Source organism: Oreochromis niloticus, linkage group LG10, assembly GCF_001858045.2.
Source record: "Oreochromis niloticus isolate F11D_XX linkage group LG10, O_niloticus_UMD_NMBU, whole genome shotgun sequence".
Taxonomy (NCBI): Eukaryota; Metazoa; Chordata; class Actinopteri; order Cichliformes; family Cichlidae; genus Oreochromis; species Oreochromis niloticus.
In genome coordinates, this window is record NC_031975.2 from 18,818,039 (window position 1) to 18,889,376 (window position 71,338).

Here is a 71,338-nt window from a genome sequence, read left to right on the forward strand (position 1 = left end):
ATGCATTGTCTCCAAAATGTACATATAAATGAGACTTTTGAAAGAAACTGATTGTTACAGCTTTTGTAATACATTCTTTGACTGCTCTTGACCTTACAAACTACACCCATTATTATTTGTTTAACATTATTTTTGTGGTATTTCATTTTTATTCATTTTAATTTCAGCAGGTGGTATCATACTCACTTTTCAGTCACTTACCTTTTCCAAAACAATGATCTTTATTTTGTTATTTTCCTTACACTTAATCAAAGCATTTGTAAAAACAGCCACAGCGTTCAGAGTGGATGGTTCATTTTATTTGACATTCAGTTTTTGTAAAATAACCAAGGCAATGCCAGGCATAAAGTCCAAAAACCAACATGAAGCATTTTAACAGAAAGGAAATGGCACCGAGCGCCAGATTAAACAGAGCAGGTCCTAAAGCTGTGTTTGGAGAAACTCAATGGACAAAAACAATTCATCTTAAACAAAAATCTGCATGAAGTGTCGGGGAGAGCAGCCCCACTAGTACAATTCATCTCTACACATCTGTCAGTCAGAGGCAACAGTATCGAACAGCAGTTTTAAGAACGCATTCGGCAAATACAGTAAAACGTGTTTACAGAGCTCTCACTCCGTGGCAGCTATAGATTCCATTTCTGTATTTGCTCACACTTCAAAAATTATGATTTTTACAAAGAATGGTGAAAAGTGGAAACAGTGAAACATCTGGATATCAGATGCAAGGCTAACTTTGCTGTCACACTGGTCAAAAATAGTTTTCTGTCTGTGGGTTTTTAGTCGCATTCAATAAAGATCATCAAATATGAAAGTCTAACAGTACTAGTTAAGTAGACAAAATACATTCTGAAATTATGATTGTAGAGCAAGCCAATTAGGAGCAAATAAAGATTAAAAAAAACAAAAGGTATTCAGGTTAACTTATTGTACTTGTGTGTATGTGTGACTTTACAATCTCAAAAGGCATTACAGCCCCTTAGAGGAGCTTAACTGTAAAATGAATCCTGCTCAGTGTGAGGAGCACCAGTGATGGCTAAGACATTTGTTGGCACATTACCACAGTCGCTGATGCGTATTTGAAGTCAATTCAGAAAAAATGTAGAAAGAAAACCACAAATCACAGGATGTAAATAATGCACTAAAGATTGCATTTTTTTTTTTTTTTTAAAAAGCTTCACTGTCTGCATGTACTTTATATTAATCAGATGAATATTGAGCACAACACTGTGCTTATTACGTGCTAATAATTTGATGTAAAACTGTCCCAGACAGTATGAAAAAATTAAGCCACAGTTCGTAGCCTGAAGAGAGAAACTGCAACTTCTCCAACGTGGAGTAATAACCGAGCAAATACTTGAGGAATCAACAGCTGACAAGCATCTCGTATTCATCATTTAATACTGAAATGCTAAATTCACATACAGCTGCCACTGACTGTTATCGCCCTCGTGGGGCGTCACGTCACATTTCATCTTACAGGTGATCTCAATGCAGGACGCAGTGGAAATGCGCCACGGCAAAACCAAGTGTGTTTTAAACAGCTCAATTCATTATAACCTTTTCAAGTGCTGTATTTAAAAAAAAAAAAAAAAATCAACGTCGAAGGAATGGTGTTGGTAATAAAATAAGAAGTTGTATACAGAAAAGTCCTTAGGTTCACCTTTCAGAAGAACATGTGCAAAATACATCAAACTCTACATTTCATCTCTTTAAAAAAATAAACAAAAAGTCAAAACAGCGTTGTTCAGGTTTGATCCTACACTGATCGTGTATTCATTCTCAACCCTGCAGCCCACGCTTCCCAATGTCAAGAATATGGTCATTCATACTAATAAGACCTTTAATAATGGTGCTAGTAAGTAATACTGCTGAGCGCTAATTAATGCGTCTCCTGTCCATCTGCACCATGCTGATCCCACTCCTAACAGTAGAGGGCACCAGAGTGATCACACCAGCTTAAAAGATGCGTCATATAGACTGGAGAAGCAGCAACACTGGCTGGTCTCAAAGATCAGAGGGCTTGATTTCCCAGCAGCTTCTTATCCAAAAATTCTCTTTGCTCTCAAGCACATGAAGAAACAAAGAAAGGAAACTTTGGAGAAACCAAGCCCTCGTCTTACTTATATATGTATATATATATTTATCAACACTCCTCTGGTTTAATATAGATTCCGTACAGAGTAACATTTATGTACATTACACACAAACAGATTGGGCCGTTTCCTCGTACACAGACATCAGAGGGTATTTGGTTGCCGACATCCACAGAACAGCTTTGGAGCATTGCTAGTAAAAAATGACATTAGTGCAAATATAACCCCAAAAGAAAAAAAAGAAAAAAAAGGTAGAAAAAAACATTGATAGCAAGGTTATAGCACATTGGGGACAAACAAGTTCTGTGGTCAGAGTGACAGCGAGGTCTACATATAAGCGTGCATCAGGACTTGGCATCCTAAAGTTTTCAGTCAAAGCATATTTTTTCCTCGCCGTGCTTCATCCGCTAAACGCAGTAGCCAAAAGGAAGAGTGAGTTTTTGTGAAGAAGAAAAAAAAAAAAAAAAAAAGAAGCTATGGCTCAATTTGCTGGTATCAACAATTTATGGAGTAAACTGACTGAGGAGCAGGAAAACCCTAATGTCTTAGAAAATACAGGGTCTCTAATGTAACTGGATGAAAGGAGCTGATTGGCTCCTGCTATCAGTGATCAACAATGTGAATGATTGGTTGATCTGTGAGTGAGCTAAGCTTGCAACGGTAGGCGCGAGTGTGAACCATAAAATAGAACTAATGAGGGCAAAATCCGAGCTCCTTATCAGCTCTGTGGACTAATTTATACCTCATCTCTCCATCTTCCCCTTAGTCCATTTGCAGCGTGTGGTATCCAATAAAGCAGTAATGTAAAAATGACCTTAAAAATAAAGTTGCTTTAACAGTAATACAAAAGTTTGGCGATGAGGAATAGAAGTGTTTTTTTGCTGGGACCAGCCAAACAAGTCTGAATCAGATACTGAAGTAGTATAAAAGCAAAAGCTTGACACATGTAAGTTATTCAATGTGAACCAAGAGTTCACACTGCACCCCTCAGCTAGACCATACCATGTGTCCTCTGCTTAGCACCAGGCTTTAGGTCATGCAACGACCTCAATAAACAACATTCAGTCTGCTAACGCTCAGTATTAACTAAATCACAAGACTACTGACATCCAGCAGTGAAAAACAAAAAATGTGGAGAATTTCTAGACGTTATGAAATGTTAAGACTTTGTCACGGTAAAAAATACAACCATCAGTAATCGATAGTCTGATCAATTTTTCGATAAATCGTGGCACCCAAACACTATGAAATGTACAGCGGTGAAAGTTAAAGCTGTACAAACAAAGGCAAGAGCAACCATCGCCCTTAATATCGGGCATCAAAAGGTAAGGGGTAAAAGCATGATTGTAGGGAGAATAAAAGAAAGAAAAAGCCGTGATGGAAATCTGATTTTCACATTTTCTGGACATGGTGTAAAACTCCCAATTCATTCTGAGATGAGATTACTGCATCCTGTTTTTTGTATTAAATTTGAATCCCTGTGAAAGAACATGTGGAAAACAACTGCACCTGTGATGAAATCACTGCTGGCATGGGTTACACCTATCATGGGATACGTTTCACTGCTCCAAGACAACCGCCTAACAAGTACTAACATTTTGTAAAACTGCAATCATTGTCTTCTTTTTTTTTTTTCTTTCTTTTTCTTTTTTTTTAAATACCGAGTGATGAATTTCTGCTTAGAGATTGTTTTAGATCTTGTGAAACATAATATGGATATGAAGGAGTTGGACATGATGGGAAAGCCAACAGCAAACAGCTGGACAAGTAGAATAGGGGATTATTTAGATTGTGTGATTATATATGCATGCATGTATTTTGTGTGCGTGTTAAAAATGGAGCTCAGGGGTTGAATGGAGGAGGAGGTTCCACTGAATGGGGAGTTGGTGGATTAGATTGTGATGATGAACCAGTAGAGTTTTCCTGGCTGTCCACAAGGGAGACTGATTTTAGCTGAGGGGGGGATTCGGGTTCAGCAGGGTTCGCCTCTGCTTGGGTCAGTACCTGTGAAGTTGGTTGGTGAAAGGTGGAGACAGAATGGCAGAGAGATGCAGGAGCGTCGGGTGTGTCTGATGTGTAAGAGGTAGAGAAAGAAGATGCAGAAGGGTGATCTGCAGGGGACTGGTGCAGCACAGAATCAGTTGCAAGAGGAGAAGAAGAACAAGAGGAAGATGATAATGGAGGCTTGACGATGTGCAGGGGAGCAGACTGCAAGCCAGTGGGGGAGGTGGAAGAGGTTTCCCCAGCTGATGTGGCAGTTTCATTATCTCCCTCCTGATCTACTGACGCTCCCTTTTTCCTATCATCCGGTAGAGTGCCGTGGTCCTCCTCCTGCTTGTTGCCTGGGGCTTCTTCCTGTCCTGCAGGGTTCTGATTGGCTGCAGGTATATCTTGGGTAGCTCCACCATTAGTTGGTGATTGGCTCTTGAGTTGTGAATGACAGAGAGGGCACGTTTCCTGTACATACAGCCATTTCTTCAGACAGCCAGCGTGGAAGAAATGACTGCACGGCGTGATCACAGCACTGGTCATGTCCTGGAACAAATCAAATTTCACATTAGCCTACCTTTTAAAGCCCCAGATTAACTCTCGGTCATGCATCCTCTTTAGATAAACATAAAAACTGTTCATACCTGGAAGCAGATAGCACAGATGTCATTATACTGCTCCAGCTGTGTATTGCTAGCTGTGGGGAGGCTTTTTATCTTGTTTACAGCATCTCTCCTGAGCAGGAAGCTCTGCCAGCCCAGCTGGGCTCTGAGCCAGACGTTATAGTACGAGTGGACCAAGATGATGGTGCTTCCCATCACACTCCACTCGCCAAATACAGTCTCTGATACACCATAGCACACCACACACACCGCAACCTGGCAAGGGAACAAATCACTGACAGTGAGGCAGAGACCGTGCTGATGCATTAGATGACAGTGTCTGTTTACAGTCAGAAGGCAGAACTAGAGTTGGTGTACGTGTGTGTGATACATACCAGAAACTCCAGCAATCTGTAGGTCCCATTTACACAATATATGACTTCATCCATGTTCTCCACTGGAGCTTTACGAAACTCCTCCACCATGAAGAGAACATAGATCAACAGAGTGCCAAGGACCTGGCGGTAGAGTGTTTCAGAGTTAGTATGGAATTAAAAAAAACAAGCAAATATAAATGTTTAATTATTAGGCTGAACTGTTTGGGTAAAGCAAGTTTAAACTATTTAAGTTAATGTTTTTGCACACTGCGATGCGGCTGTGTGTTACCTGGAGAGAGGTGAGGATTGAGGAGGAGATGATGATGAGAAGCCAGAAGTCCATGTGGAAGAACTGGCAGATCATATAAGCCATGTACGCTGGAAAGATCAGCAGGAAGAGACAGAGAGAAACTGCACGGAAGTGCTTCCACAAACTCCTACGGGACAGGCAGCAAAACGAGCGTATGAGAAAGCAGTCAGGTTAATAGCAGGCTTTGCATACACACATTCAGTCAGATTACATTTACTGATGTCAAAAAGACTAACTGCCTGTTTAGGTAGGAATGAAGAAAGAAGGACTGTACACTGTAGCATTGCTTAATTTATGATGTTAGCATGAGTTGTACTGATGACCAGAGATAATGAATTCTGTGATAATTAACTAACTGCCCATAGTTATTAATAGTTGTTTATGATCAGTAAAAAATAAAACAAACAGTGGGACACAGAGTTTTCTTAAAAATAAACACATAAAAAAAGTATTTGGTATATTATCTTACTTGTCTCTAGATGCTCCCAGGGCTAGGACTATAGGATCAGCTATCTCCAGCATGGACTGCAGGATGGAAGCAACAACAATAAAGAGGATGATAGAGAGGAGGAAGGCTCTGTGGATGACCTGCAGCTCAATGAGGCCAGTTTGGACAGCAAGGATTAGCAAGGTGATACCTTCAGTCATCCCCCTGCACAGAGAGGAAACAAATTACAGTTAACACACCACACAATTATATGCCTTGGCTTTGCAGTCAAGTTGGAGATCATATACAAGTTTATCCAGACTTGACCTTTGGGTATACAATGTCAATTATTTTATCCTATTAGACAGTTGTGTGAAATGCAGACATCCCTAAAGAATAGTTCCAGATATACGTGTTTCCACACGAATGGGATAAACAGTCAGAAAACATATTGCCTCCAGTCATGATGGTTACTGGGACAGAGAGGATAAACCAGACTAAACTAATTAAAAGAAACATACCAGAAGACATCAAGAAAATAAAAACCTTGCTGACCTGTGCATGGTGTTGTCATTCATAAAGGCTCTGTAGCCCTGCAGGTAGAACTTGCACAGTGTGAGAACGCCCAGCGCAATGAAAGAAACTGTGAAAACCAGACCCAGCAGAGAGTACGGTGTACTACAACATTCTGCGATACTGGAGAAAAGAGGAGCAAATTACTTAGAGAACATGACAAAAAACAACAACTTTCTAAACAATTTTAAATATTTAGATCATGTCCTTAAAGTTCTGATGAGTATCTCAGCCGTCTTAATTCTGTCCACCAGTGCAAAACATGGGTTATTTAGCACTGTGACAAACGGATCTAACAAATCTTTTAGAATTTCCTCTTGACACATTTCCGCAAAATTAACTCAAAATCTAAAAAATTGCTTTACTCAAACTCTGCAGACTGACTTACTTTGCAATCTAATGTTTCTGTAATTTATATGATGCTATACATTTATATAATTAGATTTTCTAAATAAAATCTAGTACATCATATCTAGATTTATGTTTTGTACACACTACCTGCCCCTTCAATGATACAATGCAATAAATAGATAAATAAACACACCTTCTAAAGGGTCAGTGATGTAAAATGTAAAGTGTCTTGCAGCCTGATTTATGGTCTTACCTTGTAAGAAAGAGGAAAAGCAGCCTCTCTCTGGAGGTAGGCTGGTCTCTTGTGCTGAAGTAGGAGTATATCTGCAGAGCAAACAGCACGAGCCAAAAACACATGAAGAGAACTGGAAGGACCAGCTGGTTCCACAGTGACATTCCCAGAGCAAGAAGCCCGTACACTTCTACCACCTGCAGGACAGAAAAAGACAGAAATAAAGAATACCATTGATACCATCTACAGGAAAATATCTCAGAACTGAAATCCTGTCACAGAAACTGAAAAGCTTGCAACATCAGCCCACAATAAATACCTGAGCCAGCTCTCTGTAGGCAGTCTTGGCCAGGTTATATGGTACCAGCAAGTTAGACGCCAGGAAGTAAATGACCTCCAGGCCTGTGAAGATCATTGAGAACTTATTGATGAAGACTATGGTCTCGAGTGGGACCAGACACAGTCTAGCCACTAGAGGGAGGAGGTGAGCAGAGAACAGCCAAATCCTCTTGGTTTGCATCACACAGGAACAAAGTGTACAAACCACCAGCTGACCTGAAAGAAGACACATGTACACACATATATAAAACAAAGAGTTGAACAAATGACTAAAGACACTATGATCACTCTGATTTTAGAACTGTTTTTGTGATGTGGTATTTATCATTTTCGTGTAACTGACAATTAAAAGAAAATGTATCAGAATATTTATAGCTCTCCTAAAGTGGTGAAAATGTGTCAAACACCAAAAAGCAACAAACATTTAAAAGAGAAGCAGCTTTAATTTCACATTGCTCCTTACAGTAGCATTTTTTGTCACTGTACTCATCTTATTTTCGCTTCCCCAGGCTTTCACTGCGCAGTAAAATCAGCACTCTGCAGTCTATTTATAGCACAGGAGACTCCATCTACACTCTCTAGTAAATTGAAACTAGGTCCTAAAAACACAGACTCTACAGCATTTTCTATTTAAAAAAATGATTATTTTTTACATAATTAAGCATAGCAGCAACAAAACATGATGAAAAACTACAATAGGCTGTTCTTTCTGTTTTCCCACCCAGAGGAACACTGAAACACATACATATGTCAGCACTTTAATTCTGGAGTTGGTACAAATTAGGTCCCTTCATAATCCCATTAGTGTGGATGCTGTGGCATTAGGTATTCATATAATTAATGAAAGTGCTCACGTGGATATGAGAGCAATGCCAAGTATGTACATATGTGCAGCTAAGTATTCTATTTCCACTTTTTTTGTTAAAAAACAAAAAACAAAAACAAGGTGTGCTTACTCCTGTTACACAAATATTTCTTAAGGAAAAGACTCAAGTGTCTGCTTTTCTTTTGCCAGTACCTGTAGGCATCTTCTTAGCAACTTTGCACAGTCTACTATCATCCATGAATGTTTACTGACCCAGGTTACACAAATTCAATGAAAAATCTCAAGTTACTGCACCATGCGGGGTCCAAAAACACAATCCCGAAATGAAATCTAAGTGTTTTCTTTCGGATGAGATTCACACAGACCCATGGCAAAAGATGCATCCTACTCGTCATATGCTCTGAATACACTGGCCATTCAGTTTAGCCAATTGGTTAGAGCATATGAATTCTGAGCTTTAGTCCTACTTGTTGTACTGCAGTGCTACAAGGTGCCAATCTATAGAATTAATTTTCCTATACGTTGTACAGCAGTATGTGCAGCCATTAAAAAGAAGAGTTCAAATAGAAAAGAAAAAAAAAAAAATCTCTTTCTGCTGCCCAAGTGGGTCTACAGGTCTGTATCTATGTGCAATACATTGGAACCTGATCATTCACATTGTTCAACAATATGAATGTTGAACAATTATACCTATGAGTGCAGTGGTGAATCTGTTCATGGAGAGAGGTTCCAGGTAGACAGGGCCTTCATAACCAGAATCCAGTTCACTGCGAACATAATCCCTGACAGAGAAAAATTAAAACAATCAATGCAGAGGACATTCTCACAATGTCCAGTCCTTCACATGAATTAAAAAGAGGAAAACTGTCATATATAAGTATTTAAAAGAGGAGTAGTGGCATCTTGTTAACTATTCTGGTAGATTTAAGTTTCTGTGAATGTGTACCTTGACACTTGGTGACCAGCAAAAAGCAGCAGGGCCGTAAGAACATACAGGTAAAGTTTAACCAGGTGCTGACGAGGCAGAGTCAGAAGCACCAAGCTCAAGATGTAACCTGTGAAGTAGTCATAAATATAAAAGAAATACAAGAAAGTCATGCATTCTGAAAGGCATCCGTCTTCCTGTTTGCAGACCAGAGCGTGTTTTAAAACACATAAATAAAGCGTATGACAGATGTTTATGACATAGTTGGGGGAAGTTATTTTTGACAAACTGCAGAAAGCCTTACAATACAATAGCCTAGTACCTAAAACCGTGTCCAAAAGCACTTCAGTGCAAAGCCATATTTATTTTTACTGCCCTGCTCTCCCTTCTTTTCTTTCCACCCACAGTGCTCATCAGCACATACCAAGCCTATTGGCTCATTAACCAACTGCAGCCAAGTTTGAGAGCTCACACAGCCAAAACTCAACAATAGCTTTATTTCAGCTAGGTTAAATTACAATATAGAATGAGGCCTAGCTATGTCATTTATGTTACTTTCAGTGTTTCTGTGTCACTGTAAACGTATCTGGCTAACCACTTGTGCTGCAAAGACATTTCGTAATGCCTTCAAAACTGATTTAAGGACTTTGTGTTGGAGTACTGGTTTTCTGAGTTTCTACTGTGTCTTAAAAGCAGATGGTTGTCCTATTGTAAAAGAACATGTGTTGTTTGGTTGGTTAAGAGCAACTGATTTCCTAACCAACACTACAGAGAAGTTTGATCACAAACAATTTCTCCTTTCAACTTTATAATTTACATAAGTTTGACAGAGCCACCAACACACGACACTTGTGTCATTAATTTTGACTGGAACAGCTGTCTCAGACCATCTGAATGTCACATCTGGATCATGAACTTCACAGTTGGGCAAGAATAACTGGACCCAGGCTGAATTCATTCATTGGGTACATCAGGTGGTTTTGGCCACACTCCGCTTGTCGTCATGTCAAATAATCCCTCTCAATCACTACAGAGCTGAGCCTCATGGCTTACTGCCTAATACCACACGTGAGTCGACACTTCTGAATGGAAAAAGAAATCACGCACTTTCAACCAACAGAGGTAAAACAGTAATGCCTGGCATATAACACTGTTTCAATGCAGGTCATGATAACCTGACTACAGGGAAGTACACATGATGTTTTCAACTGTTACCAAATGAGGAACTCTTTAATGTGGTACAGACAGTGCAAAGCATTTGAACAAAGTGTCTCAGTTACACCAAACATTTGTTTGGTTTTAATACAGAAAAGGTGGCACTGACCTACGTAGTGCAGGTAGAGGGCCAGGTACTTGTATTGAAACAGGGGGTTATTGGAAAGGCTGGAGCGTTGGATCTTCTGGAAGAAGGAGCTGACATCCCAGCGGTAGAGGACATCCAGCAGCATGATGCTGGGAACACGCAGACCCACATTGAGCACAGCCTCTACGCGGTCCTTCACTGCCATGGTTTCAGTTTAAGGTCTGATCCGAAGGCAGAACTGACCACTAAGACGTGATGTTAATAGTGGGTGGTCTGTAGAAAAAAGAGAGAAAATGGAAATTAAAAAAAAGGAACAGGAAGTCTTAATATGAAGCAGTTATAGGAGGTGAGAGTAAGAAAACAGAAGGAGAGATGAAAGCCAAAACAAAGGAAAAGTTATTATAAAGGTCAAAGGAAAAACTGAGCTACAGAGGAAGAAAAGACAGAAAAAAAGACAAAAGACTTAAGAGCTCAATCACAAAACTGTCTCATTCAAATGTGGCCTAAACGTAAAGGTAAAACTCAACAATTGTTACATTATTACCACAAATCTTTATAATAAGTTACTAACATGAGCGTAAATCATTTTAAAGTTTATAAAGGCTAGCATACTGACAGCGTTTTGTTTTTTTCCTGATGAAAACAGGACTTTCAAAGAGACTATCGACTAAAGTACATTAGGTCCAGAGGCAAAGAATCGCAGTTAGCTTACTTAAAGGAAGTTTTTGGCTATTTTATAAACAAATGTGCCTTTAAGCAAATACAACAGAACCTAGAAAGTCTATTTTGCTATCTTGGTATTTTGCTTCGGTAGAATCCCAAAACATCTTTGGTGGGCATCTTTTTTTCTAAATAAAGGAAACCCCTTTGCCACAACAGCATAAAAGAATAACTAAGGTAACTAATTCACTAGTCAGAACAGAATATAAGAATTGGCACCATCCACAAAACACAAACCTATGACAAATATGGTTACCCACTACTTCCAATAGTAATCACTTCACCTTGAAACCTACATACAGCCCCTCATTTTCTACATCAAAGTACTGCAGAACCACACTGGTTAGTGTCATCTGTCTTACTTTTTACCTTGCTTGTTTACAACTTCCTGTCACAGAGATTAAGATGGTTGCTGCCATATGCCACATCTTTCGGTTAGTGGTTGTGGTGTCACAACAGCTCCGGAACAACAGTTAACTGTTACTGTATATCAATAAATTACAGATTATTAGTTTAACTCACTACTTCTTTTGCCCATGCTTAAACATGTACTTATTTATTCAAGCACAACACTAACATTAAGTGGCATACAGCTGGGAAACATTGAGCATTTTCTCACCAGCTTAACTGAAACCAATCCAGTGATGCTGTGTGCATAAGAACTCCATTGTACTCTTCTGTAGGAGTTGGTGTTGAAACCCAGATAATTTTGACATGATTTTAAGAAGGCTGTTGCAATAATGACCAGCAACAAATTCTCAAAATGCTGCTTACAGTATTTTTATAGGTCCGGGCAGAAAGCACTACTGTCAGCCACAATTCACTTTGTTTACCGTCATCCACCCATACAGGAATGCAGGAAACTTGATCCTGGGAACAACAGCTAGTCTTGAATAGGTTATTATTACCAAGATTCCAAAGAAACATTGCACGGTTGACCCAGCTAAAAACAGCTTCACCCACAACTGTAATTTGCATAGTCAAATCTGTGGGTCAATAATCAACCTAGACATGTAAATCTGTCCAAGCCTTTCTATTTGCTACCACACAATCACCAACAGCACAGAATCCACCATGGGAAACTGTGAAAGTACAGAATGTGGTAACACATTCAGATGTTTTAATGCAGGTGCAATTCAAAAGGTCAAGTCTGACAAATGAGGCATACTTGCAAAATCTGCAGTTCACATAAAAAAAAAAAAAAGCACACATACTGTTCTGTTGCGCTGACAGAATGGTTACACTTCTTCTCTCTTTGCCAAAATAATTTCCTGGTTTACATACACCTTTATTAACGCTATCTGGGGGTGAGCAATGCGGTGGTGGATATAAACACATACAAAATACAATGTCTACAAGTCAAATGAGATACTGTTTAAACATTTTACAAAACACGAAATATATAAAGAAAAAATATGTTGACTTATTATATCAACACAGATCCTGATGGAAAATCTAATGGATGGGATTAAAGAAAAAAAAATACAATTTTAACTCGAATCTATGGTTCTATACATACACTAGCCAATATCAGTGTTATCCTGGCTTAAAATGGGCTTTTGGTGGACAACTAGTGATATAAGCATGATCAGTTAGCCTACAGTCAGTTACCCTATCTCTGGATTTTCCTCCTTATTTGATAAACAAAAATGTTTTACATGCTTGAGTAAATGGCACCTGCATTAACAGAACAGATTAAAATTAGTTTGGCTACATTTTCTGATGATTTAGTGGGTGCTAAAGGTTGTTCAATGTAGGAAAATTCTTGAATATGTACAGGTTTTCAATCATTTCAACGACTGACCTCAAAAGTTATGAAATGCTGTTAAAAAATGCCATAAAACATCTCTTACACAAATGTTGAAGTTATTAAAATATAAAAACAAGATTTGTTTAAAGATTGCATTTCAGTTTTGTTTCCTCCCACCTACTAAATCCCATCACTGCCACTACTGCATGATGCAAAGCAAACACACCAAATGTAATCAATGCAACTTAATATATTATTTCTAATGTATTAATGTCAAAGTGATGAAACCTCTCACAGTGATCATGGATTACTCCAAGGCAATCTGAGCATAATGTTTTTCTCTGTTTAAGAGATTCTGTTGCAGTCCCCCCCAAACTATGCATGACAAACTGTTTTTCCCCTTCATGTTTCGAAAACTCGAGGCTCTCCAACAAATCAGCAATTGTTAACCAGGCTCTCACCCAGAAGCGCTGGAGCTTAAGGAAATTCAAAGCCTCACGAAAGTGAATTCCACAGAGCAACATGTTGCCCCCGTTTTTCCTGGCCTTTTCCAAACAACATATCTCCTGCACTTAAAAAAAAAAAAAAAAAATTAGCTGTTTACAACCCCTTCGTTTAAGTGCCCTTTAATACCTGCGTGAAGTTTTAGAGGAACATTTCACTGTGAGTGCTAGTTTTTTAAAAAGAAACGTCACGAATCTACAAAGTTTCATTCCACTCCATTTAAACAAAGCTCTTACATTTTTTTTCCTTCTTGAGTTGCCAACAGCAGTGTTTCCATCTCTTATCCCAGCATCCCGTGGCAGGATCCCGTTAACTTACATAACTTTAAATTTACCTCGACTATCACTGCCCAGACAGACATCACTTTGCAGAATCTGAACTTATATAACAAGGCCGTCTACCAATGAATTTTTATCCGTTGTAATCCATTGACAGCTGTAGGGTATGTTGTGGTGTATTTGGTCTAATGGGTACATACCATTAACTAGTTTAACTGAAGCACCGGCAATGAAAACGTTATGGATGAGTGAGTGCTGCAACGACCGTGCTACGCCATGAACTCTAGTAACCCCTCTGTCTCGACGGCAAAAAATTATCGCAACTACGCCGCAAATACGGCAATATTTTGCTTGCTATACTGGTCTGTATCGTCCACGAATACTTATAACAGATATGCTAATGCATGCTTACGGTTTCCACGCAGTTTGGTGGATGTAAAAGTGATAGAAATAGCGAGCTATGACAGCGTACGTGCGCTATGTGATGAGCTACATCAAGCTAACGCTTTCAGCTAGCATCACTGTCACCGAGCAGAGGAACTACTAACAACAACAACCTAGCTTATGTTTAACACAGCGGGAAATAAAACACTCCGAACGAATCAGCTTGCTTTTGACCTTACAAATTAAGGCGCTAGCCTTCGCACATATTCACATAAAATGTTCTAGCTTATAACGCTTGAGGATTACCATAACCTGCTCCCCTAAGCAAGTAAGCCCAAATGTAGCAGACTGGGAAACTCGGCTAGCAACCAGTTATGGCACCTAGACAAATTTCTTTAAAAAAAATAAGAACTTACGTTTGAAGGACGATGTTCGCACTATGTACAACTGTTTCTGGATGCCTTTCGGGTCGGATATCGACCATTTTAACTCGCCACCGCCCGAGTTAACGGTCCTCTCGGAGTGAGCACTTCACGCTGAAACGACGCGGCCCATCCGCTCATCTTACCTAGCGGCCATTATCCAAGTTAACCAAGCAAGATGTGCTGAGCATGCGCAATGTTACTGTCCCGTACAGAAAGAACAGGTTACATTTTTTTAACCTGACAAAGCTTTTTATTGACAACATATTGTCAAAGACTGTTATAAAGTGGAATTAGGATGTGTGATTTTTTTGTCACTCAATTAATGGTAAAAAAAAAAAAAAAAAAAAAAAAAAATGGGGGGAATGAAACATTACAGAAATAAGTCATCATAGTATATTAACAAACGCCTAAAATATTTATTTATTTATAGTTAGCTAGGGACAAAACTTGAAAGTAAGATTAATAGAGAGGCCTAATGCATAGCCTAAGGTGGTGGCCAGTCACTTTACTTACTTTAATTGTGTTTGATTTTAAAAGTTTTATGGAATTGTTACGTTTATATGAATGAGATATTCTCCCAGCAGTGCGGATAAGCATAAATTCCCCTTTCGCCAAGCAAGTTATAGTAGAACAAAGGAGTGTTTTGGTCGTCAAAAAGACTGTTGTTTTTGGGAGGGGTTAGCAAACATTCCTATTAAGCATTTATATATTGGTTTAAGAAGTACATACTTCTCAAACCAATACTATTAGTATCCTTATCTTTACGTGCACGTGGACTGTTTTCACTTTCATTTATTTATATTGTACATAGTATGTTTTAAAACTTACTTTTAATTTAATATGACACTTTGATTGCCTTTGTTTTAATTACATTTACACCTTTTTAAGTGGTTTCTTTCATTCATATAAATATTTTAAGGGTGTCTCTCCAAAAGTTGAATCTGTTCATCTGGACGTAGCGTTTTGTGGGGGAAACGTTTCGTCACTCATCCAAGTGACTTCTTCAGTCTCAGCTGACTGCAGGTTTCCCCAAATCTTATAAACAGTACATTTGGAGATTTACTTTCCTGGATAATTGAGAATGCATCAAGACATTTTAAGGGTGCATCTGTAACTAAACAATTTCTGATTCTGATTCTAGACCATGGTAAATCATAATGTGTTTCCTGCTGTGAAATTAGACTTGTATCAAGATACATAATGCATAGCATAAGGTAGTGGTCAGTCATTGAACCGTGACAATTAGACACTGGACAGTTTTATTTTGAATATAGCTGAAATATTTGTTATGGCAGGCATATATATGTATATAAATATGACATGCAGTTTGTCCACGTTTCCAGCATCAGAGAGGGTATCTTTAAATACCCTGAGCAGCCATATACATTTGTAAACAGGGAACAATAATTCTGATGACTTTATTTGACCATAGTAAGATACTTGTATACTTGTATGTATTTTTCAGAGGTAAATACAAAAAAAAATTATGTGCCTTCAATAAACTTTGCCTGATAGTGTTAAGTTTTCTTCCCCACAGGAAACAATTCAAAGGATTTTATTTTAATGTAACGAGGTATTGTCACTATAGCAACAAAGCCTCCTTTTTCAATTACGTCACTACCGGAAAGATTCGGGACGCCAGGAAGAGAGCAGCAGAGTGTGAGCCTCCCGCTGAATGAAATTGAACGGCCAACTCAGTTCATTCATTCAACTTTATGAGGAAATTTGACAGTGTGTGCCAAGCATTACATGTTAGTTTGTGCTACCAGGTAAGAGTGAGCAGACCGCGGAGCTCAGTCAGTTAATGTTAGCGAGCTGGCTGTTAAACCCGGCGTGTTTACATCGTTGCTAGTCAGTGTTAGCAACCTTGTGCTATAAATATCAGCATCAGGGACAGTCACACAGTGTCTGAGCTGATTAGGTGGCATTTGGCCATTGTGTCTTGAAATAGCCAGACGTACCATCGCCTGCTTAACAATAGTAATGTCCCGTTTGGCTCTCTGTGTTTTATCACAAGCTGCTCTTGTTTGTTTTAAGTCGAGCTCCAGCCAGTTACATGGTGGCATCCTAACACCTTTCCTCTGACTTTGCCCGTCTCTCCCTTTCTGCAAGGTGTGCGCGTGCATGTTTGTTATTGTTGCTGGAAATCTTTTGCTTAGGGTGCGCGTGCATACCTGACTTCAGCTGCAGTCGTGTGTATGTGTGTGTGAAGAGCACCGGAGAGTCATGTCGGTGTCGGTTATCATTAAGTGGGGAGGTCAGGAATATTTCATCAGTTCTCTGTCTGAGGAAGACACGGTGTTGGACCTGAAACAGTCCATCAAGACCTTGACTGGGGTCCTGCCAGAGAGACAGAAACTCCTGGGACTCAAGGTCAAAGGTGAGATGATGTCACTGATAAGTACCTGATTTTCCTTAGGGATTAATAAAGTATTCTGATTCTGATTTCTGCGCTAGTTAGTATAAATAATGCTATATGAAGTCCAATACAAGTGTGAGACCAAAGGACATTTCATCTTGTGCTTTTATTTAATTGTGCAGTCTACATAAAAAAGCCTCCTGGATGCTAATCATATTTAAAAATATTCACTCCTACATCTATCCCCAGGTCTATGTGCAAAAGTTTCTGTTTTCTCCACCTATCTGCAGTATATAAATTATTTTATTATATATAATTTTGTAATTTTGTAAGAGTTATGCATGCTCTTAATATGATTTTAAGAATTGCTCTCTCTCTCTACATTTTCTGTTCCTTTCCCCTTCATCCTGCCCACAGGTAAACCAGCAGAGGATGAGATGAAGCTGGGCTCTTTGAAGTTGAAGCCTAATACCAAGATCATGATGATGGGTACCAGAGAGGAGAGTCTGGTAGGTGGATAGAGAAAGATAGAAGAAAATTAAAAAATATATCTGGCTGGAACTGTTATAGAAGGTCTGTGTGCCTGGCTAGTGTTCAGGTTTACCAGACAAGAGAGGTGAGGGGTAACTTGTAAATATTCTGTTTATTCAGGATTTTGGAATCAGCTAGCTTTGATTAATGGATCAGAAAATGGTTGTTTAGGTGAAGATCTGACAGCCGTTGACATTTTTGAGGGATATATGCTATGGGTATAATGTACTGACTGATACAGTTTTAACTGTGCATATGTTTTGTTTTGTGAAGGAAGACGTTTTAGCCCCTCCACCAGAGAATGATGACGTTGTCAATGATTTTGACATTGAGGAGGAGGTCATTGAAGTGGAGAACAGGTCTGGCAGAATTTTAGAAATTGTTGAAGGAAACCTGTCTTTGTGTGTCGGTGCATTTGAGAAACAAATATTGTTTTATGTCTTCAGAGAGGAGAACCTGGCAAAAATAGCTAGAAGAGTCAAAGAGTACAAGGTAGATGAACTAAACCCTCCTAGAGAAGGCAAGAGGCTCCTGGTTCTGGATGTGGACTACACACTGTTTGGTGAGTTGTTATCATCATGTGTCTCTTTAATAAGATGCTTTGCAAGAAACAAAAGAGGAGGCTTTGCACTTACTGTCTGTTTAGCAGCTGCCTGTTTTACCATGGACACCCATACAATAATCCTGTGTGTGTTCAGATCACAAGTCATGTGCAGAAACAGGTCAGGAGCTGATGAGACCCTACCTTCACGAGTTCCTGACATCAGCCTACGAGGACTACGATATTGTAATTTGGTGTACGTATCTGTCCATCACTTTCCCTTGTTTGTGGCAGTGGTTCATTGCTTTTATGTTAGACAGTGGGATTTTCATATAAGTATGTCTGCCTAATTAATTTTTGATGTTTTGGCCGAAATTGAGCATCTGATCCACCAGGAAGAACAAAACAAACAGATTGAGCTCGCCTTTTTTTCTAATGGTGGCGAATATCCAATAAAATGTCCAGTATGTGTTTGGAGAACCGTGTCCTCTCACTGAGATGCCTCTTGTGCTTGGATATGTGCAGACATTGTGTTGTGTTTAATTTTTATTTTTTCTTTCATGATTTAATTCATTACTAATTAACACGCATAATGTGTTTTCTCTTTTAAGCTGCTACAAGTATGAAGTGGATTGATGCAAAAATGAAGGCAAGTACTTCTCTTATTTCTTTATCATTTCTTTTATTATCCTGTACGTTTTGTTGCCAAAAGGTGGCAGTGTTAACCAAGTTGGCATACAGTATATGAGTGTAGATGGATCAGAAGATAACACCACTGTGTGTGTGTGTGTGTGTGTGTGTGTGTGTGTGTGTGTGTGTGTGTGTGTGTGTGTGTGTGTAGGAGCTGGGAGTGACAGACAACCCTAATTACAAGATTACGTTCATGCTGGACAGTGGGGCCATGATTACGGTACACACCCCAAAGAGAGGAGTTGTGGAGGTTGGTACACTTGCCTGTGTCACTGTTGTGGTCACACATCAATGCTTTGGACATATCTTTCACAGAAGAAGAAATGACATACAATATATTTTGATTTATTTTAGGTTTTTTTAAGCGTTATTCATTCTGGCAGTTAATGGGTCATTGAACATAACACTGCAAGAAAATCAAATTTGTATCCAATCTGAGTGTCATTATCTAAAGTCATAATCTAATTTTGTTCAGCATTATTTCTATAACTAAATCTGAGCATTGATATTATGGGATATATCATAGTTTCAGAGGGAAAATCTCACATCAAGAATTTAATGTTTGTCATACTGAATAACAGAAACACGCATTAGTATTGGTAGTATCTATTTTCAGATAATCCTCAAAAAGGCATTTTGGGTAAACTGCAAGCATCACATGACTGTGACAGACAGGTATATGGTCAAATGTTAAATGGACTGGGACTTATACAGAGTTTTTCTGCCCTAACTGACCACTCAAAGTGCTTTTTCCTACAGCATCATTCACCTAATCACACACGCTAGTCATATTAATACAGTCATATTGTAGCAGTCTCCAAATGTTAAATATGAGGTTCTGTTTACTCAAGGAGTGAGTGAGTGAGTGAGTGAGAGAGAGAGAGCGCTACACATGTACACAACATGCACAAAGGTTTGGTTTTGAAAGTTTAACTTCCACCCTTTAATGATGTCATGAGCAACATGCCCTGTCATTTGAATCTTAGCTGGTGTCATGAAGTCCACATGGTGGAAATTCCATGTGATGAGTCAACAATGTGAAACCTTGGATCTGGAAACCTTCACTGGTTTATAATTGGTGCTTTCACAAATGATATGCCCCACACTCGATACAGAAATTATTTAAAAAAAAAACCCTTCTTAAAATGTGTTACATTTTAGATAATGAAAAATAGCTGAAAGTAGTTTGAGCTGCAGAAATAAACAGCCAAAATGGAAAATAAGTCAAACCAGGTCAGGAAATTTGTTCTCATTCTATGTCCAGGCTGTTCTTAGCCTGATGCTCCTGTTGATGCCTTTGAGCACTCTCTCAGAGCTCATTATCTGAGAATGAGCCAATAGATGATCATGAGTGTTACAGCCAATTGCTTTTCCCCCTCTAGTTTAGTAAACTGAGTAAAAGGGATAAGACATTTTACGTCTTCAGGACCTTAATTTGCTTCATTGTACAAATTCTTTTTTTTGAACCCAAATTCTGTTTCTCTATTTCACAGTTACAGCAGAAAGTGTACAAATTATTTTGACACAGAAGGAATCACGAATAGAAGATGAGTTTGGTGGTAACAAAAAATAAATATGCTGTCACGTGTTTTAGGTAAACACCATGTGGTGATAACACTCTTTGGAATGTACTCGAAATGCACTTTTTTTGTTTTCTTCAGTGAATTTAAAGCATTCAATGCCTGTTTATATTACTTGACATTTTAGGCATTAAACTTGTCCAGCTTAGTTTGTCAAACTATGATATAGGCCACGATGTTGATGCTCAGAGCAGGTTATACACACACACGCGATATAAAAACCATTTCATTCACCATTTACCAAAGCAGGATTTGGGGTTTAGATTGTGGTAGTACGCTTCAGATCGATTTGGCTTCAGTCACGGCTTAAAAATGCTGGAACAAATGAATGAAAAAAGATAAGTAAATCAGTATGACGGTATAATTTTTCATAACTTCATTATATAAGATTACTGTGCGTAAAAACATATGTGAGTCTTTGGGTGTCAAATGGGAAGCACATATACAATATGGATGTGTAGTGAGGATAAATTTAAAAGAAAGGGTCAAGTATCTGTTTGTCAGAGATTTGTCACTAGATAAAGTTGTATACACGTCGTGCTTGCTAAGTAGCTATGTAAATTCTTGGGAATGTTTCTGGCTTAGGTGACGTGTATCATATCGTTGTCGTTGTTTTTTTTTTGTTTACATTCTGGTAAGTCATTTAGCACTCTTGGTGTGACTGCACGTGCCGTGACGACATGTGGTGATGTGCTTGAATACCTCTTTCATGATGTTTGTGGAGGACGTTTACTGCTTTGTGCCAGCGTCATGACACTGATTTAATCTATTTTATGGCTTCCACAGGTGAAGCCCTTAGGTGTGATATGGGGGAAGTACGGAGAATTTTATAACAGGAAGAACACCATTATGTTTGACGACATTGGAAGAAACTTTCTTATGAACCCACAGAATGGACTTAAGGTTGGTTAGTTCATACAATTATCTTGACCATTTTTCTCTTCTTTTGGTACAATCAACTACAGATTTTAATGAAACTTTTTCTTAATTTGTCGTTGTGAATTTGTGTTAGATCCGACCCTTCATGAAGGCCCACCTCAACAGGGAGCGGGACAGAGAACTGTATAAACTGTCTCAATACCTCAAAGAAATCGCCAAGCTTGACGACTTCAGTGGACTCAACCACAAACACTGGGAGAGGTTCGCACTCATTGAACAGCTAAACAGTATAATTTGCATAGTTGTAGTTGCATACGTCAAACCTCAAACCTGTAGCACCTGCTAGACCTGAACAGCCATTTACAAGAAAATACTAGATATATTAAAAAAATAACATCTAATGCCAACACACAAAGGAATCTTACTTAAATTTTACTTCATTTCAGATTTTTTAAAGTATAAAATTCATCCTAAAAAATGCTTCCAATTCTGGGGATAAATGAACACAATCTAAAGTAAGAAGGAGACTTTTGCATCTCAAGCAAAAAGAGTAACTGTGGTACTCCATGAGGAACTCACCAGTGGCAAGAAATTTGTGAAACAGTGTTGTTTAGATGAGTTTAAGGTAGGGGTAAAGTTACATCAGGGATCGTGTTGAGCCCTTTCTTATTTGCAGTTGTGATGGAAAGCCTAAAAGATGAGATCTCCGTGTAAACATCTCCTTTGCACTTTGTTGTGTCCATTCTTAGCTTTATTTTTGTTATCTGTGATGTCGTAGGACCGTACATGGTTGGTTATTTAATTGACTGTTCAACTTATGATATAATTTGTTTGTGCTGTACATGGTACATGGTGAAGGCTTTAAATGTTCTTCCATTATGTATTTCTACTCATTTTTAATGTGTCCCAGTGTCATTGGTACATTTCCCCAAATCAACATGAATTCAACTGAATGTGCTTAAAATATGCGCTGAATGTGTGCCTGTTTGTTTCTACAGGTACCTATCTAAGAGGCAGCACCACTGAAGAGGGACTATATTATCAGCGCAAAGACTTGGAGTGGATGCAACCAATGCATCATCCACTTGTCAAACATAAGAACAAACATAAAGTCCTTCATACCAAACCTCACTAAAAGTCCAACACTAACCCTACAATTACACACAAGGTCAGAACCTCAGGACTGAGACGGGCTTCCCAGTTTATATATCTGCATGTTCTCTGCCTTCTCTTAGTCTGGAACATTTGTTTGTTCAAATATTGTTTACAGTTACTATCAGTGTGCAAGGTGGATTGTGGAAAACAAATCCTGTTTGAGACCACACTGATTTAATGTCACAGACTCCAGCTCACCTGTTTACTCATGGTGGTCAACAAGGGTTTAATATAGATAACTGAGGTCCACTATTTCCTGAAAGTATTCCAGATCTTTTACACCTTCTTGGTATTTTAGATGGGTGAATAGTAGCAGATGTGTTAAGTTGAGTACCAGTAAAAATCCTCTATCAAGCTTCTCTGCTGTACCAAGTGAGTAGGAGAAGATACAAATCTAATTTCCTTATGGTTAAGGTCAGTAGCCTGCCTTCAAAGAGACTGACCGGCAAAAAGCTAAAGAACGAACAGAAACAAATAAGCAAAATGAAGTTACATAAGCATTGAAAGTGTTTTCAGTACGCGAGGATATTCTGGTAATTTAACGTGTTTTTTTTTAATGTAGTATTTGGAGTGTCTGTTTGATTTGTAATAAATGAAGTGAAAAGTTGGAACGTCTGGAAGTTTTGTGAGCATCAAACAAATCACAGCAGCCTCGACATGCAGACGTATGCAGCAATTCTTAAAACTACTGAGAGACCAAAATCTGTTGGTCTTAGAACTGGCTAGCTAAAATATTTCATCGAAACAAGTGGCGCCAGTGAGCAAGTGTGACACCATTTGCTACGTGTCCGTAGGTCAGGCTTCCATGGCTTGATATTCATGTGCATACATATCCAGAAACGTATTCATGTTTTTCTGTGCATGCTGATTCTGTTACATCACAGGACGCAACACTTGAACGGACATAGAGCATAGGTTTAATTTCTTTGATGCTCGTTAGATCGTGACAGCTCTTCATTGAAATGTTTCTGGAACATCCAAATGTCAATGAACAAAATGAAGGTGATGAGAATACAAGAACTGGATAGCACAATTTTTTAATTGTGTGTTTTGTTTTTTTCTCTTTTGTAATTGACGTGGGTTTTTACACATTTCAGTACTTATTAAGGTGGGCCTCATTCTATGAAGCTGAAGCTCTGGAAACATAAGCTATATGATATGTCAAGCAGTCCCTGGAAATTCAGTTTCTTTTCATTTCTTGAGCTCTGCCTTTTTTGTGTGTTTTCTTCATTACATTGACCAAATTGTGGCTGTAAATAGGAAAATAAACCATTTTTTGTACCTCGCTTGCTTGTACTGTTCTACATTCCTGAGGTAGTTTAAAATGAGTTAATCTTTTACAGTTAGAAACACTTCATTACTTCCTGTTCATAACTTGTACACCATGAACACCATAAAAGATAAAAGATTAATTCATTGAATAAAGAACATAGACACTAACGACCTGGCCAATAATGACACCTCCCAAAACACCATGGCCTCCAGTGCCCCCCTCCCCTTCATTTAATTGTCATAAATATTTTTTCAGTATTATTACTGGCTATTATTTTCCTACTGTTGTCATTGCTATTACCTATTGATGTCTCACGTAGCCACATGATGAGTTCATACACATGCAATTCGCACAATATCAGAATATGAAATATGCAAATATGTACAAGTACTTTTGTTTTATGATTTTGTGTTTTTTCTAGTTTGTCACTGCATTTTTCATCTTTTGTATTATCTGCACTCAAAATAAGAAACTCTTCATTACTATAGATAACCCATGCGTTTTAAATACATTTTGAGATGCCCTGTTATAAAATGAAAGAAAATACAGTAAACTGATATGTTCATTAATTTATTATAAAATGTCGAGAAACATTCTGAACAGATATAAATAAGTTACCAAGGGCATGAAGGAAATACTAATTCATTTCAATCACAGTACAAATCATTATTTTAACATTGTGCTGTAGTTCCACAGACATAACGAATGGGGATGAAGAGGGATGAATAAATACTGTACAGGTATACATTCACTCCTGAAGCACAGCTTCATATGTTGTGCATCACTTGAAAAAAAATGTATTAGACCACTTTTTTTCTTCTGAATTACAATATTTTTAAAAACTGTTTTCCTCTTTCTGGTGTGGCAGCAGAGTCCAGCGGCTAACGCTTAGCACGCCACGTTATGTTTGTTCACTCTGTTGGCAAAAAGAACAAAACAGTACAGATTGGATCAGTCAGTATACAGTGATTTGTAAATAGTGTGAATCCTTGCACAGGAACAGAATTAGCAAAAAAAATCAATAAAAATCAATACACTTACGTGCACTGACTCCAGTGGCTCCACGGCCCTCTGGTGAACTTGTCCTGAGCTCGCACACAGAAAACATACTTCTTGGTCTTAACGCCAACCTCGTATTTGGTTGTATCAGTGGTGATATTCTGCACAAAGAAGAGGCAACTTAATAAAGACAGAGAAACCTCGACTAAACTGGACATCAGCAAAAGATATGAATCTGGTGTATAGATGTGCGTGTATTAATTACAATTATTTGATTGTCACTGTTGCAGGGGATGTCCACTGTGCACCAGCTTGACCTCAAACTGTAGGCCAAAGAACGTGCAGGGCTTCTCCCAAGTATCAGGGTAGTCCCAGCTGAACACCTTCCCATCACTGATGTGCAGGTTAGGGAGTTTTGCCGGTCTCACTTTATTGAGTTGGGAGGGAGAGAAATGAGGTGGGCAAAGGTTAAAAAAAGAACGAGAGTGGAGAGAGGGAATCAATCACGGCACGATGACTAAGAAAGTTACTTTTCATACGCTAAAATACACAAAAACAAACTATAACTTACCGATTTCTCTCAGGTAGAAAGACTTTGTGTAGGCCTCCAAACGAGCATGGCTGCGTATGTAAACGGTGACGGAAATGCGATGTTGCTCCTCTTTGTATGGGCAGTGGGCATCCTGGCAGCGAACCCCTGATGCATCACCATCCAGCTCACAGGAGATATCTTCGGTAAAACTGGAATATATATATAAGTTGGATGTTAAAATACTATCTAGAGCACCTCCTCCACACCAGCACCCAACCAAAGTATGCTATGCATTGTTTTTGTCCTTACCGTTCGGCCTTTACCAAGACCACACTGGCATCAGATCTGAGCGCTGTTCTTTTCCAGGAGCAGTGAAAGGATCCTGTATAGTTTGGTGCCGAGCAGTGGATGTGACCTGGAGCAACAGAATTACTGTCAGTCCCCTCCCTCTCTTTTGTTTAATGTTCTTATGAACAGTGTAGCTTACACTTGTAGTTTCATAGCGCTTCTAGATCCCATCGAGTAAACACAAATAAATCACTCAGGGCATTGATATAATTGCTGTAAACGAGAAAAAAAGCTTTGTAGCTGCCTCTTCACTTCAACTTTAAGGTTTTGTTCCATCACAGGAAAACATTGCCTCATAGCACAAAGCTGCAGAAACATAATGTTTGAAATTTACAAAGCTGAAACCTTCTGGAGAAACATGAGCACTAACAATGTGATGATGAGCCTAATATAAAGCCTGCTCACTGTGTTGTTCTTTTCCCCATCTTTTCTATTAAAATTCCCTTGATACTCTACTAATGGTGATCCTTTGATCCAGTTTCTGTTTCCTGCTCTTGAACCCCACCCTTACACCCTTTCCCTACTTTTTTTCCTTATCCTAAATCCCTATCTGACCATCATCTCAGCTGTTCAGTCCCATCAATACCATTTCTTCTCCAGAGAAAGCCTGAGGCTAAATCCAGTCAAAGAAAATCTGCTCTCTGCCCTTTTCCCTTCATGAGTGCCTTCTTTGTTCTCCCTCCCCTACTTGTTTCACTTCTTTCTTTGTCTTTGCTCCTTTCCTTCTTCTTTTTTTTTTTTTTTTAACTTACCTCCTTCTCTGTTTTCCAATATGACTGTCCTGTTGTCTGGATTAAGCTGGATTAGGATCAGAGTGTGGTTCAGGTATCCTCCACTTGGACTGAGGTGGCAAGTGTAGTTTCCTCCTTTCATCTCCTCCACCAGGACCTGGACTTGGTTCCCCTGCAGAGGCGGATTGAGCTCCTGACCTGAGACACGGACATGTTCAGTGTTACAATGTGGTCATAAAAAGCCATAAAGACACAAAGGGGAAAGTTTGACGTCTGGATAAACAAAAGCTTGATGAGCTATAAAGCAAACAAACAAAAGAAAGTTCTTGTGACTTTGACTTTTTCTTTACATAAGTAAAATTAGTTGAATTAAAAGTTCCTTTACCATTTTTCTTCCAAAACACAGGCTCATTCTGAAAAGCTTCTCCGCAGGTCAAAGGAACGTGAACCATGCTACCCGTGAAAGAGGGCACCCTCAGGACCACAACTAGGTAAAACACAAAAACATAGATTTTACTGTTGGTGAAATAAAGACAAAAATGAAAACATGGAGGAATATTCAAAGACAAGAGGGAGATACCATTATCCATGAGTGTCTCAACATCGGCCTGCTGGGTGTCAGAGATGGCGCCACTCAGTATAGCCCACACAACCATGAGCAAAAATGTATGCATCTGTAACAAAAGAAAGGAAGTGATGGGACTCTTTTACATAAACAAATAAAAATATATTTGTTTAAATCTTGAAAAAAGTGAAATACTCAAGTACAAAATTAACCCTTTAAATCAAAACTGTGTTAACTAAAATAAAATAACAAAAAAAAAAAAAAATGTGAACTTGGAAAACTAATTAAAATAAAATGAAATTACAGAGGAAATATCCTTAGTTTTACTATCTGTTAGTTTAGTAAAAATAAATAAATAAACAAACATATCTTTCCTGATGAGTCTTGGACGTTTACAAGACTGCTTTCATAAAGTTCTGTTTTTATTCTCAAACAATAAAATCACAAAAATCCCACTTTGGAAACTAACTGGAAGCAAACTGAACTAAAAACAAATTCAAAATGAAATAAAAATAAAAACTAGAAGATATCAAATGAAACAGTATCAAAAAGAATAATCAGATAATTCCTCCTAAAACCTTTTTGACCCCTCAAAGGATGAGAAATAAAATTTGTGAATCACTTAAAGTACATTTTGAAAGAGTGTACAAGTATTTTCAATTATATAAGAAGTTTTAAACATACTGAAAGACACCTAAATTTTTTATTTTTACATTACCCAAAGTGAGCAGATTATTTCTCCTCCTGAATATCTGTGACAATCAGATGGAATATAATAGATCTTACCCTTGCAAAACTTGATCCAAAATTTCACACTGGAACCAGATGTAGTAAGCAGTGTTTGTCTGTGTAACTGCAGCAGCTGCAGCTGCATTTATGTGTCAGGCTGAGAAATCCCCACTCAAAACAGGAACTCTTTAATACCTGAACAGTGATGACGATGACAATGGACCACACTGCACATGAAAGGAAATTTAATGAAAGATCAAAATAAATGGATTAATGAGATTAAATCACCACTTTCCACCCGGCTCTCCTCTTTTCTTAAGCTTGATTAACTCAGCTGTGTTGGAGACAACAATTCATTCGGTACAAAAGTCCAAGTTGTAAATTGATGTATGATTGTGCGATCACACTAACCACTTTGGGGGGGAAGTAAGGCCAACCAATGATACAGAAACTTCTGGAAAACAGAACTGCAACCCCTAAAATGTTTAAACACGATTATGCGCCACTGAAAGCGGAGCAGGTAATCTAGAAAGCCGTCATGGGACTTCTAAAGAAGAACAAGAAAAAGGACGCTTCCACAGAATGCGTCAAGAGAACAGAATCATCAGGGACGAAATAAAGGAGAAAACCCAGATTATAAACAAAACAAAAAACAAAACAGGATTATCTGAATAAGTTTTGTAAACGCAATGACCAAATGGAAAAATCACTGTTGCATTTTCTTTTTTTTAACATACACATCTGGGAAGTTACCTGTAAAGAGCGTTTTCTTTCCAAAACAACCACTAACATTTAAGCATGCATGTGTGGTTGCATCTGTAATTACAACTCGTAGACCCTTTCCTATAAATACACATAGGTATAGGGGTTTCTTTTGATTAACCTTTGTTTATTTAAAAAAAAAAAAATGGCAACAGATGACTCAAGGGGAGTGTGTTTTATGCTGTTTTGAAAGGAAATGCAATTTCCTTGCTTGGACCCTCACTTCAATTAAGTAAAAGGTTTTTCCCCCCCAGTATCCTATTTCGTATTCTTATGAGGACTGAAAATGTCATATCATGTTAACCTTATACCACATCCACTTCCCTGTGTGTGTGTGTGCACGGTGTGATCTTTCTCAATATTATACAAGTGGCTTAACAACTCTTTAACTTCCTTTGTATTTATTTTGCATTCCTTCCTCATAGCAGCTGAATGATAGACGGTATGTCATTGTCAAGGTGGGAATGCCGCACTTCTTTCAAAGGCAAATCCAATTAATCAATGCTTGCGTAATTAAGGTTTTTCAAGAAAACTTCCAGTTTCTGCCAGGACTGAATGAATGGGCTTAAACAATGATGCTGAAATTATGGAGAAAAGAGACTACAGAAAAAGGGAAAACTTGTTAAGAGTGCTGTATTATTCCTGTAAGAGAGATTAGACAGATAAAACAGATTCGATTATCATGGATATATCAGTGTCAGTTCCTGAAATTATAATTAGATCTTTTGGGGAATCCTACATTTTAGTTTTTTAAAGATTGATAAGACTCATTACTGAATTGTAATTACACAACAAAGGACAGAAACAGTCCCTCTTTATCTTTAAATTCGGGTGTTTTCAGTCCAGCAGAGCATAGACTGCCACATTTGTAACAATTTGTGAAATTGTTTCCCTCAATCAGCTGGTATTATTGCAAAGTGGAAACATTTAGGAAGCACAGCAACTTAGCCACAAAGTGGTTGACCACGTGAAGTTAGAGCGTGAGGGGGATGTCGCTGAGGCACATGGTGTGTAAGAGTCAGTAGTGCTCTGCTGTTATATTTGTAGATATGACTCGGCATCTTCAAAGTTCCAAAAACTCCCGTGGCATTAACATCAGCACAAAAACAGTGCTCTGGGAGCTTATATTACATTATTATGGTGTTGTGACTGAAACCAGGAGGTGATTATTTTAGCCTGACATTTATAATGGAAATGGCTGCAGTACCTGTCCAAAGACCCAAACAAATTAGACAAGCCAAATGTTTTTTTGGTTTTGACATTTTAAAACAATTCTGGGGGTTTTGTTCAAATTAAAACAGATGCAAAATGTTACACTTATAGGAGGTGATGATGTGTAAATTCAGTACACAGGTTTAAAAATGGTATTGAGGATGTCACACAGCACAGTTTACCCAAGTAAAAAGAAAGAAAGTTAATTTTAGCCCTTTTAGCCACAAAATACGGGAGAAATTTTTTTTTCCTATTTGAAACTTAAAAATGATGATGTGCATGGGAATACACAATATTATGCAATCTACAAACAATGACATTGTGAGACCAGTTGATGTGTAATATTTGTAATGTATTAAGCAAAAAAAAAAAAAATGAATGAGGAAATCACCTTAATTAAAACGCAAGAAGTGGAAAAACTAAGCAAGTCATAAACTAGAATTAAAAGCCAATCCCAGAGTTGTTGCAACTGTAAGTATTGTGACATATTAATCCAGTATGTCCCAAGTCTTCATGGAAATATGAAAACGTGAAAGAAAGACTGAGGAAAACAAACGATGACCAGTTTTCATTAAAAACATTCTGTCTTTAATCAAAATATGCAACTGTGTTTCTGATGTCCATCCTTTTCGCCACATGAATGAGTGGTGGTTGTGTCCTGATCATATATGAACATCCGCGCACGCACACACACTTATTCACACGCACGCTCACGCACAGGCTGACTACTTATAACATGATTAATCTGATTGTTCAGTGAAGCAGAGTGAAATAAAGAATATGATCCAGCAGCAGCAGCAGCTTGGTAAACATCCAGTCATGGTCTCTGAGTGCAGCCTCAAGAGGGAGAACACATCTGCTTTCTAACCAACTACACCAAACTTCCTTTATGGCTGTTTGTATACTGACTTTATCCCCTGACGCAAGCAATCTTGACTTTACTTTCATGTATTTAAATGAAGAATTTCTGAATAACTCTCAGTACTGTTAAGTGTCTTTTTGAAATGTCTGAATTGAAAACATATGCTGTGAAAGTACAAGTGTAACCCTGTTGCCTTATACGAAGAATTCTCTGTGCTGAACCAGCTTTGCCAAAGAGCAGAACTTGAATGGAAACTGAAACACAGAAACATTCAAATATCAGTGTTGCTAAGAAAACCCATTTTAGCCATCTGACAAAGTTCTCTTTTTGCTGTTTGGTTTCCATAGGAACAGTTAAAAAGACTTCAAAAAAGGTCAAAATTTCAATGTGTAAAAACCAAAAGGATGAGTCTTTTCTCAATCCAAGAGTCCTTATGCTCCAGCAGATGGCTAATATCAGCCCAAACAAAGTTCTCAGCAAAAAGATGTCTGAGAAGAGAAGAGAAGAGAAGAGAAGAGAAGAGAAGAGAAGAGAAGAGAAGAGAAGAAGAGAAGAGAAGAGAAGAGAAGAGAAGAGAAGAGAAATCAGCTTCTTTTCTGTCCCTTGTTATCCTCCAACTTTTATACTGTCACATGACTGGTATGCCCCGCTCCAGGCTGCCAGTTTGGGAGCATCAATCCTCCTCCTGCGTGGGCTCTTGTGGCAGTGCGGCTACTTCTTCTGCCGCCACTGGCCCTGATGTTTCTGGCGTAGTTTCAGGCTCTGGTGGTGGTCGCTGGCTGAGGATGACCTGCACTACATAGTCTCTTGAGATGTTGAGTTGGTCCAAGCGCAGTCTGTCTGTCAGTGGCCGCCCTGAGAAAAACCAGCGTTGCGTTGGGGCAGGCACGCCCTCCTGACTTTGCAGACGCCGCTTCATTATGCCTACTGTGTCCGTGGAACGGACTGCCAGCCGGAGGTCGCGACCCGTGGAGAGGCGGAGCCGAAGCTGGCATTCCCCTCCTGTGCCAGGATCACCGGCGCTGCCCAAAGACGGGTCGGCGGTTCCGGAGTCAGGATCTGAACCGTCGGGCTCATCGGAGCGTTCCTCAATCATGTTGACGGGGGGAGAGAGGCAGTAGACAGGCAGCTGGTATCGATTCCCCAATTCATCGTAACATTCGGTCAGAGCTCCTGGAAGAATGGAGAATAAAACTAATTAATTCAGTGTATTCAAAAAAATATCTAAATATTAATTTGGTTAATAAATCAAATGAAAGCTACAGATTATGGCTTGCAGGAGTTGCCACTGTCAATAAATCACATTACAATATAAACAGAAGTGTAAGAGCCTGGTAAATGATTAACTGGGAGCTTCCAATGCAGAGCCATAAAAAACTAAAGTGAACAAAAGGGTTATTTCTAATTTTTCCTTTTCCTAACTCTTCATGGACTACTTGTCTAAACAAAAAAGTTATATAAAATATATAGGTAGATATATATACACACCTTGCTGTGCATGAGATGGAATACTTTCTGTTTAAAGAAATCTATTAGTCATTTTTAATAAAGTGAAGGTCAAAACATATTTTTCCCATTCAACAAAGCCAAAACCTAAACTATGCTTCATAATGCCCTGGATTGATATGAAATGGAGAAATGAGAGTCATACAAAAAGAAAAAAGATTGTAGGGGGACAGACTGTGGAAGCAGGAGAAAAGGGAAAGTTTCATCTTGGACTAAAACATAAAGAAACATTATGTCATTTCTGTGATTCAGACTGACAATAAAGAGTTGGTGGACAGAAAGTGGGAATTACAGCATACTGAAGAGGTTGTGTCCACGAGTAAAAATGTAAGCCATTCTGTCCACGAGGGGGATCCCTGAGGGTCCTTAAGGGGATTCCTGACAGATACATACCCTGCAAAATAATTAAATGTAACTACTTTTCATACCAAAAATCTAAAAGGTCATATTTATTGTGGGTTAACAAAAACAGAAGAGTTGATGATGACATCCAAAAAGATGAAAAACTCTCCCCACAAAAGTGAGAAGACCGCCTGACCACCGTTTCTTCTAAATGACATTCTAAAAGAAGGTCACCTTGCTGCTGTTGCGGTGTTTTATGACTTAAACCGAAGCACGATCCACCCGAGAGTAGCAGTGAGTTTTCCTGTAACCAAGACCGAGATGAGTTAGCAGAAGCCCAGAGAAGTTCTCGCTACTCTCTAGATGACGACAACTTTGGCCTCGGTGAGGACATGAAAGTAACTCTTGCTTTCAAGAAAAGTGAAGGATTCATGTAAATGTGAATAAGGTGGCAAAAAGACTGGTTTCTGGCACATGTAGCCCACTGCGTAGCAGCAAACCACAAAAAGAAAGTGCAGCAATTATTTCAACCACAACCACACTATTATATATTGTGCAGGAGTCTACATAAAATAATTGGAGAGCATGTTTAAATATTTTATAGCTCTCTGCTTTTATCAGGTACATAAAATAAATATAAATTTGTGCAAATAAATCTACAGTTGAGCTGTCCTACCTCCAATATTTCAGCACACCAACTAAACAGTTGTTTATTTAGGCTCTGATGAATTTACTTTTATGTGGGATAACAGAGAGGGCACAATATGAAGAAGTAGTGATAGCCAGCATCACAAAAGGCTAAGATAAATATTAGTTTTAACATGGATCAATGAAAATGTATAAACATGATCTGGAAAGGATCTCCATTTGATTTTTTTCCTTCAACAGCTATTTATTTTTCAGCTGCAGAATACTAATGTATTCCAGATGGTACTGATGCTTTTGGTTGTGGCATTTCATTAACACAAACAAACAAACAAAATTCCACCTACAAGGTGGAATTAGCCTTGTACCAAATTTTAGAGAAACATGAAAGAAACATGTTGTTGAAGTGCTTGCTGTGCTGCATATCCCCCAAACACGTTTTGAATTTTAAAGGATGAAAATATAAGTGATGTGAATCTGTAAATCTTTCCATCCTCACGAGGATATTCAAAGCTGCGTGGGAATTTGCCCAACCAGTCTACATGCATTTTATGGACTTTGAGAAATCAAGTGACAGCATCCCTCGGGATGTTGTTTGAGGGGTGCTTTGGGAGTATGTGGTATTAGCCTATTATTATGGGCTATTCGGCCTGCCAAGTGTGCTAAGAGCTTGGTTTGTGTTACCCACGGTAAATCAGACTGGATCCTGAGCTGGACTCTACCAAGGTTGCCCTTTGTTAAAGAGTCTATTCATAACTTTCATTGACAAAATTTCCTGGCACAGCCAAGGGGTGAAGGGTTTTGAGATTAGTGGTATCAGGATCTGCTGTTTTAGATGATGTGGCAATATTGGCTTCACTGAATGATGACCTCCAACTTTCACTCTTGTAAGAAGTGTGTGAAGTGGACAGGATGAGAATCTACATGGCCGGACTCAGCTGGAAGACTTAGGTATCACAGAGTGAGCAGAGAGTAGACTGGGAGACTAACAGATGGATTCAGGTGGTACTGGTAGTGATGCAGATAGAATAGAATAGAATAGAATAGAATAGCATAGAATAGAATAGCATAGAATAGAATAGAATAGAATGCCTTTATTGTCACTATAGTTGTACAATGAGATACAGAATGCTGTACTGCTATACTGGCCTGCCATAGTGACCATACCTTCATTTATTGTCACAAGCTGTGCCCAAAAGAATAAGATTGTGGATACAAGTTTGAGGAATTAGGTTCCTCTGAACTGTGGCTTGTCTCCCTATAGATGAGGAGCTTGGCCATTCAGGAGGAGATAAGAGAAGAGCCTCTACTCATCCACAACATGAGCCAGATGAGGTTGTTTGGGAATCTGACAAGATTGTCTCATGGACGCCTCCTAGGTGAGGTGTTTTTGCTCCTGATGGAGACCCAGGATATGTTGGAGAGATGTTGTTTCTGGGCTGGCTTTGTAACAACTCAGTGTCCCTATAAGTGCTTAAAGAGTTGGCTGGAGAGCCTCTGGGCACCTTGCACCTCATGCTCCTGTTACCCCAAGACAGATAAGCAGCACAAAATGGATGGATAGATAGATGGATGGATGGATGGTTGGCTAATGACAGCAAATGGCTCCAGAAAAGATGCTCTATAATTTCATTATGCTTTCATAATGACAAAGACTCTTGAATCTCATTTCAGGGTTCACAGAGCAACTTTCAATGACCACAAAAATTGTCTTCAGCCTTTTTTTCTTAAAAACCAAAAAAAAAACCCAAAAAACAAAAACAGTGAAAGGAGAACCCATCAGACGATGCATCTCTAATAAAAGTCTCCATTATGAATTGAGTGGGGATTTGGAAAAACTAATCCATTTCCTGAATGGCACCAACAAAGTCTCAGCTAGTAATGGCAATACAATTTTAAAAGAGTTTTGAGGATCACTGTTTGGTCCCATAGTGAGCAAACATTTTCTTTTTACCATGCTGGCGCAGACTGAAATGTAAACAGCTACTGAAAAGACAGCCATAAAGTGAATCCTACAGATTACAGTGATTGTTTTATTCTGGTGTCACAAAAATACCCTGGTTTTTCTTTAGCCACATCAACACTTGTGTGTAAAACTAATGATGGCTTCGTCAGCCTCAGCTGTACTCTGAATTTCTTAATATTTAACTTGCTAAGAGTGATAACTAGGATGTTGGACATAATAAAATTGCTTTAAATTTGTGAATGTGTTGTTTCTTTCTCATGCGTTTCCTTTGCTGCAGACCTAGAATGGTGGCCTGATGTTCAAGATAAGCCCTTTCTCATCAAACAAAACAACTTCAATTTGTTTCTTAAAACCTATTAAACAGACTTCACAGCCAAACACACATAGCCAAATGATTTAAGCAAACTTGCCTTTATTCTGCTGCTGTAACACAGTCATTTCCCTTGTGGGACCAGTTAAGAATACATCCATCTTTCCCTCTATCCCAATTGTACAATATGTGATCTATTAAATGTGATGAAAACATTTAGGAATGTCAGTTCTGATTCCTGCATGCTGCTCAGTTTAAGGGTAAAGCAGTACTGGAAGACCAAAAGTGTCCTGGTGAACAAGGGCAGAATGGTGACAGAAATCTGAAATCAATGCTTTGCATGACTGAATGAGAAAATGTAAATGTGTGAGTGGTGAAAATATTTAAGTGTTGTGTCTACTCTCTGCACTGCACTGCTGGTTGAGTGAAACAATGATGTCAGGTCTAGAGAATCCACAGCTGCAGCCCAGCAGGGCCTGATATGACCTAGCCAAACTACTGAGAGGAATAAAGTAGGAAAAAGCAGGAACCATGTTCACGTAAAGCCTCTCACTCGTATTGGCTGTTCTCATTCAGGTGTCAAGTCGCCTATACACTGATAAATCTAATCTCCAAAAGACAAATTATATTCACTGACTCCAAATGTCACATGCCCAACATTTTGGGCATGTGATATTATAGGATCAAGTTAATAAGGCCCCAGTTACCTAAGGCCGAGAGGTAGGTCAGTGACCACTTAGCAACCACTGGTCGCTAGGGAAAAATTCGAAAAATGTCCCAGACCAGCTGGCAAAAACCTCATTGCGACTGCTTTGGTCCCTTCCTATGGTCTCCAAACAGTAGTGAAACTGTGAGAAGAAACCAGAAATGGGAGAGCATCCGTCTTCACAGTAAAAGCTCTGCCTCTTCGCTGCAGCAAACACATTTCTTTGAAGCCATATCCTTCTTTTCCAGTCAGTGTTTCACTACTGCTTGACTGTGTTTGCAGCCAAGTTGGTGTTTTCCACAGAAACTTCAGGTAACTGTGCCAATCTGCTAGTGACCAAAGCAATCACCAGAATGTTTTTGGTGCAGCACCCTCTTTGCAACCAATTTCACCAAGCAACTGGCACAATGGGCTTTAATCCATCATGGATTGGCCTCACCAGAGACCCAGAACTCTGAACATTATTAACAGTGTGGGATCATGTTGACATAGAACAGACCAAAAGGGAGCAAACATCTAAAGAAGGGCGTTTAATGTCCTTCAAGAAACTATTCCTGACGACTACTTAAAGAAATTACAAGAAAGCTTGCTTGTTAGAGTTCAGGCTATGCTTAAAAATAATATTCCCTTTCAAGCTTGGTAGAATTATACAAAATCTGTTTTTGCCTTATGCCTGTATTTCTCTGTATGTTTGCATGTTTCAACAACTCTGCATCTATTTCCCATTTTTCAAGTAAAATATGAAGAAATGAGGGATACTGCACAGAACTGTATTGTTTTTCTGAAGTTTGATGAATTGGGAACAATAAAGAATGACACGTCCACGTGTAGAGAGCCTACTGCAGCAGCTTATTATAACGGCTTGGATTTGGGCTTCCTGAATTTGAGCCACATATATTTTATAGATTTGTTCTAAGAGAACGCTCTTGTGTTTTGAACTCTTTGGCATACTTAGGGGACTTATTACTTCCTCCTTTCAGCAGAGCAAGAACATGCCCCTTATTTATTATTTATGGGTTACTTCTGCAGCACTTCCTCGCAGCTAAAGCCTAAACTCTAAAATGTGGTCACTGAAAATCACTAAGAGGTTCTTTTATAGCAGGCTGAATTATATTGATGCTTTATAATCGCTCTATTTAGTTCCATGTTCACTAAAATGTCAATTGTAGTCTGTGACTTTAACAGACACTCACATAAACAAAATGCTTCAGTAATATGTGGCAAAGTTTGCTTCCTGTTTATGAAACTCATCAGAGGGCAATCTAAAGACACTTCCTGGGGAAGCAGCCTCCCTTTGCTTCTCTGTTCTATGTAAATTTAACCTCTTTACATTGAAGAGCTACTATTTTGTAGCTGTGTGTGGTAGTGAATGCTGACAGGTGGCACGAAGTAAAAGCTCTGTATCGTGAGTATTTGCAGGGGAGATTTTGACTTTGACATTTCAGTGTCCCAGTACAGCTAGTTTTCAGAAAGTAAAACTAAATCTATGACTTGTCAACTAGATCCATCACTGTGGAAATGTGTGTTACCATGTGGCAGTGTGATGCTGGCTCCGTCAAGGATCGCCTGAGCCAGCAGGTGGTCATTGCTCTCAAAGGCGCTGGCCGCAGCCCGCAGCGCATCCCAGATCTCCTTCCGGCCTTCGAAAGCTGGCGCCGTATCCCAGAACTCATCTCTTTTGCTGCGCAGCTGGCCTTCAGTCATCGGGTAGTCGCTTTTCCATTTAGGCCGCTCTCTCTTCAGGGGCTGGTTACGCCCTAGAGCCACTGGGAGCGGCAAAGAGAGGGAGAGGAAAGGGGGGATTTAGAGAGAAAATGCAACTAATAAAAACAGGAAGACTGACGCAGGCTGAAAATTGAGGAACCAAACAGAAATATTGAAAAAGACTTTCATAAAAGTGAGGGAGGGAAAGAGGAATCAAAGGTGTGAACCCAAATGGGAATAAATGGAGGAAGCAACAAAGAGAAGAAGGAGTAAAGGGGAAATACCAAGAAAAAGAAAGAATAAAAACAAAAGCAATTTGGATGTAGGGAAGAGAAAGTAGACAGATGTGGAATGCAAGATGAGAAAAGATGGGAAATCCACATAAGATAAAAATGAGAAGTAGAGATTATGAGTAAGGAGGAAGCAGGCATAACAAAAGTTAGGATTCACTGGAAACAAAACAAGAATTTCAGCTTTGCTCATAAACACAAGTCCGATTCAATTGTCAATTAAAAATGGGCCTACAGTGTAATATAAGGTCTAAATGAAGCATTTAGACAAACTGAAGCTAAAAATGTATTGGTACTAAACCCAATTAAATGATTAGCATCTAACAGCTCTCTGGCTGCAGCGTGAAGGCAGGTGAATAATACCATCTGGATCACCGCCAAAGGGGCCGACACACAGGACAGCGTGTATGTTTGAAAACACAACACAGACACGGAGGTGCGAGCAAGCTGATGGATCAAGGTGTTGAGTTACACCTGCTGGTATACACGTACCCTGATGATCATATGGCACAGTCGAATAACACCAACCTTCAACTGACTTTAGTAAGACAAGCCTCTAGCCGTGTTACTTTTAATACTTGCTTGAACTTGCTGAAAAGACTCTTCCCGTTTGAAATGGCTCATTAGACAGGTTACAGTACACAGCGTTTAGTAGGTTAAGGGGGACCTAGTTGGACAGGTTTAGCCTTTGATATTTCAGGGAGGAGGAAAACAATGCGGTAGAAGTACAGTAAACAGATAGCAACACAGATAAACATACATTAAAGTTCCTCTCCTGGTGCTGACCTTCAACTCTTCTCAAATACTGAAAACCACTTCCCAGTGCCAATGACATCCATACATAGGTGTTCAACTAGAAAATCATTCCGAAGAATAATGAACTGCACAAGGTTTAATACATGTTGATGTATCATAATTGAAATGTATTTTATGGATTGAGCTCAACAGCGTTAGAAACTGTGCCTCAAATTAACTTTTTGACTCACCAGCCAAGAAAACTGGAATACACTAAAAACAAACAGAAAAATCCACCAGCAAAGTGACAGAGCTTTATGCTGAATAAAACTTAAAAGAAGAGCCCAGAGCAAAACTGAAGCCAAATTCTTGAGAATCGATAAACGGTGAGTCAGTTTAAGCCCGATTTCAATAATATCACACATCAAAATTTGCAAATTAATTAACTTACTAATCAATCCTGGATGCTTAACCATTTAATCAACTTAACCCTCTTAAACTGTAGGCTCTTTATCTCAATTATCCACTTCTTCACACGGCCCATAAAGTGCTAATCTTCTGCTCATTGGCTAGTGTTAATGATTACTTACATGGTAAAGGACAGAAGAAAAAAAATGTCAGGGAGGGAATCAATCAGACAGCAACTGTGTGACGCGTGCTTTATAGTACTACGTTTGTGACCGTTTACCTACGTAGAAGTTATGCAAAGGGGTACACAACCAACACAACAGTACTCCCCCTTCAGTCTTCCAATGACCCAACAGCACATAGATTGGTGTGGAAGATGCTATGAATAGATTAGTTGAAAAGTGAACACTTCTTGTTAATTTTAACATTTAACTTAACTGATCTTTGCTGATCTGTACTGAGAACAGTACAAGAAAGGGCTTTTTGTGACACTGGCCTGTGACGACAGTACACAGCTACATGTAAGTGACGATCTGGAAAGGTGTCTTTAGGCTCTGCGTAATGCGTGATTTAGACTTCTGCGGGAATTCTATGTAGTAACTGGAAACTCCTTTAAACCCTACGCTTCAACCTTCCACGCCATTCAAGTTGCTGTGGGCTGTGATGGGTTGTGTGGAAGGTTATGGTGTATGGTTAAAAGGAGTTTCCAGTTATGTCGTAAGTTACCACATAGATTTCCCACAGAAGTCTAAATCACGCATTAGTTTAACCATGAGCGTGTGTTTATCAAACTCAGAACGCATGTAAATTACAAGGGAAAAAAAAAAGCAACCCACAATTATTTTGGTAGCACAGTGGTACAGCAGTTGACGCCGTTGCCTCACAGCAGAAGTGCTCTGGGTTCAAATGCACTGGCCAACTTCACTTCTAGCTTCCTCAAACAATCCCAAAACATTCATGTTAGGTTAACTCGTGACTCTTAATTGCACATAGGTATCAATGTGAGCATGGATGGCTGTCTGTCAACTGTGATAGTCCTGGAATAGACTGGGAACTTGACCACTGGGTACGATTGATCCACATCTCCTGTGGCCCTGAGCTCGATAAGCGTTCGACATTTATTTGACAAACTGAAACTAACTACATTTGAAGGTTGTTCATTTTGGACCCTGATTAGAAAAGTTATGGTAAGGGGGTAGCATGAGCCTTCAGTGTGACAATGTCAAATGCTTATACCTGATTGCAAATATGGACAGATGGAGATCTGACAGCCTGACAAGTCATTCCTGCTTTAAGTTCACTGCCTGCCTGCCTGCTCATGCTTTGTTGGTGCATTGCAATGCAAATTCTCTGCAGTCAAGTCTACAGCGTTATAAAAAAAACAGGCATGGACATGCGCTCACAATCTGATGATGAAATTTATGTCACTTGGACCCGAGCAGACACAGAATATATAATCAACAATGTGTTTCTGTTCACCAACTCTAAGAAATTAGCTCCACTTCCTTATGCTCGTTAGATATGAATATTTATCCCAGCTCAGAAAGGGTGTACCGTTTCTGAAAGTAACCCAAGAAGACTGGGTTACTTTTATGTGTTACTTACGTTTATCTGATTTCTGGCTAATAGGTTAACAAAGAAAGATGTATGCAATTCCTGAGAAAATCTTTTCTTTTTTTGTTAAAAGTGGCTTAAGACTCTCTAAGAGCTTAAGTACTATATATTACAATAGTCAGGATTCTTCTTTGGCTCTAGCTATAATTTCTTAGAGGGGCGCCAGACCCAACACAGGTACAAAGCAGCTCCAAGGCGGAAATGCTCAACTATGAAGTTGAATTGCTTATTTTCTTCCTGATTTATCTTTAGAGGAAAATATAACTGCGCCAACTTTCATTGGACAGGCTCTTTAAACAATTTTATGTGATTATACAAAACATTAGCAAAAGTACCAAACAATCAGTAACATCAGGAACATAAAAGCATTTTAGTGCGTCATTTAGTTGTAATCATTTTCCAGCAGTGCATGCCTGAATTCCTGTGGATATGCTCTCATGTTATGAACTTGTCTGCATGACTCTCTCCATATGTCTTCATTAGCCTGCTTTCCACATCGTCTGTAAGCCAATAATTCACGTATATCTTTAAACAGTAACCTACTTGGGTGTCATTCAGTAAGGATTTATGTAGGCCGGTATGCACAACAATTTAACATAAAAATTTCTGCAATGTAAACCTGCCTACGAGATCTGATTTAGTGACAAATAAATGTGCCTATGTTGAACTGAACTGTGTCGTTCCTGCTTGCTTGTCTGCATCCGTTTAATGCTGCAGCGTCTCTTGATCCTCCACATTTTACAGATACCGCTGCTGTTTATACGCAACATCTAGTCAGGGAGGAAGCCTGAGGAACTGACAAAGACAGAAGCAGAGGCAACGAGGGAATGAATAAAGGAAACCAAGTTTTATCTCAGCATCTCTAAGTGTTCAGTCTCCACCCCGCCCCCCCATGACCAACTGTATTTACCGCTCTGTAATTAAAATAACTCACTGGCTGTGAGCAGAACTCATTTTCAGATCAGACAAACCAGGAAACAACACTAAGGAAGTTGTGTACAACCTCAAACGACAAGAAGGGCCTCTTCCCCCCCCCCCCCATATCTTTCTTTTTTTTTTTTTAAAGATTCACACCATTTAAACGCAATAATTCCCCTTAAACCCCACCCAGAGCTTTTATAGTTGACAAAGCACCCTTCTTTCACTGTGCACCCTACCCAAATCACCAATGTAAACTATCTAATAAAGGGAATATGTACTACAGCATGCATTCATACACAGTGTCGCACTCAATTTCTCACTGCTTGAGCTGTCATCCCTACTATGCTTTGCGACTGCATGCAACTCCATTTATTGCTCGGTAAATAAAACTAACCTTTACCTTGCAGTTTTGTCCGATATATAACTTTTTGCTCACACGATAAGTTTCGCTTTTAGTCATAAAGCTACAGTTTTGACACCTCCTCCACTCTTCCGACCACTTTTCAGGACACAGCATGACCCGACACCTCGTTCACAACGAAAACAATCAATAATAATAATAATAATAATAATAAATATATAAGATAAGATCAGCAGCTGCCATATGTGCACCCCTACTCGAGCTGTCAGTAACTTCAAGTTGTGCAGAGAGTCTGGGCATAATTCAAATCTGAAATCACACTGAATCACGCCTGAGCGCTCCCCTTGCATACCATTGCTGCCTGTGACCCATATTTGTTATGCAGAAAGCTAGCAAGCTAACTAGCTACGTTTTAGCCGGCTAGCTTAGTCAACACCAAAGAACAAAGGGAGGCAGCCTGGCACAGTCAATGTTTCCCACTTTGTAAAGTACAGAGCAGACGAGGCGTCGTTTGCCGTTTTAAGGCCAGGTGCATGGAGGGAGACACCCGGCAGGACTGCTGTCTGTCTTCGGCTCTGTCTGGCTCGGATATTAAAAGGAAGGGAAGAAGACCTCCAGTCAGGACAACATGCAGGGAGCCTGGAGGAAGCCCTTCATAAAAAAAAAAGGAAAAAAGAAATGCAAGCTTGTGGCCAATAAAAGACGTCGACAAGCCCCGCAAGTTACCTCCAGTGCCGTCCGAGTTCTCGTTTAAGCTGCCCGAAGAGTCGTGGTGGCTCCCGACACAGCCACCCATGGATGTTTCAGCAGAGCAGCCCGGGCTAGGTAGCTCACCCCCCGGCCCACAGCTACAGCTACATCCACTACCCCTCTCTCGTTTTTCTCTCTCTCTTCCCCCTTCCCCTCCTTTTCTCCCTTCCTCCCTCCTGTCCTCTCCTTCCTCCTCGTTTCCTCCCGTCTTTCCCTTTCTCCTCGCTTCCTCCTTCCCCTCCCCTCCTTCTCTCAGCATAGACTGAGCTCAGCAGGCATTATCTTCTTCGTGTTTTTCGGCGGCGCAAGAAGGTCTGAGAGAGGTTCACATCGGTGCAAGGTGACCGAGGTAGGAATGAAGGAGAGAAAGAGAGGGGCCGAAGGAGGAAGAGACATAGAGAGAGAACAAAGGAGAAGTGCACTGTGCAAAACAAAACAAAAGATAAAGATAATCTTTAGGGTATGAAATGTTTGCTTTGGACCTTCTGCTCTAGTGATGTTAATGCATTTTGACACATCTGATGTCATGTTCATGTTCATGTTTGCTGCACAGATGAAGACACATCAAAATGTTCACCCTCTATTATTATTATTTATTATGTTCTCATTCATTCAGCTGGCAGACTGTAGTAGCTGTGCTGCCTATTATGTTCTAATTTCCACTCTATTTAATTTTATTATTCAATTAATTTTTTAGTTTTAATGCACAAAATATTGTTGATTTTGTGTTGCGTGGTTTTTACTCTACTCTGCTCTCCTTCCTGCATGGGAGGCTTTCATTAGTGAAACTAGTTTGGTGTTTTAGACACACAGTTTAAATTTATTAAGTTGTACACAAACTGGATTTTACCCTACAGAGCATAATGAAAGCAGTTACAGTTGCAGTCAGAAGTTTGTATACACTCATCATGGTAATGATGTTACTTTGATCAATTCTTTTTCCAAATAGGAATTTGGTACAGAAGTACCACAGGAGTAAAGGTGAGGCTTTCAAACCTAACAACACTCTACCAGGTGTCAAGCATGGGGGTGGTAGCATCATGCTCTTTGGCTGTTTTGCTGTCAGCGGTATTGGTACATTGCATAAAGTGGATGGAATAATGAAAAAGGAGGACCACTTCCAAATTCGTCCACTTCGCCTCACATCAGCAGCTAGAAGGGTAAAACGTGGTTGTTCCAACGGGGCAATGAGCCCAAACACACCAAAGCTAGTTCTGGAGTGGATAAAACAGGCTAACATGAAGTTTTTAGAATGGCCTTCCTAAAGCCCCGACCACCACCCTATTGAAAATTTTTGGAGCGTTCTTCAAAGGTTGGTCCTTGTCAGGAAACCAGCCAATTTAAACGAACTTTACCAATTCTGCCAAGAAGAGTGCTCAAATATCCAACCAGAATCATGCCAGAAGCTTGTTGATGCCTACCAAAAGCATCTGCTTGATGTGCAACTTGCACCACCAACCAAACATTAGTGGGAGTCCATGTATATATTTGAGTCTGTGTTTATACTTTTGACCTTGTGTGGACTCGAGAAAATTCAAAATGAATTCAAACTTGTTTCTTTAAAGTCATTAAAGATGTATGCTGTACAGTCATTCTACTGTGGAAAAAGAATTACCATGGCATTCATGCCCATGATGAGTGGATGTAAACATCTGACCACAGCTGTATTGTGTTACAGTTCTATTCTGTTCTCTTCAGTCGTTAGATCGTCTGTAGTTCTGTTGCAAAAACGAAACAAAAACCACACTTAAACTTTATTGCAGATAGAAAAATATTGTCATAGGGTATTCTGAAAATGTAGTTGTTCTGCTTTTTCTATTCTTATATACTTCCCTCTTTTTGCCTTATGCCACTGTCAAAATATATCAAATACATTACATCAATTGTTTCAGGTTTTAACACCAAAAATGTTGTTGAGTGACTGTTGCATAGATTCTGTTCTATTGTACTCTGGACACTATCTTTGGGACTGTGCTAAAGAGATCTATGTGTAATTTGATGCACCAGAACACACACCCACACCCGCATGCACATTCACATGCGCATGCACATACCCACACAGTCACTCACGTGTTTCTTAACACAAACACAGAACAGCAACAGGATAGCGAGGGTAATTTTACAACAAAGCTGTCTGGAATTTCAGTTATTTCCCATTGCTAGGAACTGAAAGAAGATGCTCGTGTAGGAGCGAGCTTAGTTGGAAGCACTTCGCTAACAATCTGTGTGACCTAAATGATGTAATATGATGTAACAAGTTCCTGGAGTTGACATTCCTCTGAATACTTATGATCAAGGTCATAGCAGGACATCCAGCAGAATCTTTTGTACTGCCTTCTATATGTAGACCGTTTCATGATGTAAATGACTGAACTTTGAATTTTATGCTCCCAGGCTTCATTCAGGGAGTGCTAAAGATGGCTGAGAGAAGCGATTTTGTTGGACATGTTGCCTTTTTTTAAGCCACTCAAACATTACAGAAACTCGTACACGTCACAGAACCTGAAACCCACACTGTTGGGTGCCCAACGATGGTTAAAAGGAAACTCATAAACGCGCGCAGTTGTGTGGTTCCAATTAAAATCACAGACTTGGCTGTTGGTCTTCTGAAGCATTGTTAGAAGTCCCAGTAAGCTGTGAACTATTTCACACAGTCACTGCTCAAGGCAGAAATAAGCTGTTGGCTGAACACACAAGTGTGACCACCTTACTGTGAGAACGGCAGTGACCTCTAGTGAAAAGGCTTAATCTAACATCATGATTACATTAGTCATAACGGTATATTGGTTTGACTTATTTTACAAACTAAATGAGTAGTTTGAGTATTTTGTAAGAAGAGAGACTTAAATAGTTTATTGGCAGTTAAAAAGCAGGCAGGGAGACACAGTGATATTGCAATAATCACAGTGTTGATATAGCAGAGATCTTATGCTTCAGATTACATATACCGGATGAAAATAGCATATCCTGCTCATGTGCAAGTGTCAAACCGCAGTGAATCTTATCTGTAACAAGGAGAAAGTAAAACGTGTGACCTTTAACACTACAGAGACTTGCATAATTTTAGTTAAAGTACTGTCTGTTCTTGTACATTTCTGCCTCTTGGTTCTTTGCCTTCTCATTTTATCTTTGTTTTTAATCTTCATCTGCTTTTACTCATCTGAGACAGTAGATGGTGCTGGAGAGGTGGAACTAAAGACTGGGGTACTCTGCTTACACCAAAATAGAGTGTCTGTGTGTGTGAGACACACAGGTCAGAAACCTGGTGTAATAAAGACGCGTTTGCACCTTTGAATAGAGAATAATATGAACCTGCTGGTATGGTATATATGCAGCTCTTAGAACTTTAGATTTTTCAGGCTATATTTCCTAATCTTATAACAGCAACAGTTTTGTCAGTATATTTGTTAGGACTCACATATTCTTTAGCAAAAAACACTGTTTAAGTTCATTAATAAAACCCTGTAACGTTGGATGAAAAATTACAAAAACTGCAAATGGCAGTTAAAGTTGTTCATTCTGACCTCTGAGAACGTAATTGTTCTGCTGACTCTGTTAAATAAGGCTTAATTTTTCAAGCTGGAAAAAAACAGAAGAAGAAAAGTATCGATTTTTTTAAGACCAGCAGGCTTTGCTTTTCTTTATCTGACAGGTCTCTCTAATTGTTATCTCTGTGGCTTCATTTACTGTTTTCTGTTCATTTTCTTCAACACCCCCTTTTCCTTCTACTTCTTTAATGTAGCTGACTGAAAGCCGGCACAGGGATTAATGGCTTGTCAGTGATTGATTGATTGATTTATTCTTGCGCTCACTCAGCGCCTGACTGGCTATTTGAAGATGTTCAGCTTTTCCCATCTGTGTTGAAGATGGGGCTGCTAGCGGACCCATTGATTTACTGTTATCTGTGGAGCGCTACGCCCTTTTTGGATAAAAAGCCACAGTGTACTTGAAAACGGCCAGAGAGAGGCAGGGCTGCTTGAAGCTTTTAAACTCATTCAGAGCCAGCTGTGTGTTTGAAGGAGACTAACAGACAGCACACAGTTGATTGTCCTTTCATTGATTTACAATTAACTGCTTTGTCTGACCGGACTGCAAATCTACACCACACCACAGCGTCACACACTTTGAAGCGAGCCAGAAACAGGATGGGACAAAAGAGGGAACAAAAAGGTGAAACGGTGAGGGCTGACAATCAGAATGTGCATGAGAGAGGCAGATAGCCTGGCTGTGAGAGATTCAGGTCAAGTTGGCCCTCGGGATAAAAGTGGCCTTTAGCAGATAATAATCTAGATGTACGGAGGACTCAAGCTGCCATAATAAAAAAATATCCAAGATGAAACACCAAAAATATTGTTAAAATAAAATGAAACATTTGTTTTAAATATCATATGTATTTATTTATATTTGTGGTAATTCTTAGATTTACATCATTTGCTTTTAATCTTATATTTTATGTATTAATTTAGCTAGTGCCACATTTCTCTGCGAGTCTAGGCCAACATTTATGTTGTGAGTTATTCTGCAGGGAACTTTTGTAGAGCCTAGAACGTAACCTACGTAAGTGGCTCATCGTCGTTGCCAGCATTTGTGCTTGTGTGTGCTGCATTATGTGTTAATTAAAATGTGCTTGTGTCCCACTATTTCATATGTGGTGCCATCGGATAGAAAAAACGTTAATCTTTCCTTATACTGAGGTGATGATTGTTATTCTTTTGCTGATGAATTCAAAAAGTTTGAAAAAGTAACTGGAAATGCACAGGAGGAATCGACAATGCCGAACAGACACAGAAGGACGTATGTGTGGCTGTTTTGGTCCACCATAAAGATGGAGCAATAACGATCACTCTGTCACTTCGTTTCACTAAACATCTCTAAACAAAATAATATTATTCTTTCACATTACACACATTTGTTGAAGGAGATGTCTGAAAACAGGACATTTTCCACTAACATTACATACATTGCTGTAGTAAAAGAGTATGCACACACTCACATGTGCTCCCCCCCAAAAATGTTTATATATGTTAATAAATGTGGTTTTGCTCTCCAGTTTGGACAAAAATGTAGAACTGTTTACTTTGTTTCACACATACTGTAAATGCTCGTTGTTTTAAAATAACATTCTCCAGTAGATTTTCTATTTGTCAGCAGCTGATCTTTGGTAGATCTTTCTTGACTTAAATCCAGATTATTTCCCTAATAATAATAACAATAATAATAGAATAAAGGGATACAAACATGAATTGTAATTAGGAATAAAATGTGAAAAAAAATTAAAGAATATATCAGCATCAAAAAAAGTTATTGCTTGTGTTATGAGAGCTTTCCTGCATCTGTCCTTGTGGCAGTGGAGCTGAGCCAGTCTGTTAGAGAAGGTGCTCAGGATCGGATTGGATTGATGGATAACAGCTTGTTCAGTGACCTCCTCTCCACCACAGCTTCAAATGTGTCCAGTGTGGAGCCAATCACAGAGCCAGCCTTTCTAATCAGTTTATTCAGTCTGTTTGGTAACCAACTCCAGTGCTGCTCCCCCAGCAGAGCACAGCAAAGTGCACTGCACTTGTCACAGATGACTGACACCATTTTGCTGCACACATTAAAGGATCTCGGCTTCCTTAAGAGGTAGAATCTGGTACAGAATTATAGAATTATGGTGGAATTGCAAAGTTTAATAACGGCAAAATACATTTTACTACGTGGCAAAAATGTTGGCTTTGAGGGTCAGAATAACACTGAGACAAGTGTTTGTATTAACGGAACAATGATATTGGCATCCAGCTACAGCTAGCACTGGAGTGGCTTTTGGAAAAAAAAAAGCCTTTGAATCCAAGCCCAGGCTTTCTCATTCCCTTTGACAATCTATGAAGTGTTCAGGGACACGCTCCAGAATTTTGACCCAAGCTGGGATAAATCCAGACGTGCTAAACTGACACAGACAAGTCAAAGCTGCAGGTTTTTACAAAGCATTAGAGTTACTGAGCTATTTATCAAAAAAGCTGATTCTTTTAATACAGTTCAGCTTTTTTGGTTTTCATATTTTAACGTGTCTGTCCAAATGCGATCTCAGGGGTTAAGTCTGCAGTGTTATGTGATGTCGTCACCATTAATCTCAACAAAGGACAGCACAACTCAGTCATGAGACCATAACATGAGTCTGGCTCAGAGAAAGTCACTGTTGATACATCAACACAGCCGTAATTAAATGTTAAATTACCATAATTACAGCTAAAATGGCCATGTTTGCATTGAAAGAGAAGGGTAGAGAGAAAAATGATGGGGGCTGATGGAGCTCTTACTAATTTTGGGCATTGCTGCTGTTGTACTGGTGACTTTGTACATCTTATCTTTCCACAGTCTGTCTTGCTTTCTTTTGTTGTCTCTCTCTCTGTGTGTGTGTGTGTGTGTGTGTGTGAGTGAGTGAGAGAGAGAGAGAGAGCACATCCCACACGGAGTAAAGCCCAAACTGAGACCTGACTTGTTTTGGTAAGGCTCAGTTTTGTAGCAGTTTATCAGTCCACTGGATGTGTCTTTAGTTTTTCACACCATATGCTCCATAAACACAGGAATAAACTGTCTCGATATAAACCTTTATGCTTTTTACATTGCAGTACGTGTGTGTATATTTGAAGTTCAGCAGAAATATTGTTACATAACCTCTCTATTACAGTGTGTGATTTAGTATACAGCATTTTTAAGAACTCATCAGTAAATGACTAACTTAAGCTTCTATAAATTGCTATGCATTTTAACCCTTTTTTCCACACCACTTGCTTTCACAGCCAAAGACCAATCATCCCGATCTGCCTAAAGAGCAAGACTGTTACTTTGACATGCCAATCATTTAAAAAAATAATGGAGGACTGTGTGAAGTAGAGGAACTTGAGCATTTTTCCAAACAGCTGCAGATGCTACAGTGTTAACAGCCTGAGAGGCAGCAGAGGCTAAAAGGCTGTAGAGGGTCAATCTTGTTTCACAGGGCTAGTTTGTCTATTCACAGTCATAAATAAATGCTTTCTTCAGTCATCTGTCTGTGTAAGGGCTCAGCCTTTACAACCATTCATCCACATGACCAGGAGAGATGTTATCATGCTCAGCAGAGCTTCAGGCGCTAACAGCAAGGAAATGAAAAGAAGGGTTGTACACAGCACTGTGCACAAGTTTTACGCACATGAAAAAATACGCTTTAGGTGAAGACAATTTTTTTTTTAAATTACAGGAAAGAATTTTTTTTCAGTGTTCTTTGTACAGAGTGCAATAAACAGAAAGAACATGATAAAACAAAGATACACTTGATTGCAGTCAAGGGTCACTGCTCTGCATTCTTGTTCTTGTCTTTTCATACGACTTGCTTGCATAAAGACACTTTCTGGTCAGACTCTACACAAGCGGCAGATTTGTTCATCAGGATCCGAAACCGGTTTCTGCCACAAAGTCCGACCAGCTGCTGGAAGATTTCCTGAAAGGGTGGTAAACCTGGTGTACTGTTCACCCTCTGCAGAAAGCTCTCACAGTCAACCATCAGATGTTTGTACAGCACATCAGGAAGCACCTGCTTGTGTCTTCGAGAGAACTTAATGTCTTTTGTGTATTTTACACATCATAATATGTTTTATCTGGAACTCTAATGCAATGAGACCAGTTGCAGGTTTCTTTGTAATAATACAAAATATAATATACAATTTGGAAACTCCAAGTGCTTATTGTTTATACGTCGATGCACGATAGTGAATCCGCATGCAATATGCCGCCCAGTATAATATCCATCTTATATGATTTGTGCAACAATTTATGACTGAAATTTTGCATTTACCATATCTGGTATTTATTATGTATGTATTTAATTACAAAACCTTACCAGATATACATCAGGGTCTCAGGTAGTTGTGAGCTAGTGGATGTGCTCTTGGGAAAAACACTGAATCTCATACTGCTGGGCTGAATGAGGAGAACCACTGCATCATAACCAGTTAAAAAACAACAACTTCATAAACTATCCATTTACAAAACTGATAATGATGCGAACAATTCTCTGAAAATTCTCTGCATTCTTTCGGTCCATTGTCATTGTAAAGAAAGCCTGTGGCTGGGCTCCTAGGCGTGGTATGTAAGGCCATGGGTAAAGTAAGAACTGACAATTATTCAGATTTGCTCTGGCTTCGATTAAATGAATAGTTCTGAAAAAAGTCTTACTTTAACGTACAGCATCTTAGTTAAAAATCTGTGAAATTTAAAACAAATCCATTTTTCTCTGCATTGTTCACACATTTGCAAAGTCAAGCAGCGGTCTGGATTAGCGGTTTGGTTCTGGCCCACAGCTTTATGTTTTCCTCATACCTTTCAATTACAATTTTCTTTTTAACTTCTTCAGTACACTACAACCTTTTCCTTTAACTTGTTTGTTCTCATCTCCTCAAGCGTCCTCTGTAATAATGGAAAAATCCAGCAGGCTTTGGCAGAGCTTAAAGGGCTAATTAGCAACAATGAAATAAACCAGCAGAGTCTGGTGTTTGACAAGAGTGGGATTAAGAAGACATTTTCCCAGCTGGTTGCGCCGTACAAAAACTCATGCCCTTTCGGTCCAGTGACTGTGATGCAACACATCACATCTCCCCTGTGCCTTTTTATATCTTTTCTACATCTCTTCTTGTACATTGCCATAAAGTGTGTCACAGCTGGTTTGTCTCCAGGCAACATGGAAATGTGATCACAAAGTGAGCTGCAGACACCTTCGTGTCTTGTTTGCATTATGCAATAGCAGTTCAAGTCAAATTAGGTTTTTGTGTCAGACTTTTCTTCTAATGTATCCTGACATGATTGGATAATAAAAGTCACAATGAAGCGAGAGGAGAGATGTCAGCTTCAAAAAGCCGTCCTGAATTAAAGTGGCTGCATCTTTTTTCTCTGTCGGCTTGGCTAAGAAGGTGTCGAACTAAGAGTCTAATCCTAATCTAATTAAATCTAATAGGGCCTGATGTAATCCATTTATGTGCGCTGATTGGATTTCTTAGGATGGTGACTGGAGACCTTTGAGTTGTATGCACTAGTGGTTTGTATTTATGAAACACAAGTAACAGTTTGATGGTTATTATTTAGATTGCTCTTATTTCTACATGAAAGAAAGCCTTCCTTCAGAACAGATTTCAGCGTGACATGAATTTGAAATGAGAGACACACACTGGAACCAAAGCTTGCCAAACGGCCGACAGCGGGACAATAGGGGAATATTTAACTTCCTGTGCTGCTCTGGAACGTCACCATGGATGCACACAAATGTTCGTTTAAGGTAGCGGGGTATAAATATGCACACACACAGAAAGACTGCACGCAAACATGAATGTGGAAAAATACATACATGGACTCACACGTACACAAATGCAGCCAATTGCCAAGACCAATCAGCTGGTGTGACACCATATGTTGCAGTGTTGGCAGCAAATGTTCATTTGAAGGACTATAAACCGGTTAGAAGCTGTAAACACAGTCAGGAAATTCCTGCACTAAGGAAAGACACATGCAGTCACTGAAATCTGAGTTCGGTGCTCGAATGTAGGGTGGAGGGAATGAATGCACACACTGCACATGTGCACTTGTGCTTTTGTCTGTTCAAAAATGTACGACAAAAAATTTAAAAAGAAATCTTATGACGCAATATTTTCATTTCATATATAATATGAAGCTAAAATACTGGCACCAGACTTTAAATCTGTCTAGTCCTGAGCTGAGCTAGTAGAGCTGAAGGCTCGCCTCAGGAGCACATAGATCATGGGTCATGTAATGTAAATCTATACAGTGGGAATTTATGTTAAGCTGAAGACTGTGTGACTTTCAGCTCCCAGAATACCACCAGGGCCCCAAAGACCACCTACAAGTTAAGTCAGGCTCCGCTAAGCTTGATGTTGTGTGTAGTAGAGGAGGATGGATCGATCCACCCTCCTCTATCGATATTACTCTATGTATGTACCCCACTAAATATGTTATTATGGAGGGTTTTTTTGGAAACATGCATGCATTTCATTAATGGGCTACAGCACATTTAAGGTTGACCAAAAGTACTTTAGAGCCAGGCACATTTAACTTCCAGGTCTCCAAAAACCCAGTTTCAAAATACATGAAGTGTGTTTTGGTGTGTTAGCTGATTATTGTGGAAAGAAAAAAAACAGTAGTCATTAAAATGTGAAGAAGCAGAGTCATGCTGGTGAAAGATGATCCAGGGGATCGATGCACTGTAGTTTGGGCATCCCTGCATATAACCAGTACTTGTGACAACAGCATGTGTGTTTGCTTTGCTTTTAAAATGGAGGTTTGTACATGCAGAGATGCTGGTTTATTATCTTCTCATTCCCTGGTCTCTCTTCTGATGAAAGACTCCACTTTATCGGCAGATGTTATCACTTAATATCGTTTTAGCCATTTAGTTGATATTGGTCCACTTATGGTCACTAAGCAATGAGGCTCTCCTGCCTTCTGGTATAGTCTACATTACCTTGCTGGAAGCAGGGAAATAAACTCTCCGTTTGTTTCTCTGTCATAGCACCATCAGGGGCCCTGTTGTGTTTGGGCCACACAGTGTGCCCAAACACAGTCCTCAGAGGCAACTAAGTTTATTGTTATGGACCATCTGATACTATGAGGATCTGCTGGGAATTGCAGTGGTTCATAGTTTGCTTTTTCACAACTCGAAGAGGTACCAGGTACTTGCACATCAAGTAACATATACCACCTTTTCCACAGATGGAGTGCCAGTGTTGGTGTGTTGCCAGTTATGCTTCAGTCTTTTTAAGAACCAGCCACTAGGTGCTAGGTACTGAAAGATGGGGTAATTTCAGTGTGAAGTAATTCATGGCAGACAGAATCTTCCGGCTATGTCTGTGCGTCATTGGTGCACAGACATAACCGGAGGTGATTACCCCTCCCATAGCAACCAGCCGAGTGGTTTCAGCGTTAGGGCCAGCAGTCTTGTGGTTCGGTGCTGGTGCCAGCTTTTCAAGGAGCTAAAAAGACCAAACAAACAACCAAAGAAACAAACAGAAATGTGTGTGCCTGTCATCTTAAAGATACCCTGCAGTATTTACAGGGGGCCTGCTTCTGAAACCAGATGTAACATCTTCTTGACAGTCACAAAATTATGTTGGAGCAAAATAAAGAACTCCTTATTCACAAACCAAAGATACCACGGTTATGTTTGGTTGTTTGTTAGTTTATTCTCATACATAAATAACACTTTCCATGAACCAGTCCCTCTGAGTCACAGGGCTCTTAAAAAAACAAAAAACAAAATACTAAAGTCATTCAGTTATGTTCAAAGGTTTTGAGCCACTCTTCATTTATTTGAATTTTCCCAGAGCCAGACTTTGTTGTAATTTTTAAAACTGGTCCAGACTTTCTGAAGGTCTTTTAAAGTCTTTGTTTTTGGTGATTGGCTGGTTTTTCACTCATTTTCATTCCAGTTTTTGTTTTTTTGGTTTGGTACACCACTTAGCAGGGACCAATTCAAATCAAATCAATTCAAATCAATTCAATTCAATTCAATTCAATTCAATTCAATTCAATTCAATTCAATTCAATTCAATTCAATTATCACCAAATCACACCTCAGGTGTTTTAGAATGTAAAGAAGAGTGTTGGTCAAGCTACTTGAAAATAGTAATTAGTTACTAATTACTGATTACTTCTCCAAGAAAGTAATCCCATTACTTTACTGATTACTTATTTTCAAAAGTAATTAGCTACTTAATTACTTAGTTACTTAAAAAAAACCATGATACACAACCCAAATATGTTATAACTCAATAGACCTTTCAGCCCAACTCTCATTTTTCCTTCATAATTCATCAAAAAAAAAAAAACTATCTACAGCAGATGAACAGCATCTGAAACCCAGCCTTAAGAAATTGAAAAAACAAAACAAAAAAAATCCAGCTGAGACCTGAGCTGAATTCAGCTCAGTTCCATCCATTTGCTGTTCACTGAGGCCTCATCAGAAAGTATTTTGGGAAAACAGTTGCAACAGGGAAACAGAGAAAAGGCAAGAACCTTACAGAGTGATGAATCTAAATTTGAAATTTTGTGGTTCAAATCACAATCAGTATGTATGTAGAACACTGGGATTTGGGATTGTGTCATAATTGATGGAACTATGAACACAGAAAAGATTTTGATTCACCATGCAATACCATATGGAAAGTGTTTGATTGGTAATTGATTCATTTTTCAGCAATACAATGATTCCAAAAATGCTGCATGTGCATTAAAAGCATACGCAGATAGAAAAAACAAAGTGGAACACAATCAGCCATGGACTGGCCTCCCCAGAGCACGGACCGCAACATTATTGAAGCAGTTAGGGATCACACTTCAGAACAGTCACAGAACAGTCCTGCATATGTATACAGAATAGAGGCCAAGTTGTCTTAGAAAATATAACCATGTATCTTTAAAAAAAAAATGTATAGCATTAAGCATTTATTAAATAGGCTTTCAGTTAAGACTGGAATGCTAACTAGCTTGTCTTTGCAATGAAATCTAGTCTGTGTAAGATTTGCAGCATTTTAACCTACGTAGTTAACCAACCGCTCAGTGTGTTGCCATGATACTGCACTATATCTCTTGCCATCTTTCCCTTTATTTCCTCAGTTCAGGGAGGACACTCGTGTCGAGTGACTCTCAGATGCCTCCACCCGAGGTCTGAAGGACAGGCAAACATTATGTAATGTCACTGTACAAACAGCACTCTACTGTAAAAGAGCATTCACCTGCATCGCACATACACAGATACGCACAGATTACACAGATTTAGTCAGGCATCTATCCACATGTTCCTTTAAAAACAGTAAATAGGTGAAATGTCACCTAAAACCCTCAAATCTTGCTATACTTAGTTTCAGTAAATTTCCCCTGTAGTGCTTATCACATGAGTCCAAACTTTATATGACTGTGTCCCATTTCTGGCCCTCTCCCCTTCATGCAACTAATCTGTGTGACTATCCAACATTAAAAAAAATACATTAAAAAAAGAAAAAATTTGTTTAGCTAAAGATATTCTGCAGGTTATTGACATTTAAGAGGATGGATCAGTGCACCTTTGCATATAGGCCTGCAATCTGGCCTGATGCCTTTGTGCACCAGGCCAGATTGAAAGAATCGTGGGTGTTTGTACACGTGTGACACAAACAGACAGATAGACACACAGACAGCCCGTCTGTCTGTTCTCACAGTCCTGCTTTTTCTTTTTTTGGCAGGAGATGTTGGGTCGGTATCAGCTCAGGCAGCAAAACAAGCTCACCATCTATAAACTCTCTGTGATCATAAGATACACTTGGCACATCTCTCCGTGTAACACACACTCTCTCAGGACATTGTGTATCTGTGCATGCACATTCTGAATATTCTGCATAACCAGGCTGTGCTAATGTGCAGTTGCATGTCTGTTAGCACATTACATGAGAGTATGCCCGCACACTGGGGTTTCACTGTGTTAGTGCCCGTCTGTGCCTCATTTGCAAGCACTATCATTGCATCTGAGAGATACAGGGTGTTTGTGTGTGTAGGTAATTGCAAATCCGTACCTTAGCCTGTCAGCTATTAGCAAATGTCTGAGACACAGCCCAGGGTGGGCCTCTGGAGCGAGAATAAACTGCTTCTGTCCAACAACATGCATACATCACTGTGTGTGCATCTGTTAGTCTAACCAAAGTAGTGCATCGTTTCTGTTTGTGGGCGAGTGATCACACGGGACACATGTGACTGCCTTTTTGTCAGTTGTGTTAAAAGTTTAGATCAGCAACAAGGGTAATACGCAGACACACCTAGACAAAGTTTTCACAAGGAAGTGAAAGCAGATATTCACATGTAGAGAAAGGAAGTGCACAGGATGTAAAACATTTAAATTATGTCTCCTACCACTGACTCTTTTCTCAGTTTCACAATTCAAAGAATTATATATGACACCAAAACCTTAAAATAGGCCAAAGGTCAGCAGTCGTAAACAGAAGCACAGAGAGGAAGAGGTGGAGATAATAAAACACTGTTTAATATGGAATTAGCTATATATATACACATATATATGTATATATATATATATATATATATATATATATATATATATATATATATATATATATATATATATATATATATATATATACATATATATACACGTATATATACATATATATATATATATATATATATATATATATATATATATATATATATATATATATATCTATATATATATATGTATATCGAATTCACAACGATCCGCTGTCCAAATCTGTCACATCAGTCTTGCCGAAATCCAATAAAACATTAGAACATCACTAAAATTCAGTTTTAAGTTAAATCAGTCTTCAAAGCAAATGTTCTTTTCCACATGATTTTCTCTCAAGACAAGTCAGCGCAGTGCGATATGAGTTGATTTGTGTGGTTTTCCCCACCCAAAACCTTCCAATTGAATTTAATTCATTTCATAAACAGACGCAACAAGAAATTAGATGATTGTGGTGCATTAAACGCAGCTCTACTAGTCAGAGCTATACGAATCAACACAAATAATTAATTTAATAATTTTGGTACTTAACGGACAACTAAGTGTTAGGTATTGCCCAGCTGAGTAAAAGTTGTGTGTTTACTCATAACTGTTATTAAGTGAATATTAAATACAGCTGGAGACAGTATGAAAATAGTCATTTCTACACCACCTGCCATATCAATGCAATTTACATATATAGTAGAAGCATAAGAAGTTCGATTACCAGGCGATTAAATCAGATGTTATTTCTGCTGAGATGTTTGACTGTCTGCTTACCCTGCAGCAAACCCAGATGATGCAGACAGCATGCAGCTCTAATATAGTCCAGTCTGAACAATCTTTATAAATCAAGAAGCATTTGAAGCAATAAGCTGTCTTATTATAGACTCTTTTAAGAAAAGTATTCAGAGTTGATGAACTAACTCACCTTACCCTAACTCGCTCTAAACATTCAAAATGAGCAGTACAGAAGGAAGATCGCCACAAAGATATTTACCATCAGCTGACAGTGACCAGTTTTGGAGGTATTTGCATAATTTTCTTTAATAAAAGCAACAGTTCAACACTATGAAAATGCTCCACTACAATCCTGAACACAATTCATTAAAATGTGTGATCATTATGTGGCTTTTTTAAAAAGTAAAATATCAAAATTAAAAGTAACTATTTTACAGAAAAAAGTCCACATACAGTGTTTTATGGCAATGTATAATGCTCGTGTATTAATATTGCACATGCACCACTGTGCTGCATTTTAAAGAGCAGGCGTGAGCCATGTCATGAAGACTTTATGCTGAGAAAGAGCTCTAAAGAGGTGGAGAGCGTTGCTGGAGAAGTACAGAGAAATTCAGGAGGAACTGCACTGACTCTTTGTGGCTTTAGAAAAAGTATATCATAGGGTGGCAAAAGAGGAACTGTGGTACTGCATGAGAAAGTCAGAAGTGGCAGAGAAGTATATGAGGGTTGTGCATGAGACAGCAAGACAATGTGGGGAGGTGTGAGGTTGAAATGACAGATGAGGTCAAAGTGAGGGTAGAATCAAATCAGGCATTGGCTTCTTGTCTTCTTGGCTTCTTCTTCTTCAGGGAGCAAGTGGAAGAGACCCTGAATAGGTGGAGTTATGCTCTGGAGAGAAGAGTGAAGGTCAGTAGAAGCGAGACAGAATAAATGTGTGTGAATGAGAGACAGAGGTGTAACAGTGGAGATAGAAGGAGCGAGGCCAATGGACAGTGCACAAGAGAGGCGAAGAAGACAGTGGAGATGGGTGGAGCGTGTGGAGACTAGTGTCAGGGGTGATATGTGACAGAGCAGCAAGAGTAAAAGGCAAGGTTCACAAGATAGTAGTGGGACCTGCTATGAAGTGTGAAAACAGTGGCCCTGAGAAAAAGACAGGAGGCAGAGCTGGCGTTAAAGATGGCAGAATTTAGCTCTGGACAAGATCAGAAGTGACTACATCAGAGGGAGACAAACTTTGGAAGGAAAGGCTGAGATGGTTTGGATATGTGCACAGGGGGGTTGTGGACAAGGGATGATGAACAGCAGGCAGAAGGAAAAGAAAGTGTTGCTTTTTACTGCTGTAGAACTCTTTTTAAATAATTAGATTTGTTCTCTTATGTGCTCATCTGGAAGTGCTCGATAGAGCTTTCACATCAAACCCACCATGGTAAGAGTTGATAGTCCTCCCTCATCTCTTTTCTGTGAAAGAAGGTGAGCGCTAAGCATTATTAAAAGTTACTTCACACAACACAATAACTTTTCACTATCCGACATGCTGATAAAGGTAATTAGTAAGAGACATCTTACCTGTTGAGATAATAAAAGTGTAAGCGGAAGTTGGCTAAAAATAAGCAAAGGAATAGTTGACCTGGTTTTGCTAGCTGTTAGCATAGTTAGCAGGCTGCCTGATGTGCTTGTATTTATGCAGCTGGAGTTTGTAACTCCAGTCTCCTGCAGCAGGGTTTTGTGTGAGTAGGCGCAATCTGTCAAGAGCTGCTCCTAGCATCTTTGAAATAAAACTTCAATGGTCTTTATCTGAATAATTATATTGGCTCGACCGATGCTACAAATACACAAATGACAGGTAGGAACGAAAGAAATTTCATTTTCCCTCTTAGACGTCAGTGTTCCATCAAAATGATGTTAAGTTTTTATTTTAAAAATAAAAATCTTTTGAAACTGTTGCTTTATAGATTAACCTTATTTTATGAAATAAAATAAAAGTACATATATGTTATGTACCATATATACCATACGCTGTATATAAATGATCAACATGCTGTTTATTCCTCAAAGTACAGCTAATGAATTGATGCCTGGAATCTGGATTTTTTCCAGCAGTGGAAACTTGTCTGTTAGCTAAAGTAAGACTATTGATGTTTCATTTGTGATGTCATGTACACAGTGCTTGAGACTTGGATCTGGACTTGGAGGAGCTTGAAGATATGGTCCTCCATACTGGATGTTATACCGGTTGTAAGTAAACATGTATTCCCTGACTGCTTGGCAGTGGCTTGTGGAGGTTGCTAGCTGTCATTGGGTTAAATTTGTTACACTGTCATGCCTCCAAAATGCCAGAAAAAGCATTTTGGGGTTAGTGAGGCAAGCGTGGTGGCCTGTTAGTGACCAAAGAGAGCACAAGGAGGTTTTAGCTACAGCACCATCTAGAGCAGCAACGAACACCAACCACTTGCCAACCAGTCTGAGAATGCACATTTTTCCCTTGCAACTGGTGACTGTATCACATCCAAGATGGTGGACAACTCTTGAGAAATATACATATGCTGTCATGAGAGAAACCTCTATTGGAAATCGAGACTCCGACTTGCCTCGTTTTGTGAAATGCGGTTCTAGATACCAAGATGGTGATGACAAAAAGCTTGGTGTAACACTTCACACTGGGACTTAACAAACAGATGGCTACACTCGTGTTTTACGTGCCAACTGTGGTGGCTGTGTGCAAAAACATACATAAACACAAGGCACTCTTACCCAAACATTTTGAGCTCAGTTGCATTCAACAAATTAGTATCTAAGGTAATCGTGACACCAACATTTTGGACATGCACCAAAAAAAGGATGCCTCCACACGCTAATCTTAAAAACCCTAAATTGGAAACGGGTCAAACTTCACAAACACACTTGGACACATCCACAGTTTGTTTTCATGTGTGAGGGGAAAGACGTGTGTATGAGTGCTTTGAGGCAGCAAAGCTGATTGTATTTCCTCTCCAGCAGCTGATACTGTAGCTGCTGTGACCAGCTGCAGCTGTTACTGTGTGTCACATCCACCCACACACACATGCACTCACGCCAAACTCACAGCACACAACCCACCCCACCTGCACGTACCCTTTAACTTGAATGCATATGTGACAGCGGAGTCTTCATGAATAACCTGGATGACTGAATAAGCACAAAAAGCTCCTGTCTCAGGGTTTAGTTTAAAAGGATAAAGGTGCAGCCAGTGAAAATCACATTTCCTCAATGTCATTTTACTGGTCAGCCTAGTAAAATGGAGGAAGCATTTTCCTTGAATATTCCACAGTTGTGGAAATTTCTTGTATAATATTTTAGACATGCTTGGTCAACAACATGTAACAGAGTTGTTTTCTCCACTGGCTACTTGAAAAGCATCATTGTTTCAGTGAGTGCTAAGGCTAAGACAAAGCTAGGAAGGACCGGATTAGCAGTGTTTGTATTTATTTGATCTAAAGAATAAATACAGTGACATTAAAATACACTTAGATTCCCCATAGCCTGTAACTGAGAAAATAACTGCGTGCTAACGGCACATCATTCGTCAACTTGTATGAACAAGTTTCACACATGCATCCACACATTCGTACAGACAAAACAGGCTGTATCATTTTATATATATATAATTTTGTGTATTAATCTATACAGCAACGAGATGACATTCACCTGACTTTGATGGAGGTAGGAAGTAGAAATCTTTCCTCTGGTTATCTTTCAGTTTTGATAAGTCAAATTTCAGATTTTTCTCAAGTCCCAAATTGGGACACTGAGGCAGCTTTCTTTCTTAGTTACTTACTGTAGCCTCATGTTTTGGTGCTTTATTGTAAGGTTCATATGATTCAACTGGATATGATTAAAAAATCTTCCTACCCATATGGAAAAGAAATAGTAAAAACTTATAAAAGACTTGCATAAGATGTGGTCTACGTCTTATAGTGAATCATATAAGGCTTATATGATTTACTCATGAAAGTGGCCACTTTCTCATTACTTTCATATATTGTTTTAGTAAGTATCCAAAACATACAAGTTTCATTTATATAATTTTTCAAGGGATCTTATATCTGTTTTCACTCTTGTATGCTTTTCATACAAGTTTCACACAAGACAGATACAAACTTTATAAGATTTATATGTATCTTTTCCATATGGGTACCCATGTCACTGAAAAAAAAGTTCCTTTAAAAAATAGAAAATGTCACGGTAATTTTCAGCCAGTGTGTTATTTGTTTGTTTGTTTGTTTAAGTTTCTGTATGTGGTTAAGAAGTGTGATCTCAAAAGTACAGAAAAAAATCCATAAAATTTAATACTAAAACTATTTTTTATGGTGTAATGTAAAATTTATCAAGTCAGTTTCAGTAAGTTCAGCTATCATCAAAAGGCATACCTCAGTTATTCTACCTGTTTTATTTCCCATAACTTAATGAACTTGAACCCCAATGCAGAAAACAACACCCACCTGAAAGGTAATCCCAATTTCATACACGTAACAGTACATTAAGAAGATTCTGTGGATGTTTATAGCTTTACATTGCAAAAATACTCATTTTCACATACTGTAAACATACTGTACACTGAGACAGATACATGCAGGTGATATTTACAGTAACTGACATTGTTCAAGAGTATTATTTTTTTTAAATCACATAATTATTCGTGCACATAAAAGATGAACAAGAGAGATCATATTCAATCTGACTTGCTCTGCTTCGTATTTGGGCAAATTTATTATCATCACTTTGAATTTGGGAAATGGTGAAAGAAAGACTAATCCAAACAAATTTTTTGTTTCTGCAAAGCTTCTGCTGAGAGCAATGTATAAAGTAAGCACTTAAAATATGCGTAACCTGATCGGTATGTTTTTACAGGGAGTGTAACAGACAATGTTATTGAACCAGATCCAACTACATAAAAAAAGATCTCCCAGCTCTTCTGACAGAGTGCACCGTTCGTACTTATAACAGAGCAAAAGCAGATAGGATAAAAGGAAAGCGTGGGTTCATGGGGTTGTTGGTGGAGGGACAGAGTGGGGGATATAGTTTAAGGGAATACGTGACGAAAAGAAGCCAACACATGGGGAGGACACTCATGACAGTCACAAGTTTGGGTCTCACATGTTTATCTGATACACAATTAGACACCACCAAATAACTACGGACCAGTTGTGAGTTTTGTTATAAGGAATGAAGAAAACAGGCAAACTGTGAGCCTTAAAATATACTCCCTGTTTCAAATAAAACCTTTGGCCACTGGGCAAACATGTCGTTTCTTATCTCAGTTCTGTTGGGTTCCGGTTCATGGAGAGTTTATCTTGATATTATACTTAAACTTTGGTTTCTCAGAAAAAAAAGTTTATCTTAACTGCAAATATTATTTATATTTCACGTTTAATCCTTTGTGGAACAATGTAAGAAACCACTGTTTTTGACTTAAAAGGCTCCATTACTGTGGCAGCTTTTCAAAACAGGTAGTCCTCATCTGGTATTTTGATGGTATTTTGCAAGAACACATTATGTTCTGACAAAACACTTTTACTTATTCTAAAATTGATTTTTACCCTTCAGCTGTATAAGCCTGATTGAGTATTGTCTGGTGTGTGGGCGGGCAAGGTAGACACTCAGGTTTGTGATGGCGATAACTCGAGAACGAGACAACGCGGGATATTCAAATTGATGAGAGGTGTGTCTACTAAAAATCTTGAACGAGTCAGAATCTCAGTGACCTCAAGGTCAGAGGTCAAGTTTTCAGGAAATCTTGTGAATGAGATAACTCGAGAACAAGGCGACGTAGGGTTTTGACATTGACTCTTAAATAAATATTAGACTTGGGAGGTGTAGGGGTACATCTACTGATGCGAATCTTATTCATCCCACCTGATAACTCAGAGGCTGTTAATGATCAACTGTAGCTGAAAGTCCAAACGTTTAAGTCTTTAATGTTCTGACTCTAAGTCCTCTTCCTGCTCAACATTCTCAAATGTTACTGCACCTAGAGAGCATTCAGTGCTCTCCAGTACATTCTAATGCTGCTGTGCTGCACTCTTATTATGAGGACAATGATCTTTTTGACAATGTGCAGTGATTTGAAGCAGCAACCGTCTCGCCAACGGCTCACTCCTCTTCTTTTTTTAAGCAACAGGTAATCTCATGACTTTAGTCGAGGAACATTTTGGAATGAAGTAGCATGCATGATATCTTAGTACTCTTAAAACATGTATTATTTGCTACCAATATCATACCTGTAGTAATTCCAATTTGAGGAAGCTGATAATGTTTGATGTTGTGAGGTGTTTTTCATGGCGCTGCTTTGCAAACTTTTCCTGTGTTTATAGCTCCTGAACCAAAAAACTGCCCTTTTGATGCTAAATAAGCTACAGCATGATGCCTTTATGATCGACACAAACATCATACCTGTTTGAAAGGAGACACTGCTGAATATGGTTTGCCCATGTAGCTGCCTTCTTGATTCACGCCATTATGAGGAAAAATCGGACCCTGGATGATAAATAAAATCTCAGTAACGCTGACAACGTGGCCTCATAAAAGACCAAAAGGTTGGGTTACTGTAGTCTCAAACACAAACATTATTAACTTCAACAAATTGGTGCTTACTGCACACACAATGGGAATCCTAATGCTCTAATTGGTCAAGCTATTGAACTCAGACTGTCCTTACAGCTCCAGGTGGCAGAACGGTTTGCCTGCCCGTTGGTCAAGGATCCCGGAGCTACATCTAAAACTTGCTCAGAGCAAGACGATGGAGGAGCCAGATTCAGTGAGCTGCCTTGAATTGAACTCTCCACACTGCCCTTCCATCTAGAATGCTGAATGTCAAGTTCTGTAACATCAGTAAGAGCTGAGTTTCCATTCAGCCTTTGTGGGAGATTGGGATATCCGCTGTTCTCGCTGCATAGTCCCAATAGTCTCCTTATGCTCCACTGTCTTCCCCTACTCCTCAAACAGAGTATCTCCTGGAAAGCGTGCCTGAAATCGGGGCTGCGACAGTAGATGAGAGGGTTGAAGGCTGAGTTGGAATATCCAAGCCAATTGAGGAGTCTAAAGGGTACCTCAGTGTTGTTCAGGCCGAGTATGTTTCTGAGGATGTTGAGGATGAAGAATGGTAGCCAACACAGTGTGAAAGTTCCCATGATGATACCCAGAGTTTTTACAGCTTTATGCTCTTTAAGAGAAAACTTAAGACGCTTTGTGGCGGAATGTTTTCCATCCCCTTTGTCTGTCCTCAATCTGCTCTCTTTCCCCTTTTCTTCTTTACCAGTGTCTATACTTGGGTTCTGCATATTTAGACTATCGTCTCCTGCTTCTTCTCCCACCTCAGTTCCTGTCCTGCGTTGATTTAATGCAGGGCTATCATCAGGATAAGCAAACTGTGAAGTGCAATGCAAGTTATACATATGTCTTTCCCTTCCTCGGATCTTCTCCAGCTGTTTCTGAGCCTCCTGGAACACGCGGGTGTACAGGAAAATCATCACCATCAGTGGCAGGTAGAAGGATACAATTGAAGAAGTCACTGCGTATGCCGTATTCGTGTTGAACTCACAGCAGTTTTCATCTTCCAGACAGTCGAGAGCTTTGTCATCACCTGACACCGACCACCTCAGACATATGGGTACGAAGGAGATGAAGGAGGCCACCACCCAAACTGCAAGCACCACTGCAAAAGCTCGACCCCTGGTTATCAGCAGGAGACAAAAGAGTGCGCAGAGAAGTGAAGAACGTTGCAAACAGTAGACGTGAGTGACAACACAGAGATAATTTCTTACTTAAATATTACGTTGGTTGTCCAAAAATTTAAAAGAGCTCTAAAAGCAAGATAATAGCCACGACTACATTCTAAATTAACTACAGCTAAGCCCAGGATCTAGCTCAGGCAGGTAACATGAGCTGCACTGTGTCATGCAGAGATAACATGCCTCATTCTTCTCATTCTCCCCATGTCATATGCCAAATACACTCTTTCAGTTTGGTGGTCTACTTAAGCTTCCGTTTAAATTTTATATGTAACGTATTTGTGGGTAATTATGAGTCTGGTTAACTATATTCTGCTAAATATGTCCTTTGATTCATTCAGATTTAAAATGGCTAATCGCTAAGATAATGACTTTTCTTCTTTACTGTTACCTACATTATGTATTAATTTGATGAATTTGAGTCAGATATAATAATGGTAAAAAAAAAAAAGAAGTACGACATCTATAATTTCTAAGGTTTTACATATCAGGATTAATTTTTTAAACATTGTCTAGTCTTTATCATCATGTAAAATGAGGTAAATATAACTTGAGATGAACAACAACACATGACACGTTGCACTGTGTCATTATTTCTGCAATAAAAACAAAGCTAATATGTGGAAGCAGTCTGTAAAAAAACCCCTTGACTTATTCGCTTGCAGAACAACCTTGAGCAGCAATAACTTGAAATAGTCTTTCTCTGTGTGACTTTATCCGTCTCTCACATCATTGTGGGGGAATTATGACTCATTCTTCTTTACAGAGGTGTTTCCGTTCATCAGTGTGAGCAGGTTTTCATTTACTCAAAGCTCTCTTAAGGTCTTAAGCTCTCTTACACACAGAATTTCAATCAGCTAGAAGTCTGGACATCAACTGGATCTGACTGAGTTAGAACATCCTTTCTTTTTGAGTCATTCTGCTGAAGATTGCCTGCTGTGCTTGTGATCATTGTCGTGCTGCATGATCGAATTTGACCTCATATCTGACTCTAGAATACTTTGGTACACAGAGTTCATGATCGACTCACTGACTGCAAGGTGAAAAAAGTGGGCTTGAGAGTTTGCATGAGGTGCTTGTGTTAATATGCTGTGTTTGGCTTTCACCAAATGTGGCGCTGTGCAATATAGCCAAAAATCTCCACTTTGGTTTCATGTGTCCAAAGCACTTTGTTCCAGAAGTCTTGTGGTTTGTTCAAATGCGACTTTGCAAACCGAAGCTGTGCTGCTATGTTCTTTTTCAAGAGAAGAGGCTTTCCCCTGGCAACTCGGCCAAAACAAGCCATGCTTGTTCAGTCTTTTTTTAATTGTACCATCACGAACTTCAACATTTAACACGCTAACTGAGGCCTGCAGAGTCTGAGATGTAGCTCTTGGGTATTTTGCAGTTTCTTTGAGCACTGCACGGTCCGACAGGAGGAATTTGCTGAGGAGTCGACTCATTGGAAGATTGGCAGCTGTCTCAGTGCAGAATGATGGATTTCAAATTGTTTAAAATAACCCCATCCGTAAAATCACTGCTGATGTTTTTTCTTCTTCGCATTGTGTTATAACACACCTGAATGTTCCAGACCAGCGAACTGCCAAAACGTCTGTTTTTATAGAGGTGCTTACACTTTTAATGAAGTGCATTTGATTAGCAGCACCTGGCTGCTACTTACCCTGTTAATTCCAATGGAAGCAGTAAGGAAGTATTCAGTTTTTCACACGCTGCTTCTGCGATCAGGCATTAATTTTGTATAATAAATAGTCACACAGTGTAATACGTCCAACGTGTCGTTGTTCATTTAAAGTTTTATTTAACTAATTTTAAGACCTGCTAAGGATTGTTTTAATGTTAACATATCTTCTTTTTACCACGACTGTATTTGAGAATCAGAATATCTTTATTGTCATTGTAACAAGTACAATAAAATCAAGTGCTGTGCCTGTGGCATTGAAGAGAACAACAATAAATATTAGCAAGAATAAATATGACTTTGAAGGAAGTAACCCCAAATGTCCAGCCTCAAGCGAAAAGTCAGGGGTACTGAAAGCTCACGTCTTTGAAACTCTACACCTCTGGATTTTTTTTTCAATCTTCAGTGCAATTTGCACTCCCTAGCTGACTCTAACCCAGACTTTGCACAGGGGTACAAAAGGGAACATCAAAATTTTCACGAGTTTAGCCGCACTCCTCAACATCCATAAGCAGACTTTGATGTGTGCAAAAAGTAGAGTTTCCTTTTTTAAGTTGCATAAAGTTAGATTATTTAACCTTTATTAAAGTTTTATAGAAACAGCTCTTCAGAGAGGAGGCTATAGCCACACTACAAGGAAAACTGTCACTAATGCCCTGATTAAAAGTCTCATATTTTCCAGTATGTTGCACTTCTGGTTATACCGCAACAAGTGTCAACAGGGTTTGCCTTCAACAGGAGACAGAAAGCACCTGATGTGACATCACTGGTTGGGTTTAACTAAGTGTGAAACATCTTGGAAAGTTTGAAAATGTAGAGATTTTTGCAGTAGCAGCTTGATCTAACCTCATACTACATACTAGCCAAGCTACATCTCTTTTGTACCTGGTGAGCAGTGTTGGGTAGCGGAGCGGCGAGGTGATGGCAAGGTAGCGGTCCAGAGCGATCACACAAAGCGTTTCGATGCTGGCAGTCACGCACAGCACATCGGTCGCTGTCCAGAAATCACACATGCCATTTCCGAACTGCCAGACTCCCCGCAGGATGTGGGTAGAGCCAAAGGGGACCACTACCACACCCATGATGAGGTCAGCAACAGCCAGTGAAGCAATGAACAGATTGGTGACAGTCTGGAGCCGCTGAAACCGCAGGATGGCGGTAATCACCAACACGTTTCCTGTGTAGAAGAAAGCAAACTGTATTCGAAACTATAAACTGGATCAATTGCAAAAGCGCATTTCAAACACAAGCTGTCCTCTGATTGAACCGAAAGAGTCACAGCTTACCGAAAACTATAGCCAGGACCAGAATGGCCATAGCAACACCAAGCAACACGAGTTCTGCATCACTGTACTCTGGTCTAGAAGAATTGAAGACCTGGGTGAAGTTAGTGTGCTGTGAATGGTTAGTCTGTGCTAACACAGTACTCACACCTCCCATGATCTACAGAGAAAACACAAAAAACACAGCTTGGTCACGAAAGGTAAAGACACATCAACTGATTGTTTTGCATGCATGATCACTTTAGTAGGGAAGATGTTTAAAAGGTATACAAGAGATTGGACAGCTTGTATTTGTTCCTTTGTTTGCCTCTGTGTTTGTCATGCTTTTAGCAGTTTGTGCAGCAGCTTACGGGATTTGTATTTTTTTGGTGTAGCCTCAGTCCACAGGATCAGCATTTGGCTGCAACTAGTCCACACACACTTCCTAGTGGGGTGTTATCTGCTCAGGCTTTGATACTTTTTGAATAAGATTACAAGTGACCCTCTGATCTGTTTGGCATTCTTTAACAAATAAGGGTATTACTTTTTTTTTACACCATTAATGCCATTAAAACAAAAAAGCAAATGCCAGTGCTGGTAAAAGTGAGAGGGTGGCTCCTGCAACACGTGTAAATGAAGTTACTAAATGCCCTTGTTATGTAATAGTGCTTACATAAGTAAATGCACAGACAGATGAGTGTGCTCCTAATGTGCCATTAACACACACAGGTGTATATTTAAGCTGTTTGTATACCAACAGATCATTCTTTCTGCCAGAATGATCAAAGAATGTAAAGATATCAAACTTTGAGCAGTATATGATGAAAAATAGCTTTGACAGAAGTCTGTGCATAAGAGCTAGCCTGCTTTCTATCTTATAGAAACAAACAAACTGTGTATATGTGTTCACAGAGGAAGTTATATGTGCCTCTGTATTGTCATGCTTTAAACTTATCCTCCCCAGTGACAACATATGTCCTGTGATATGATGTCATGTATCAGCATCTAACTTCATGTTTTTCTTACCTTGTGTTGCCATAACCTCCCTTTTTCTGTCAACACAGAAAAAGGGAGTTTTTTAGTTTTCGGTTTTTTTAACTGATACTGAATACTGCAGTGACAGAAAACAGGAGAAAAGTGAGCAGCAAAAGTTTACAGGAAATAAAAGTCCTTGTCCAAACCACTAGGCCATCAGGACTTCCTCTACACACTAATCTTAGTGCCATGGTACAGAGTGTGCACTTTCGTTTCAGGGTGTTACTAAGCACAAATAACTGATGCTGAGGAAGAGCAAGGCTTGTGAAATACTATATAGGCTCCAGGAGCCCATATACTGGTGTTTGCAAAGGAGCAGTGCACAGTAGAGCAACAACAGGCAGCTTAAATAAATAATCCCCACATTGCTACGATGCTTTATAGATATATTCCAGTGATACATTAAATAATACATAAAAATAAAGTTTTGGCATCAGTTGCATTTATTCCTCAATGTTATTTCCAGTCATGTTCCAGCATAAATAATAATAATAAAAACAAGACGTCTGTTTTTTGGGGGCTGAACATAAATGCTCTTCCACAGCAGCCGTCTAACTGACAGTAGACACATGGCGATCCTTGTTTGCGCTTCTGATGTAGATCCCTGTCGGGGGATGGTAAGTTGTATAAGTCATCCTGTCTGGACAGTCCATGAGTAGTAGACAGATATTAAATGGCTACTACTTATTGACTGTTTGCCCTTCACAGGTGGCATTTGACTTATTTTTGCTTTTCTCCAAAATGTGCAATTAAGAGAAGAACACATCTATGTCTTAATGCTAATCGTAAGGCTGCTTGGCCAACTGGATCTTCTGTGTGCATTTGCACTTAGATGCATGTGAATGTTGGCTTTATTCCAATGCACTCCAAACACTCACAACATATGTTAATTGGCAGCAGTAAAGAGGTGCATTGATTCATGAGTGTTTACCCAGTCCTCTCATGGTCAATGAGCAAAGTGTTGAATTTTGGGATGCTTTTTAAATGTCTGGGTGGACCGTCGGGCGATTGTTGTTTTTATGACAATCATCCTGTAAGTGGGATAATCGTCTAAACATGAAAGTTAAACGGTGTCATTACTTAGCAAGTGCGAGGCACCACACATTAATTTGGAGAGCAGGTATGCTGTCAATCATGCCGTCTGCATCCACAGCAGCGTGTTTGTGCGAACATTCGTCATCGCTTGGAAAACGTCCCTAAGTCAGCACATTAACATTTTAGTAAATACGAACTAAAAGTGCCGAGAAAATGATGGATCTGCTGGAAAGGTAAGTGCAGACTCCTTTTAAAATGAACATTTTCATTATTCATGCTTTGAAATGACTTCTGTTATATAATAATGTGTGTGATTGTGCACTACACACACAAAAATCAGACTTTCATGTACTTGTTAATTCATTTATGTTTACATGATGTGACAGTCGCTGTTGTTTTTCTCACAACACCAGTCACTTACCCTGTTACTCTTTGCCCTAATGACCCCTGTACTACCCCTGCAGAGGGGATCAGTACTCCAGGAGGTGGTTGCACACATTAATACCAAGTCAAACTTGCAAAACAGACTCCAATCGCCTCCCTAACCAAAACTGTTTAAACAGCCGAGACCGAATCAAACACAAAAGATTTACTGAGACGTAAAACTCCCAATATTTAGGCTTAGGGAGCATGGCGATAGTAAGTACACTGAGCACTTAACACACAAAAGCGCTTGCACAAATATAACCATGAAGCTGCAAGTGTGTGGAAAATACACAGAGAGAGAGAACACCCAGCTTTTGTTGTCGTCGGTAAAATAAAGAGATGACGGTAGAGCAAACTGTGAAAAGGACACATGCTTTAATAGGAAAAGATAAACAAGTTTCCCTCCTGATATCATAATAACAGGAAGAAAAGGAAGAAAATCAATTATATCTGTAGGTTTTGTCAAACAATTTAAACAGTAAATGTATTATATGATAGGTAATCTTCAAATCTCCCATGATGTCAGAGTTAGGTGCACATATTTTAAACAATGTCATCATCAAATAGTCTTGTAAAACTAGAGCAACTTGAAGATTCTTTATCTGCACTGATCCCTTAGCATTTACTTTAAATCTATATTAATTTCACTGCTTTGATAAGTCCAAAAAAATCACAGAGAGTGGTGCATGCACCCGTGACAAATAGGTTGCCTGCAAGATTTGCACTTTGTAAAACACACTTTTATTTTCAGTTGTTCTTTAATTGTTACCTCCAGACTTTGTCCTCTTCTTCAGTCCAGTGTTTTCATACTCCAGAAGCTTTTAAATCCACCACACAAAGATTCATAATAAAGTGTCTGCCAGCAGCTTTTTCTTCATTTTTTGCTGAGTTGTTAATTTCAGGAGTTGGTGTGTGACTGACATGCACAGACACACACACACGCACTCACACG

General features: G+C 39.2%; 5 protein-coding genes and 1 long non-coding RNA gene across 7 annotated transcripts in view; 2 read left to right on the top strand and 4 right to left on the bottom strand.

The window, feature by feature from the left end:
- Positions 1-277: 277 nt before the first annotated feature.
- Positions 278-14,606, bottom strand: LOC100695927 (RING finger protein 145). The gene is made up of 12 exons (XM_003446957.5): positions 14,403-14,606; positions 10,372-10,623; positions 9,069-9,177; positions 8,813-8,904; positions 7,277-7,512; positions 6,979-7,154; positions 6,357-6,497; positions 5,844-6,026; positions 5,354-5,501; positions 5,083-5,205; positions 4,730-4,963; positions 278-4,631 (listed from the first exon to the last, which is right to left on the bottom strand). The coding sequence occupies exons 2-12, from the start codon at positions 10,553-10,555 to the stop codon at positions 3,939-3,941; spliced, it is 2,319 nt and encodes a 772-aa protein (XP_003447005.1). The 5' UTR covers positions 10,556-10,623; positions 14,403-14,606; the 3' UTR covers positions 278-3,938.
- Positions 14,607-16,023: 1,417 nt separating this feature from the next.
- ublcp1 (ubiquitin-like domain containing CTD phosphatase 1) lies at positions 16,024-23,432 on the top strand. Of its 2 annotated transcripts, none has more exons than XM_003446956.5 (11): positions 16,024-16,180; positions 16,524-16,791; positions 17,188-17,279; positions 17,575-17,660; positions 17,748-17,863; positions 18,000-18,098; positions 18,454-18,491; positions 18,684-18,782; positions 20,899-21,015; positions 21,125-21,252; positions 21,990-23,432. In XM_003446956.5, the coding sequence occupies exons 2-11, from the start codon at positions 16,638-16,640 to the stop codon at positions 22,015-22,017; spliced, it is 957 nt and encodes a 318-aa protein (XP_003447004.1). In that variant the 5' UTR covers positions 16,024-16,180; positions 16,524-16,637; the 3' UTR covers positions 22,018-23,432. The 2 variants fall into 2 exon arrangements, with proteins under 2 accessions (XP_003447004.1, XP_025766775.1); XM_025910990.1 differs by having other exon boundaries at positions 16,571-16,791.
- A 544-nt stretch (positions 23,433-23,976) lies between these two features.
- On the bottom strand, positions 23,977-29,728 carry il12bb (interleukin 12B, b). The gene is given in 10 exon segments (XM_019364048.2): positions 23,977-24,335; positions 24,461-24,579; positions 24,684-24,710; positions 24,712-24,845; positions 24,990-25,159; positions 25,260-25,365; positions 26,051-26,227; positions 26,415-26,516; positions 26,610-26,703; positions 27,381-29,728. Coding segments are annotated over 9 exon segments (957 nt in total). The 5' UTR covers positions 27,381-29,728; the 3' UTR covers positions 23,977-24,307.
- Positions 29,729-30,124: 396 nt separating this feature from the next.
- ubtd2 (ubiquitin domain containing 2) lies at positions 30,125-42,760 on the bottom strand. Its single transcript, XM_003447017.5, has 3 exons — positions 42,394-42,760; positions 37,164-37,400; positions 30,125-31,332 (listed from the first exon to the last, which is right to left on the bottom strand). The coding sequence occupies exons 1-3, from the start codon at positions 42,674-42,676 to the stop codon at positions 30,833-30,835; spliced, it is 1,020 nt and encodes a 339-aa protein (XP_003447065.2). The 5' UTR covers positions 42,677-42,760; the 3' UTR covers positions 30,125-30,832.
- Positions 42,761-47,645: 4,885 nt separating this feature from the next.
- LOC102078593 (uncharacterized) lies at positions 47,646-50,612 on the top strand. Its single transcript, XR_266279.4, has 3 exons — positions 47,646-48,039; positions 48,772-48,900; positions 49,197-50,612. It is a non-coding gene; the product is annotated as an uncharacterized LOC102078593 (long non-coding RNA).
- Positions 50,613-61,595: 10,983 nt separating this feature from the next.
- LOC100711747 (beta-2 adrenergic receptor) overlaps positions 61,596-71,338 on the bottom strand; it is a 9,892-nt gene continuing 149 nt past the window's right edge. The window contains exons 1-4 of the mRNA XM_005452631.4: positions 71,156-71,338; positions 67,915-68,071; positions 67,514-67,805; positions 61,596-64,891 (exon numbers count right to left, since the gene is read on the bottom strand). The exon at positions 71,156-71,338 is cut by the window's right edge and continues 149 nt beyond it. Of these exons, the coding sequence (XP_005452688.1) occupies positions 63,850-64,891; positions 67,514-67,805; positions 67,915-68,068 (1,488 nt within the window). The 5' untranslated portion in view covers positions 68,069-68,071; positions 71,156-71,338 and the 3' untranslated portion in view covers positions 61,596-63,849. The remainder of the gene's footprint in view (positions 64,892-67,513; positions 67,806-67,914; positions 68,072-71,155) is intronic.

Coding starts and splice junctions, on each gene's coding strand:
- ublcp1 (XM_003446956.5), top strand. CDS start 16,638: ATGTCGGTGTCGGTTATCATTAAGTGGGGAGGTCAGGAATATTTCATC. Junction 17,864..17,999: donor TGTGGACTACACACTGTTTG/GTGAGTTGTTAT, acceptor GTGTGTGTTCAG/ATCACAAGTCATGTGCAGAA. Junction 18,492..18,683: donor GGATTGATGCAAAAATGAAG/GCAAGTACTTCT, acceptor GTGTGTGTGTAG/GAGCTGGGAGTGACAGACAA.
- LOC100695927 (XM_003446957.5), bottom strand. CDS start 10,555: ATGGCAGTGAAGGACCGCGTAGAGGCTGTGCTCAATGTGGGTCTGCGT. Junction 5,502..5,843: donor CTGGGAGCATCTAGAGACAA/GTAAGATAATAT, acceptor CCTGTCCCGTAG/GAGTTTGTGGAAGCACTTCC. Junction 4,964..5,082: donor ACAGATTGCTGGAGTTTCTG/GTATGTATCACA, acceptor TTCCCTTGCCAG/GTTGCGGTGTGTGTGGTGTG.
- ubtd2 (XM_003447017.5), bottom strand. CDS start 42,676: ATGCTGAGAGAAGGAGGGGAGGGGAAGGAGGAAGCGAGGAGAAAGGGA. Junction 37,401..42,393: donor GAACTCGGACGGCACTGGAG/GTAACTTGCGGG, acceptor TGCCGCTCCCAG/TGGCTCTAGGGCGTAACCAG. Junction 31,333..37,163: donor CAGCATCACACTGCCACATG/GTAACACACATT, acceptor CCATTCTTCCAG/GAGCTCTGACCGAATGTTAC.